Source organism: Thalia democratica, chromosome 6, assembly GCF_965202585.1.
Source record: "Thalia democratica chromosome 6, ktThaDemo2.hap1.1, whole genome shotgun sequence".
Taxonomy (NCBI): Eukaryota; Metazoa; Chordata; class Thaliacea; order Salpida; family Salpidae; genus Thalia; species Thalia democratica.
This window is the reverse complement of record NC_139170.1, coordinates 13,409,921-13,482,009: the sequence shown is the minus strand read 5'-3', so window position 1 is coordinate 13,482,009 and position 72,089 is coordinate 13,409,921. Positions and strand designations below refer to the sequence as shown.

The following is a 72,089-nucleotide window of genomic DNA, read 5'->3' as shown; positions in this document are numbered from 1 at the left end:
TTTCTAAAATACAGTTTTTCATTTAAATTATGTCTTAGGGGACTTTTTGAGTTTTTTTTACAATTATTGTTTATAGTTACCTTAGTTAAAGTAAAGTATAAATTTTAAGTAATAGTTTGTCTATTTAGATCAGGAGTCGGCAGGCAGTTGGTGCTCGCGGGCAAACTTTCAAATTTAAAAAAATCTTCGCGGGTCGCAGTTCAAGTGACATTAGACAATCGTTTGGTTTTATCTTAAGTCACATTGGAAAAGTTTTAATTTTATTCCGATTATTATTTTTAATGACTTTTAGCTACAAATAGAATGCCTTTTTAATAAATACATGTTTATCAGAACAAAAATTACATAGACTATAATATATATTTAAGTCTTAATAAAATGTTAACTATCGCAAATACTAAAAGTTTAACTTTAAAAATTACAAATTTCAGGTTAGCAATCTTCTTTAATTTAAAAAAGCAAGCTTTCATGCCTAAAATTGAAAACTGACTTAATTTATTTTGTGCAGTATTAGTAATAAAAGAACCAAGTTACCTGATTTTAACAAAATTTAAAAAAAGTCTTAGATAACCTTAGTAGTGTTTAGCAACACTAATCACTAGTAACAAAATTTAAATAATAAGTTCATTGATCAGTTAAATTAAACAAAAAGCATTATAACGTTGAAAAAAGAGGTAAACGCAAATAGTTTAATAAACCACAAAAGTTGTAAAAGTTTCAACAATAAAAAAAATATTTTAATAAACTACCACCTTTTTATTGGCATTTTTTGTAAAAAAAAAGTTTTCATGCGCTGTATAAACATGACATATGTCAAAAAAAAATATTTGTTTCTATTTTTATCCCTTAAAAAGAATGTAAACAGCTCCAGGGTTGCCAAAGTTTTTTAAGAAATTTTTTTAAGGCCGGAACTGGACCCGGATATTTTTTTCAAATTAAAATCAGGCCGGATCCGGAACCGGATTCTTAATACTCTAAGTTATTTTTTATGTAAGTAGTATAAAAACTACTATGTACGATAATGCAATTTTATATAACTAACTACTAACTAAGTATAATTGTTGTATCTAACTATATACTTTTAAATTTTGAAAAGTTATAGCTTTAAAAAAATTTAGACTAAAAGATATGAATGTGCTGCTAAAATAATTAAATAATAAGAAAGTTTATGATATGTTATTAAGGTCTAGTTAAGATTAACAGTTGAAATAAGTAGCTGGTATGTTTGCTAATTTTCTGAACAATATTTACATTTAAATTTTATTAAAATTAAAAGAACAAAAAAAAAAACTTGAAATTGAAAGAACATTAAAAAAACTTCGAATTGAAAGAACAATAAAAAACACTAGAATATTTTTTTTGCTAAACTAATAATCTTTCCATGATTTTTAGCAATCAGAATATCACCTAATTTTAGCTAATATCAAGGTTGCAACTCTTTGATTCAAAAAAACTAAACTGAGTGATTATGAACTTTCCTGAGTCAGAAGAGGTTTTGAAAAACCAAAAAAATAATTACTTTAAGCTAATAATCAGTAGAACAGCTAGCCACAAGGTTGAACATTTTTAGTAATATTTACAATTAAGGCTATAGGGGGGGGGGGGGGGGGGTTAAACACTTTTTTACAAACTGATCTTATTTAATTAAACACTATCTTAGCTACCAGATGCTATTTATAGCTTTACAAAATTCAAAGTAGTTTTTGAGATATAAGCGGTCAAAGCCTGAGAGTTCCATAGGGACCTAATGGAAGGCGCAAGCTAAAAATGCGGAAATATCTATTTAACTAAAAGTCTATTTTCTCCTAGGTTTTTTAAGCTAGGTACCTCAAATTTTCAAAAAATTATTCCTTACATAGTTTAAAAGCTTTTGAGTGTTGGAATTTCAAATAATTGAAATTTACAAATTTAAGGTCTAAAATTAAAAAAAAAACTTTTTTCTGAAAAAAGGGGACTTTTTATCAAAATAAAAAAGTTTCCTAAACTTAAATGATTTAAAATCTAATAAAGAGTAAATTTTTCAAAATAGAATCCGGACTTTTTTTAAAAATTAGAATTCGGCCGGATCCGGATCCGGATTTTTTTTTCATATCAAGATCCGGCCGGATCCGGATATCAGACAAATATCCGGCCGGATCAGGACCCGGATAGTGAGTCCGGTAAATCACTAATTTTAAGCTTTTCACGATTTTTTTTTTTGGTAACACGAGTTGTTCACTTTTGTATGTAAACAATTAATATAGATAATATTTTAAAGTATAGCAGCAGCAAGACTTAAAATGTAAAATATGTTATATTTCAAACCAACACTGTGAGTAGATTTCAGGGTTGCCACAAGGTCAGGAAAAGTCAGGAAATCAGGAAAAGTCAGGAAATTTAACAAAGTTTAAAAAAAGTAAGATTTTGTCAGTCTAAATTTACAGCTTAGGTTCCAAAGCCTTCAAATGGTAAAAGTTTAGTTAAAAATCATTTAAAGTCAGATTAAAATTGCAAAAATTTCCTTGAATTTTACAAAATTAATTAATTTTTAATGCCTTTATCTGGTGTAAATATCCTTTATAAAACTGAAAAACTTTTCTATTAACCAGGGTTGCTACTTTACTTGGAAAAACCTGGAATTTGACAACTTAGACTGAAATACCTGGAATTTGAGAAATTTTGAAAAAAACCTGGAAAAACCTGGAATTTTTAACAAAAATCACTAAAAAAACCTGAGATTTAAAAATTTTCACATCTTCAGTAGTAAAATCTTGTTTTGACTTGAAAAATATATATTATAAATAATTTTATTTTTTATCATTAAAAACTTTTGGTTTAAAAAAACTTATCTCAAGTAGCTTTACAGTATCTTTTTAATGTTGTTATACTTTTTAACACAGCTTCTTACCTTAAACTAAAAATAGACCCAAAAATGTGTACTTTTAAAAACCTGGAAGAAATTTGGAAAACCTGGAAAAAAAATTTAGAAAACAAGTGGCAACCCTGATTAACATATTGAACAATTACCTTACTTGAACAAGCAGGTTTTATAAGTTTTTTAGTATTGATGATCTGTTGCAAGGACACTTCTGTAGTGAAACTGATATACACAAAAGTTTATCTAGCATAATTTTGGAATCACAGTGTTTTTTGTTTAAGTAAATAATTGAGTCCTTTTAATTAAGTAGTTAGTTCAGTATTTTATGTAACAAGTTGATGTGTTTACTTTACCTCTATATAGTACTTTCAAAGTTGTTTACATTTTTGAAATAAGTTATAAGAGAGAGGGGACCAGATAAAGGATACCATATCTTCATTAGATGAATAGTTTAATGTGCTAGTAAATAAACGGAAATATTAAATTTTAGTACATATAATAAAGAAGAAAACAGTGTTTGATTGAGTTCTTTATTGTTTTAAGGTTTTAGTTCTAAAAGCTCGTTAATTTTATTAGATTTTAGTTGTGAAAGTTCCTTATTAATTGGAAGTATTTCGTTTATATTTCGTTTTGTTTATTTATTTATATTTATGTGAGGAAATGCTAAAAAATTGGGTTTTTTTTCAGACAAGCTCTGTTTCTAAAGTAATAATACAAGTATTTAACTGAAGAGCTGTTGCAAATACATCAATCATACGCAGATGCTTCAAGTGATGTAATGCAAGTATGATGATTGAACTCAGCAAAATACTGTTGTTTTAAACTGTATCTAATTAGATTAAAAGCTTTATATAGTTTCAAGTATTGGATTATGTGTTTTAAAATAAGTTTAAATTAAGAGTTTGATTTTAAAAAGTCAGGCAAATTTTAGTTAAAAGTCTGGAAAAGTCAGGAAATTTTTCTCAGCTTGATCTGTGGCAACCATGAGATTTGAAAAGTCTTCAAACTACTCTGACTTAGTCTAAATGTGTGGCAATGTTAAGTTAGGTAGTTTCAAAAAAAAAGTATCTGTGTTATTATAAAATCAGCATATGCAACTCTTAATTTGTCAAAATATATTGTTTTAAAAATGAAAATGCATAACATACAAAAACTATTTTAATTTATTTATATTGTTTTAAATGTGTCTGTACTAACTTTGATATTACATGCAGTAACAACAATAATAAAAAGTATGCATAAACTTAACTTAATCTAACTAAGTATTAAATAAAAAGTGGTTCAAAAACTGAGCATCTTACATTAGTGTGCATAGAAATTAATTCAAAAAGCAAAGAAAACTTTTCAAAGTCAAAATGTGTCAAGACTACAACAAAATAAACCTTACTTTTGATTAACATGATATTTTAAATGTTTTTGTGCACACTAAAATATAACTCATAGTGATAAAAAATCTATAAAAGAAACTTACGTATAAATACATGAAAAATAAAATACCTAAATTGTAAAGAAATAACAATTTAGTTAATTACTGTGCATTACTTTTGTACATAATACTGTTGTTTATATATTTAGTCTACAATAATTACTTTAAACAGTTTCAGTTTTTAAATAATTTAATTGTTTTATATGTAAAAGCATTAATTATAAATGTTTCTATTAAACGAACATTTACTTAAAGTTGTTTAATAAACATAACTAATAATTATCTGAGTTCATTATACGAGCGCAACGTATGCTTGGTATACACAACATTATAAAACAAAAACTTACATTATTTTAAAAATTTTTATTAGCTATAGAAAAGAATTCAGCTTAAAAAGAATAGAAATTGAAAAAATATACGAAACATTCAAAATATAGTAATCATTTTTGTAAGTTTTTGTGTCTTATTGAAGTCGGATACACGACAATTCAGACTCTGAGTTCAAATTCGGTATCAAGGTTACTCAGAATCATCAAAGCTTGATATTTCGGAGTCAGAATTATCAAAACTTGAAATGCCGGAACTTAAGTTGGAAGAAATAGAATTGTTATGCGTCCGTTGAAGTTGTTTTCTTTTGTTTCTTAAGTTATAACCTTCTGTATATTGTTTTGTGCAGTCTTCTAAAGGATAAAGACCTCTTTTGATAGCTTTCTTTTTTGGTAACCTCAACTTTCTTAGTTCTTCTTCATAAAAGTAACCCATTCTATAATTTGGTTTGACTTCAGTTTTGTGTATTGTAGGAATTCCGTAATATTTTAATTCATTTTCCTCACGAGTTGACGCTTGTTTATTGTACTCAGAATCAGCTGAAGGTGAAATGTCGGTGTTTGAATCTTCAAAGTTTAAATAATAAAATTTTGAAATTTTAGAATCAGAACCACCAGAACATGAATTTTTGGAATCAGAACCACCTGAACTTGAAGTTTTGGATTCAGAATCACCAGAACTTGAAGTTTTTGAATCAGAATTTTTAGAACTTGAAGTTTTGGATTCAGAATCACCAGAACTTGAAGTTTTGGATTCAGAATTATCAGAGCTTGAAGTTTTGGATTCAGAATTATCAGAGCTTGAAGTTTTGGATTCAGAACCATCAGAACTTGAAGTTTTGGAATCAGAACCATCAGAACTTGAAGTTTCGGAATTTGAATTTTCGTGCATACGTTGAAGTTTTTTTCTTTTAAATCTTAAGTTATAACCTTCTGTATACTGTTTTGTAGAACCTTCTGAAGGAATAAGACCTCTTTTCATAGCTTTCTTTTTTGGCAATCTCAATTTTCTTAATTCTTTCTCGTAAGCATAACCCATTCCATACTTAAATTGAGTTCTGTTTAGTGCGAGGGTTTCGTCAGAACTTTTTTCATTTTCCTTCCGATTTGATGCTGTTCTTTCGTTCTTAATATACTGTTTAGCATGATATAAATTTTCTGGAAGTTCGAATGCTTTTTTCACTATCTTTTTCCACCTGTTATTCAACGATTTCGCCAATGCTTCACAACTTCTACACTTTTTATATGCGTTTGTAACCGATTTTCCTATACGTGTTTCGAGTAGAATTTCATAAGTCATAGGGATATCCGACAGCTTTTTTAACGTATCAGTTATTTTTTCATGATCATCTTCAGTACAGGAATCGAGACAATTTTTATAATTAAATACGTGTGAAACATTTTCGTTAGACTTTGGGAAATGTGACATTTTGTAATTTTATTTAATGTAGCTGTCAAAGTAAAACTAAATTACGGTGTTTGTGATTACAATTTTATATAGTAATAATGTATGTTGCTATCATTTTATTGTAAAACAAATTATTTTCAAATCTTTCTATAACTACTTAAAAATAAAAGCAAAAGTTTTTGAAAAATTAATAAAATATGAAGGTGACAGGAAAATAATGTAATGAGCAGTCTATATCATTAAAACGACTTATTATTTGTAGTATAATAAAATAGTTTTAAAAAAAGTAAAGTAAATTTAACCAAAAGAACTCTGAAATTTATTGAAGCTGATAACATTTATTTTCATTATACTATAATGCAGTGGTGTTCAAGCTAAACAAGTTTTGTATACACCAAACTGCAAAAAAAAAATCGCTGCACCCCAAGATATAACTTTTTAAAAGCGTTGCTAGTGGTGGGACTACGTAAACACGTTTAGTAACATATTTCTCCCTAAAGCGATTTTCTGGAGATATCTTTGGATATTATTATGTTTTCATGGAACCTACTAGCAGCGCTAATATATCATAACTAAGTTTATTTTTACATGCAAATATTTTAATAACTCAAACTGTAACTCATTATTTTATCCTGATCTTAATTAACCTTTCTATTTAGTTTATCTCATTTTCACAAAGACATTTTATGTGGTTTTGTCTTACATACTAATTAATTGAAAGCATCTTCGCAATCACTACGAATCCCCAGTATAACACTCTTAAAATATTTTATCTAATATTAACTAAATACTTAAACTATTTCTGTGTCTTTTACTTTGTGAGTATTATCTGTTTTTACAAATGATATTTAAACAGAAAAACGACAACAAAAAAACGAGTTACAAACAAATAAATTCAAAATAATGTATATCTTGTTGCTCTCCGAACAGTTGATGTAGACATAGTTTCTTTTATAGACTGAACTTTTGCACTTCAAGAAGTTCAGGGTTGTAACTGAATTTCACTTCTTTCTGGTAAAAAATTAAAATTGAAAACTTAACTACGTTTCGTTATGAATTTTATTACATATAACTACTATATTTTAAGATTCTAATTAGGCTTAGTATTTAATTTAGAGTTTGTCACTCTTTTAAGTAAAAAAGCAATCTTGATTGATCAGAAACTGTCTTGAATGACTTTAAACTGACCTGTAGTCATCCAGGGTTAAAAGATTATTTTTTTTATTATATAACTTTTCAAAGGTAAGAAAAACCAAAGGCAAAAATTATCACAAAGTAATAAAAATTTGAAACTAAATTAAATATCAAATGGTAGAAAAAACTGGTCTGAAATCTTAAAACTACACTGAGATAAAAAAAAAACCTATCCTGAGTCAGCCTGAGTTTTAAAAACAAATTCAAAACTTCTTGAGTTATCCTGTGTCATACTGAATTTTTCAAAAGTTTCAAAAAATCCAGGATTATTCTGAATTTAAAGCAACCTTGTTAATTATTTTAAATATCATAGTTATAACTAACAGACAATTTGACACATTGATTATTAGGCAAAAAGGTAATTAAAAATTAAAATAAGTCATTACTTAAGAAAAAAAATCTAAACTTACATGAATGTTTAAAAAATGCTTACTAGTCTAAGTTTTGATAAGGTTATTAAAAAACCTTTTAACTACCTATGTTTTTGCAATTACATAATAAAAACACTGAAAGAGATATCAATTAACAGTATTTTTTTCTTAAAAATTAAAAAAAAATTTAAGTAAAATAAAACAGCTGAAGAACTGTAAAATATTTTGAAACATTTAAAATTTAAACCAATTTTCTAAATAATTCTAATTAAAAAAGAAGAAACTAACTTAGTATTTCACAAATATTAAACTTTTAGTTTTTAACATAAAGTTATCTATTATTATAATTCAAATCAAACTATTAAAAGTTTAGTCTATTTAAAGAATGTTTGTTAAAAATAAAGTAACATTTACATTTTGAAATATTTATATAAGATCGTAAATAAATATTAAAAATAAACAAACTTAAAAACAAATATTCAAGTTATTCTACTAAATTGGAATTTTAACAAAAAAAAAAAAAGAAAATTTAAACTACAACAAAGAAATTTTATACAATGAAAAAAAAAATACCGCAATAACATTCAAAAGAAAATTTCAACTATCCTGAGAATTTTAAAACATTTATAATGTGCTGAGTCATACTAAGTGTGTTGGACTCTGCATGAGTTACAACAAACTAGTTTGGATCAACTTAAGTTTGAAATAGAAAAGGGAAAGCTTAAGCTGAAAAGTATGTAGCAGTAACATTATGATAAAAAAATAAGATCTATATAAAAAAGTAGTACTTATCAAAAAACTTTTAAACATAAATGTATTCAAAGATTTAACAAAAATACGAAAACTAGACTACCTTTTACAAAAAAAAAAGCTTAGTAAGACTGTATTAGAAAAAAAGTTTAACTAGGCTTACTGTGGCAACCCTGAATCATACTAAAACCCTAAAACTGGTTATTGAAAGGGTTGCAACTTTTTAGAGCAAACATCTTTGTTGAGAGTTAAAAAAATCTATCCTGAGTTACATCAAACTAGTTTAGTCATCCTGATTTATAAAAAAAAGTTTTTTAGTTATAAAACAAACAAAAAACTCTAAAAACTTTTTTTTTTGTTAAAACAACAGATCAAAATAGGTAAAATAAAGATTATTTTAAAGAATAGAGTTTTCGAATTTTTAAATTAACAAATTTAAGTTACTAGAAATTTATTAAGCATACCTAATTAGCCTGTAATTTACAAAATATCCCCAGAATATTATGAGCCAGCCTGATATTTCCGAAAAACTTTTATAAAATTCAAACTATCCTCAGTGTGTGGCAACTCTATGCTAATTTAAGCCTATAACATCTGTTTATTTTGTTTGTACTATTCAAATATGGATAAAAATATATCATTTAAAACTTAAAACTGTTACTTAAAATATATTCATTACTCCTACCATACATCTATTTATATGGAATTGTTAATATACTTTAATTAATTTTTTTTTATTTAAAGTATTTTTAATCAAACATAAATTCTTAAATTTTTCTGTATATATAAAGGCTAACTATAAATTTTAATTATTACTGAAGTAATAACATCATTACCATGTGAATATCTTTAAAAGATTAGTTGTTTAATTTAAAAATTATTAATTAAGCAAAGTATTGTAATTTACTTATAATAATAGTAAATAAAAAATATTAAGTTTTTTATTTGGTCGTTTAATCATGATAGTAGCTGGATGACAACTTCCTCCACATCAGTCATTGGACTTTCAGGGTTGCAACAGACCAAGCTGAGAAAAATTTCCTGACTTTTTCCTGATATTTGACTAAAATTTTCCTGACTTTTCTAAATCGAAATTTTAAGTTAAACTTATTCTAAAATACATAATCTAACACTTGAAACTATATAAAGCTTTTAATCTAGTTTTAAAACAGGTTAAAACAATAGTTTTTTTGCTGAATTCAATCATCAAGCTTCCATTACATCACTTGAACCATCTGTGTATAATTGATGTGTTTTCAATTGATTTATTTTACAAGTTTAAACAACTTTAAAAAAATTATAAAGAGGTTAAGTATACACATCAACTTGTTACATAAAATACTAAACTTGCTTAATATTAGAGAACTCAATTATTTACTTATAAAAAAACACTTATATTCTAAAATTTTGCTGGATAAATTTTTGTACATATATCAGTTTTACTATGGAAGTGTCCTTGCTACAGATCATCAATACTAAAAAGCTTACAAAAACTGCTTGTTCATGTAGGGTACTTGTTAAATATATTAATAAAAAATTTTGCAGTTTTATAAAGGATATTTTATTAATCTCTACTAGATGAAGGCATTAGAAATTAAATAATTTCAAATTTCTAGAAAAATTTTGGAATTTTTTTCTGACTTTAAAGTATTTTTTGTTATTTTTTTACCATTTGAAGACTTTAGAAAATAAAGAATTTTTGAAATTTAAACTGACAATATCTGACTTTTATATATTTGTCAAATTTCCTGACTTTTTTTTCAAAAACCCCCATTTTTTCCTGACTTTTGTCATTTTTTTAGTTTTTCCTGACCTTGTGGCAACTCAAAGTCACTTTACAAGAGCTATGAGCATTTCCATCAAGGTTGTTACTTCATGACATTGTTTATATAAAGAATGATATGCGACATTTAATACCAAAATAGATCATGAGAGTAAAATGGCTAATAAACTAAAAGCTAAATTTAACACCAGGGTTAGATTTAATTTTAATATTGAATTTCGTCGCGTAAACTAAATAAATAAAATAACATGACTAAAATTTTTTTGTGTAATCTAAAATTTCGTGCATCCTTAAATGAGTTTCGTGTACCATTAAAGTTTCCTGTACCCCAAGAAAAAATTTTGTGTACACTAGTATGCACCAGTGTACCCCTTGAAGACCACTGCTATAACGTATGAATGCATATTTATGTTATTTTATCTGTCTTAATTTTTTATATTGAAAATAAAACATTATTTGGTCTGAAATCTTAAGTTGCTCAATTTGCATTTAAGTTAAACTTGTATTTCCTAAGTTAAGATTTTTTAGCTTGGAAATTAGATATTTTATTTTCATCTTTAAATCACTAAAAATTTTACTTGTTTTTAACTATACAAAACAAAATTTAAATTTAAACTTTTAATTTTTTTTAAATAAGTTAAAATTTCTATATTACCAGGTTAGATTGTTTTCTTTAACAAAAATTTGAGCCTGACAATTTTTTTTTTGTACTAAAAAGATAAATAAAGGTTTTTTAATGAAGAAAAACTTAAAAGTGTAGAAAATAAATTTTAGAAAATTTAATTTTAAAATATACAGTATAACTTATATAATTTTTTAGAACGTTTATTAAGTTAATATTTTATTTACTTTTATTTTTTAGTTTCTTTTATATAAAAATTGTATCTTGTAAACTGATATGGATTGTAGGCTCCTTAAATTAAGAGACTTGTATAGTTATAGTATACTCTTCACCCAACAAAAACATAATAAAACTTAATCTTACCTAAAACTAAATAATATTCAGAAAACCATTAAATGCTAATCTACATAAATTAGGCATGACAATTAGTGGTTATATTTTATACTAAAGAACAAACACTTAATCTAAAAATAATATAAAAAATATCACACTTTAGGGAAGTAGTTTAGATGGAATTTAAATTTTTGCAGATGAAACTAGTCTAAGATAATATGTTTTCAGAAATGTAATAGCTGAAAAAAGAATAAACTAATTAAACTTTAAACCATACAACACTTTTAAGAAAATTACATTGTTGAACAAGAACATTAAATAAACAATACAAATAATAATTTGGTTTAATTCTGGAACTACATCTTGAAGGTGTATCAAATCTCAACACAAATTTTTTATGGCTGGTTTTAACAGCTCTCTTCTAAATTCTAACCCAAATTTAACTTTACACCAAGAAAAATTGCTTTCTGGTTGACTGATTTTACATTATTCAATATTCAATTAAACAGAACAGCAAATGAAGCTGGGATTCCATTGCAAACTAATAAGTTTTGATTTTTTAAATTTATGAAATTTGGGAGAGTTAAACTTTAGTATTTTCTAACTTTGTGTAGATCTTTGAAATTCATTCTCATTATTTAAACTGTTTTTTTACTACGTTCATAAATAATATATGTTACTCTATTTGATTGTTTACTTGCAAGTAAAGATTAACTCTCATTACTATTTACAACAATATTTAGCTAGCTAGGGACAGCGGATCTTGGAACAGGTTAAATATGCACAAAGATGTTTTTGCGCAAAGGTCAAATTCGCACCAAAGGAAACTTTGGCACGAAGACACTTTTGCACGAAAGATAATTTTTGCAAGAGTGTAAAAAAATTTAATAAAACTAAAATTTAAAAACCATTATAAAAACAAAACAAAAAGATTAAAAAGATAAATAAATAAAAAAACAAAAAAAAAGTTACCGACTGAGGGTATGGGTTAGGCGATAATAATAATAAAATAAGCACACAACTAAAATTGATAGAAAATTAAAATACTTAAATCTTTTTTAGTTTGTGCAAAAGTGTCTTTGTGCAAAAATGTCCCTTCGTGCATTTTTGACACTTACCCAATATGCCTATTTCACTTGTAAGTTTTAAGCAAGCTTAAGAGCGTTAAATAATAAGTGTCATAATGTTATATAAATGTTTGTAATATTATACAAAAAAATTTTCCTATTGTTAATGTCTAAAACCTCAAACTTTTTAGTTAACTTTGTTTTATACTATTTAATATCTGCTGTTTTGTTAATATATTTTTTATATTTCATATACTCTTTACCTACAAAAACATTTGGTTATTTTTTTATCATTAATAAACATACCTTAAGTTAAAGTAAAACTTAAAGCTAAAAAAGCTCTGTTCTTTTTAAAATTTTAACTATACCTAGTTTGTTATATTTTTAATCTTTACTATTTACGTGAGTAACCGCTGTTTTTTTTAGTAATGTACTTACTGTTAGTTGTAAAGCTGTTTTCGTCTAGTAAACAAGAAAAGTTTTAAAAGCTTTTATCTATTTGTGTATGATTATTAGTATTAGAAAACACTTGTAGTAAGGATAATTTTTATTAAATGTGTAATCGGAGTATTAAAAAAAATCAAATGAACTGATAAATTATAAATTAAAAACTTGTTATTTTTTATATTGATCGCTACTAATTATTAAGAAAAAAGTCGTATTAAATTATCAAAATAGTTGTAGCAAATAATAACATATAAAAACTAAAAATGCAAATATTTTTAGATGTAAAACATAAACAACACATAAGCATGAGAAAATAAATCGTAAGCATAATTTTCTATTCGATAACAAATATAAAAAAAACAGTACAAATGCTTTATCAACTTCGAAAAATGCCCTTGTCAAATATTCTTGAATAAAGATTTTTTTTATAACGTTGTTGTTTTTTTTAACTATAATACTAAACATGAAGTATGATGAGTTTTCAATAGCAATTGTACAATAAAGCTTTGATATAAGCAAAAAAAAAATTGTTAATAGTTATTTTCTAAAAAAGATAATTTAAAAGTCATTATTTCATAGTAACTTAAAATAACTGTCAATATACTTTTAGTTAAAAAGTGTTTATCAGCTAAATAATGTTATCTATCTTTTGATTATTTGTAGTTTTGTCTACAATAGTGTAAATATCGGAAAAACTACCAGAATTAATCATATCTGCTGTTTTCTTTTTAATCTGCGTATAAACCGCTTTAGATCTCGAAAACTGAATAGTTTCTTTCTCATTTTCTTTATCTCCATTTCCACCTTCCTTTATTTCCGTGACCTCACCGTTTTTAATTTCATTAATAGACTGGTACCCCGGATCAATTTGATCCGGTAAATTTTGAGCACCATCTGTTTTGATTTTGTCATCATCTTTGTTGGCTCGTGATTTCTTTTTGTAGCATACGTATGCAAGTAAAAGAAGAGCAATAACAAAAAATACCGAAATAGCAGCACTGAGCCCGATTAGTACGAACTCAGTAGCTTGGTTTGTTGTAGTGGTTGTTGTATTAAAAGAAATTACAGGATACTTTTTGCATATGACAGGAAACTGCCCGGCGCAATCCGTTCGATAAAGCTGTTTCATGTCTTTCGAAATGATAACGTCGTTGCAGTCGCTGTTTTTAGCGTTTTCTAGCATTTTTATTTCGCCACCTGCTGATTTGTCATAAATTTCTCCAGTTGACCATTTTCCAGACCAGCTGCCGCCTTTTTTTTCAAACTTTAATCCAACCCTGTAATAGTTCCATTCAATACCAAAGTATTTCAAAACGTGTGGAGTGTTTGCTTTCAGTTCTTTCTCATCAGCCATGTCAGATTTAATGTTGATGAAGGCAAGTTTGTATCCATGGTCTTCACAGTAAGAAAAAGAGTCTGTATAATCCAACTGTTTGTCGATAATTAAAAACTTACCGCACTTTACATAAGTATAATCTCTATACTTACTGGTGCTGCAAGTCATGCTTAAATATACTCTACTGTCTGTTAAGAATGACAATTTACTTTGAAGTGAAAATAAACTGTTTATACATAAAAATAGAATCAATTTAAAAAAACTTTAATTCAGGTAAAAATGTTTCTAATAGTAATGGTAATTTAAAAATATTTTATCGAAAAAAACACCTAAGTAATGAGCAATAATTATTTTTTTACAACTCTTGTTCTACATTTATCTAGTAAAGAGATTTACCTTTGTTTTACAGTTGTTTACGAATTAAACAAACTAACCTATATTACAACAAACAAGTTTTAATAGTTTTATTATTTTATTTAATTGTTTACTTTTTTACTCACTATTATTTCGTATAAAATGTTTGTAGTTTTTTTATGGTTATACAACATTTTACTTTTAAAACTTTGAGTAACACTGTTTTCTTTTTCATATTACAAACTGATAAATATTTTATATGTAAAAATCAAATATAATCTAAAATAAGTTCTAGTCCGCTGAAATAAATTAATGATTATTAGTATAACATAATTCTAAAACATAAAAATACGCTACAAAAGTCATAGACTTGGTGAATTTTAGGATGCTTATGACATTATTAGTTTACTGTATTTATCACTTTAAACCGCTTAAAAAGTATTTTTAAATATTCATGTTGTTAAGTAAAAACTACTGCGAAAAAAAATTGTGTTCAGCAGTATAATAAATTTGAATTACGTGTTTGAAGTTTCCTTTATAACTCGTGATAATGAAGCATTCAAAAATTGCAACACTAAAATGGTAATTTTTATAGTAAAATTCGACTGAACAAAAAAAATCGTGATAAAAGTAAAAAACTTCCTTGAAACTGTAGAAGTTAACGTAAAACAGAGAAAAAAACATTTATATTATTTTTTAACATAGTTATGATATCTTTTAAAGATAGAATTTTATTTAGGTATTTGCACTTTATAAATAACTTACTTAATAAATTAGTTTCAAGTTTTCTAATGTTTCATTAAAAATAATTTCAACAAAACTCCTATACATGTTAATTAAGTAAATTTTTGAAATATTCAAATACGGTAAAAAAAATGAGAAACAAAGTTTTTAAATAAATTACAATGAATATATAAAGTTAGGCAAGTTATTTTTTGTATGGTTTAAGAAAGAGAGGTAATTTTTTAATTTAAAAAAGTTTTAAAAAACGACTATATGTTAGAACTTGAAAAGTTTAAATGATAAATTACAAAAAAATCTCAATAAATTTTTGTTTTAAAAATAGAAATAAACTATTAGTAACTTTTTATTCACTTATGCAAACGCGAAATGTTTTTTTTTTTTTAAATATGATCAAGTGAAGCTCAACTTTGAAGAGACTTAAAACATAATAAACTCATTAACTGACAGTTTAAAAAGTGTTTTATTTGAGACAGTTATAATTTATTTCTTCCGTTTTGTATATTAATTTCAATATTATTTAAACGTAACTAATTTGATAGAAATAGATAATTTAAATAAACACTTTTCATCCTGCGCTGTTTTATTATTTTGAACAAATGTTTGCTGTCAATTCCGTGGCCGAATAGCTTCTTTAAGTAAACATATAAAAAAACAAAAGCACAATTTTGATAAGTTTTAAAGTAACATAACGAATTTAATTTACAAAACTACCGGATGCTACTTATGAGTTTGTTTAAATTGTTAGTTATTGTTCTCGAAATTTTAATGTGAAGTTTTACCGTGAAATATCTTTTATATATATATTTTTTCCGAGTAAGAATTTTTTTATATTTTGTTGTACCGTTGTTGTTTCTCTATGTTACATTTTTAAAGTAAATTAATATATCATAATAAATCCTTAATGTGACTTAATTGATCATAAAACTTCTAACTAGGCATCTTCCGGCTATTACAAGATAAAAAAACACTAAAACACCACTTGAAAGCAGGTAGCAAAAATTTTAAGAAATTTACCACTATAAGCCAGAGTACTTATTTGCTTAGGTAGGATTTTCTCTACTTTTTTGGAAGATAAAACTTTGTTAAATACTAAGTTATCTGACATTTTAGTTTTTGAAAATATCTGGATAAATTTTATTTTTTACTAAAATTACAAAATTTTTACAAAGTTTAGATCTATTGTGCATATAAAGTAATTCAAAGAAATTAATCTTTTTACAGTTAATCAGTTTACTTTTTTAGTTTTTGAAATTCTACTTAAACTTCAACAACAAACTTCATTATATTGTAATAGCAACTTGATATCCTTTTGTTTTACATAATATAGAGCTATTTAAACTTTAAATTATTAACAACCTAGCAAAAAGCTTTAATAAGTAATTGAAACTTTAAAATGGTTTTTTAATTGGGAAACATCATCAATTTAAGAGACTTAACGTTAGTAAAATTAAACAAATTCATATAATTAAAAACTTTACACAAAGAAAAACTTCTTAGTGATTTTTATTAATAAAATTGACCGGAAAACCGCTTGAAAATGTTGTTCTTTTTTAAAAGTATGAACAGTTTACCCAGAATTTTATAGTTAAAAATTTTGGTTTTAAAATTGTTAGCTTTTTGATTAGTCTTTTTTTGAACTGTATTTTTTGGTGCGGACCACTTTTAACTATCTAAGCTAGTTGAATAAACTTTTAAACCATTAATTTATCAACTTAAAACATTTCAACTATTAAATTATGGACATAAATAGATTTTGTTATGCTTTTTTTTTGTGAAAAAATGTACAGCAATTTGCTAAATTTTTAACCTTTACTTCACATGTGTTGTTTTTATATTTTACAATTTAGTTACGGTTTGGGTATACCTTTTTTTTGTTGAGATTTTTAAAATGTATACAAAAAAACCAGAAATATCTTTAAATGTTTATTATAATTTAAAATGAAAAGTTAATTTTTAAAAATTTGCTAGGTAAATACAGAATTATTTACTTTTAATCTCAAACAATTAAAAAAAGTAGTATGTGTTTACTAACTATATTTGTTTTTACTAAATAAAGTTAGTAAACAAGTTTTATTTTCAAATCGTAAACCTTAGTATAAAGTGCGTCAATAATATTTAAACACAAAGTTTTTCTCTAGCATACATGTTTGCTAATATAGTAAAAAAATATTAAAAATGTCTTTACGAGGAAAAGCTTTAAATGTTTTCTTATAAAAAAGTCCTTTATGAACTACACAAGCTATTAATTTAATATATTTCAGTAAATTGTAATGCATAGATATATTAACTAAAATTGTAAATATAATTAATACACTTTAAGATAAGCTTCAAAAGAATTTATTGCAATAAAACTAAAGTAATTGAACAGCTTTGACTTTTAGCTAACATAAAACAAATGATAAAATAATCAAAGCATATTGTCGTAAAGGTTAACTTAAGTTTTTCAGAATATTTTCAAATTCTTCTTTTTTTATTTATCTGTTAAATCAAATGAACGAAAACCAAACATTTATCTTTTTAATAAAAATTAGAAATCTTAACTTTTCAATTGATGATGGTTAAAAGTTTTTAGCTGTTCTTAAAATAGAATTTATTAATTAATTCGTCAGTTTTAAGTTCATAGTGAATGTGGATAAATAAAACTAAATTATTAATATAGGTTTATGTACTATTGTGAAGTTACAAAAAAGACTAACTCTTAAAACTTTTACACATTCTTGCAAATATCTATTTGTTAAAAAATCTTTAAATCACTTTGCGAAATCGTTATATGTCTACGTTAAAATATCATATAACTTTTTGCTTTTGTTTTAGTTTTCTGTTTCTTGTTTTAAAGTTTTAGATCATCATAAATGCAAAGTACTAAAACAGGATTCGGTAAACTGTGGCCTGCTGGAAAAATATTGCTGCCAAAAAATTATTTTGAAAGAAACAATAACTTTTAGTTAAAAAGGCTAATGTAGTAGAAAAATTTTTAAAATTCATACAGGAAAAACTTCAAAGTGTGCTTTTATTTTGTTACTTATTAAAAACTGTGCTGTGTTTGTTATGTTTAGTTCTTTACATTTTCCTGTTTTAAATGATATATTGTTTAGATGTAAATCTTTTTAAAACGTTGCCTGCCAGTAAATTATCTTTTCCTCATAAAGTAGCAGACAAAAAACGTTTAGTAAATCTGGCTCGCTTGCTCATACAACGGTGCCAGCCTAGTGAAAGATGCTTTAAGCAATAACAATGCTGTTACATTTAATAAAAAAATATGTTATTAAAACTCATTCACTGCGTTTTCTAATGTAAGTAAAAAGTAAAATGTTTATGTGTGTTATGACTTTAATAACGTTTCTAAAACTTCAACTACTAAATACTTATGTTACCTAATTTATTTTACCTGTAAGTACTTATTTTAAGTTTGTTAAAACTTTTGTTTAATTGTTTTTTTGTTTTGTTTATAAAAGAGTTAGAATTTTTGACTGGTGTTTATAAAATAAAACTTCAACTTATTTTTAATGTATTAAGATTTCGATACTTATGTAACATAAATAAACTCTGTTCGTACTAAGATGCTTTGAAACTTTCAACAAATATTTGCCCACAATTGAATATCATGAACAAACAACACACAAAACAGTTTTTATGACTTTTAAGTAACTTTGCAATGGTTATCCATTTACTGCATCACCAGATATTGTTGTTAAAGGTATGTTTAAACAAACATAGCAACTTTGCCTGTTCTACAAATGCAATTATTGAAACTAGTTCAGTAAAGCGTTTCAAAGTTAGTATTTGCAATTAATATTTTTGGTCCATCATAGAAAATGTACAATTGTACTTATTACTTTGTACTTATTCATGTTTGTCCACAATAATAAAAGTTCATGTACATTTTTTGTTACTTAATTGTAATTGCGAATTTAGTTATTTTATCTTAAAAACTTCAAACATTTTCATTACAATATTTTTATAACTATATTCTTTCTAAGCAATGAAGTTTTAAAAATAATTTTTGTTACGTACATTTTTAAATTTATTTCATAATTTCTTCTGGTTTTTTACTTTATTAAGCATAGACTTTAAAACTTATTATTTTTTAAATTTCAACTATTGAATTAATAGTTAGGCTATTAATATTTTGTTTCAGAGTTTTTATAACTTAATTAGATATTTCTAAAGATGTCTAACTAAATAAGTTGTATGTTACATTCAAAACATAACAAAAAAGTTATACAAAATAGTAACTGCAATGCCTGTGAAAAAAAAACGCTTAACAATATAATGCAGTTGTTGAAGCTAGATTACAACAAGTATTTAAATAAGTTTTTGATAAACTTTTCTTCACTTGATATCAGTGTATGTAAAATTTAAACTCATTTCTTAGTGTATACAACGCTTAAATAAGCTACTTAAAAATACGTCCATTTTAAAACAAAACACAACATAAAGTGATAAAAACATTTTATTACACATAAAAAAGTAGCGAAGATAAACGAAAAAATGTTCTACTTAAAAAAATTAAAAGGTGTTAATGCTACGGCGTGGGCATTTGTATTTCTTTTGACAAAAACTGCATCTTTTTTGATAAGGCTTGCACGTTTTAATATACTTGCTTGTTTTACTTGATTTTAAGCAAAATGGTCTACAAAAACGTTGGATCGATCTCATATTTCTTCTGACTTTCTGAAGTCTTTTAAAATCTAAAAAAATTATAAGATAGAATAAGAAAAAATTGAACTAGTAAAAAAAAAATGTTTTTTTTATTTTTTTTGTAATAGCCAAAAAATAGTTGTAGAGTAAAGAACTAACAAGTTGTTCTTCAAAATTTTTAAATATCATTCATTTTACTAAATCAACTTTTGAACTTTTTAAAACTGTATGCATTTAGAGTGTTATTAAAAAAAATAAAACATTTTAACTGAATAGTTTACCTCGAAGAAAAGTATAAAAGAAATGTATGCTAAAAAATCAAAGAAAACTCATTTGTTCTACTATGTATAATTAAAACTATACTATGATTAAAAAACATACTTTTAGTTTCTCCTTCTGCAGACATAAGCAATACACCAATCACAAAAATGAGGAAAATAACAAAAATACTTGAAACTTTCATTTTTTTAAATTTTCATGTGTTACTTAAAGTCTCTACAACTGCAACTTTTGTGAAGTTTTATGAACTAGCATACAAAACTATATACAAATTTTTTTATTTGCTTTTTTATTTTCTCCTTGCGTTCTTCTTTCACATTTTTATTCAGTATTTAGAGACTATTTTCCGATTACACTAACATGAAACAAAACCTGTGTTTTGAGATATATGTTAATAAAAGCATTCTAAATAAGAAAGTTAGGCATCCTACATTAAAACAAAAATTGTTATGTTAAATTAATAAAGTTACAATTTAAATGCGCTAATTGTTAGACAACATCGAAAAAACCTTTATTATTTATTGGTTATCTCGTTTTGACTCTTTTATTTAATACTCTTTGGTCTACTTTATACAATTTTTCTAGTAAATTATTTTTTGTCGATTGCTTGTTAAAAGGAAACGTTTTTTAAGTAAGTTTGTTTGTTTTAACTTCCTAAAGAAAATCGTGAAGCTTACTTTTATAGCCACTTAAAATTACAGTAAGTAGTTTTTGATATTCGTTTTGAATGAGAAGTTTTCAAAAACTTTTTAAATCATCGGTTTTACAAACTTATTTTCGTAGTTGCGCACTTGGTAGAAATTTTAAAAATGTTTGTTTCTGAATTAGATATCGCTTCTTTACTACCAATTTACTTTTTTAACCTCTTACTAGTTATTGTCTTCAAAACCACAAAAAAAAAGTTTTTTTCCCCACTTTGGGAAGTTTTGGTCCAAAATATATAATTTCAATGATACAGCGAGATGATAAAAACCCAGAAAATAATATTTATAGGTCACAAGCTGTAAATGATCTATTAATACCATTATAGAAGTTTTAAATTCAATTAAATCCTTGATAATAATTTTCATGTATCATGCGCGCTTTATTAAGAGTTTTGTCTATGCCTTTTTTCGATATTTTTGTAGTTTTTTCTATAATTCAGTAGTCTACCGGACAATTTTTCACCGACACAACTAGAACTAATTAAAAAATTTCTCCTGACTAGCATGTTTGTTAAAATAATAACCTTTTATTTCAAGTTGCGATTGTTTATTAACTGTTTTAAATCAAATTTAAAAGCTACTTGAAAGTAACATTGGTAAATTTCCGATAATTGATGAGACTACACTAGTTTTTACTTGTGAAACATGTTCATTATTTATTACTTACCAAGATAACTTTTTTACTATCATTTAATGATCATAAATTTTAGTTTGTTATAAAAAAATGTAGGCTGGAAATATATATTTTTTTATATAAACTACAAAGTTTAAAATTTTGATGTATCTTAATTAAACAACTTTTGTAAATACTATTGTAAAACCTATACAAAATCAAACTAAAGAAGTTGACTTATTGTTTGTACAATAGGAGGAAAACGATATTTAATATTGTTTGTATGTTTGAAAATTTCTTATTTAAACTATGTATGTAAAACTTTAAAAAACAAATTGCTTTAAAACAAAACTGTATTGGAATATATATGTTGCTTTCTTAGCTATTTCAAATAGTTTTTTTGAGTTCTATGTATTTAATATTTCTATAACAGATTATTGAATTATATTGATACTTTTTCAAACCAAGTTCATGGTAGCTCTATGTTAACTTTATTGTTTGAATCTTAAACAAATAATCGTTTTAGAATTTCTTAATTTGATTACTGTTTGAAGTAAACTTATAATAAATTAATCTAAATTTCTGAGAAAATCTAAAAAATTTTTTTTTGCAAATACTATTTGCTTCTTTATAGTTAAGTTTTTATTCTTAGAAAAGTGTTCAAAAAATTCAAGTAGAAGAAAATTTTTTGTTGTTATTGTTATTCAGTGTTATTGTTTTTTTATCATTAAGTGCTTAGTTAGTAAATGTTAAAGTATTTATTTTACATTACTATTTATAAAATTGAAGTCAAGTTTATGCTTGAATTCACTTCTTTAAAAATTGATAAAGATAAAAGTTTATTTTTATTTAAACTTATAATTCTTTAAATGTTTCAATCAAGTTACTAAAAAACAAAGAAAATTAAACTTTTTGCATAAAATACTGACAAAATTCAACGTAAAATATTTCAGTTTATTTTAATTTTATCTTTTTCAAAAAATTGTGACCTGTATATCAATTATTGTTATAATGCTATTAATATTGTTTATCTCATTTTACAAATTAAGTTAAAATTATTTTTTAGATTTTAAATTTTTCTCCACTTCTATTTTTATTCTTAATGTTTTAGGCTTACCTGTATCTTAATTTTTTGTTACTTGACAAGTTTTTGAGTACGTTATGAAAAAAATCTTTTTAAGTAAACAGATAACTTATCTAATTTCTGTTTAATTTTCTTTTATTTTCTTTATTTTTTTTGATTATTTTGTTTCTTATGGTTTAAAAATTAAGAATTTAATTAATTAATTTAATTTAATTAATTATGAATTTTTTTTAGCTTGTTAAACATTGTAACAGACTATAAAAGCATGTGGTGTACGACTCGATAACCGAAAGGTTTTTCCGTTCACCAGGTCCTTACAACAAACTTTTTTAGCGCTTTTTTATCGTCCATTAAGCAATATAAAAACAGGTCATAAATTACTTACTTTTTATATATTCAAAAAAAGTGTTAAATTTTTTTTACATTAAACACTTTAGAAACAAACTTCAGCAATGAACTGAGCTATTACAAATTTTATATCATAATTAGTTTAGTAACTTCCGAATTATGAAAAACAAAAATTTAAAAATTTCATTGTTTAAAATTAAAAGCTGTTTAAACGAACATATAAAATATAATTGTTTAATAATTCTTAAATATTAAGAACAATTCTAGTTGTTTTTATAAACTTATAGTTACAACTAAAGAACTTATCCTCAACATTTGTTAAACTTAAGTATATTCAATTTAAAGTCAAATATAACTCCTCATTATTATTTAATTTTTTAATAATAGATGAAATTTTTTGTGTAAACTTAAAAAATATTGTTTTTAAAATTTAAATATAAGCTTCATATCTTCTAAACCAACTCTTTTATTTTAAAAAGTTTTTACTCATAATATAAGTTTAAATCGAACTTTTAGAAGATTTAAAGTAACTGAAATCTATAAACGTCAGTTTTGTAAAGTAAAAAATCTAATCGAAACTAAGTAAAACATGTAAAACAATTGAAGTCTTGTTACTCTCACTAAAAATTTTATTAATATTTTATTAACGTAATACAAGCTGTCCACAACAAATAATAAACTTCTTGTAAGATAGGTGTTGTTATAAAACAACACAGTAAGATATTTTTAAAAGTTTAGCACGAATCACAAGTTGATTTTTAGATACTATACTAACAAAAATTCATGAAATTTTGATTTCTTCTAAATGAACTATCCAACTTTTTGTCATTTCATATAATTTTTTGGTGCAACCAGTTTATTACTTAAGCTGTATTAAATTTAAGCTAACAAAAAGAAAAGTACTATCATATCATAAAACTACTGGCGAACTATATTTTAACTTTTATCGGCCTCGAAGTATTCTAGTATTTTTATTCAGCCCTAGAAACATAATAAAAGGCAAAAAATTAAATATTTAATTTGGATTCTTTTTTGCTGATGCTAATTTATGATAAAACAACTTCTTTCTGCAATTTATTTAAATTTTAGGGAGTAGTCTTTAGAAAGAGGCTTTTAGGTTTTATTTCTTGTAAAAAAAATTGACTGCAACCAGACCATACAACAAGTTGTTATACTACTACCAATAAGCCTGACATGATGATCAAGTTAAATAATGCTATTTTAAATTAAAATGCATAAAATTTTCGTTAAGCTACATCATAAAATTTATTTTATTAATCTTTATTATTTAAGAAAAGAGTAAACAAAACTATTAAAAAGCTTATAATGAATAAACATGTGGTGTACAGCTCGATAACAGAAAAGTTCCTTTGTACACCAGGTCCTTAGACCGAACTTTTTGAGCGCTTTTTTATCGTTCAATAAACAATACACAAACAAACGTTTTTAAACCTTTGATTTGCTTTTTGTAAAAATGATCAATAATGTTTGTTTTAGACTTTACCAATTATTGCAACTTTGTCAATAATTGAAAGACAAACAAATCAACATGTTTTTATCAAAAAAAATTTATTAGGTTTTTACTATACTGAAGTTTTTATTTTAAGTTTTATAAACTTTTTTGTTTTGATTTTTATTAATTTTATCACATTTTGTAGTGTTTTTGTTATTTTTAAACCTTAATGTTACAAAAATATCTAAAAAAGAATATAACATAAATAAACAGAAATAAAATAAATAAACAGAAATAAGATTATAATATTTTAAAGTTACATCTTAAAAAAGAATATATGTATATTTTAGTATAGTGTTTTTTTAAAGTTTCCATATCTATACGTGATTTTTTATCAATTTTTTTTTAATGTTTGTTTGTTAGTTTTACCTGTTAAATTTTTGAAGTTTTAAATGTACTCATCATTAGTTATTTATTCTTTATTGCTGGTATAAGTAAAATTGAAACTAAAAAGTTATCTAAAAACACTTTAAAACTAACTTAGCTATTTATATCTTAAAAATTTATTTTCTTACTACGTTACTTTGTTAACCTAATCTTCTATGATCTGTTTGGACAATATTTTAAACGTGTTTGTTTTCAAAAAGTATTTTAGTTGTAAAAAAAAAGTTTTTGGACTAAAAAGCAAGTCATTTATTTTTAAGCACGTAGAAGATACTTCTTTAATATTAAAAATTTCAAAACTTTGCATAAAAATAAGCTACGGTAAAAAATTGGACTATACAAGTCCTGGACAAGACATGAAAAGGTATCCGTGGTGTGTGACTCGATAACCGAAAGGTTTTTTCGTGCACCACGTCCTTGGAACAATATTTTGAGCGTCTTTTCTTGTCGTTCAATAAACTATATACTTATTTGCTGCGTTTTCTATCAAAAAGTGTTGTATATTTAAAGAAAAAACTCTTTTTTAAGTAGATTATACCATTTGAATTTCAAGGAATTATAGTATAAATATTGGTAAAGGTTGTTTACAGACAGACTTACGATTTTTACAAGTTTAATAAATATTTTATACTTAAAGATTTTTTTTAATGAGTGAAACTGTTAGTCTTTTAATGAAAACTATTTTAAGCATGTTTTAACTTAAAACCCCTTTTTTAAAAAAAATTCTAACTGAAAATATTATTATTAGTTTGCATTTGTTTACTTTCAAGTAAAATATTTGGTCAATATTTAAATTTGCAGTTTAAATTTAAAAATGTTTGTTTTTAGAAAGTTCTAAAGTATAAATACAAACAAAACTACGATGAAAATAATAAATCAACAAGTTCTTGTAGTCGTTCTATGCTTGCTGTTTAATGAAGCGGTGTCTGTTTGTAACACTTGTATTGATTCGGGACATCATAAATCCGAGCCTGGACCTGAAAATTCCCTTTTCGATGTGGTTAGTAGACATTTGTATGTTGTAAACTAGTTTACTAGAAATATTTCTTCTTAAAAAAAAGTTATTTAAAAATAAAAAAACAAAATCTTGTATTTAAAAACAAGTGCAATCAAAAAATAATACGAAAAATAAAATAAACAATTACCTAAAAATACAAAATAGAAAAAAAATACAACAAGAAATTTGAGCTTTTTTTGTAGATTCAAACTACTTATCCTATTGTTTACAACTCTTTTATACAGTAAAAAATAAAAACAGTTCCAACTAAGAGCTAAAATAAGTTGTAAACTACAATTAAAAAAATATCTTCAACTATTTGATAAACAATATTACAAATAACCAAATTATCTGTTTGGAGCAAGTGCAAAGCAACTTATAAAATATAATATATTCAAAGTGTTCGCCGTGGAGCAGCCGGTCCTGCTGCACGACCAACACCTCGTACGAGGCCCACCAGCAGGGCGGGGACAACACGTACGGGTTCAACTACGACCACTGCGCGGACGCGTACGCCCCGATGAGCGAGAGGTGCAGGCGGCACTTCGTCGAGGACAACTGCTTCTACGAGTGCTCTCCCAACACCGGACCCTGGATCGTCAATGTGAGTTCAGTTGTTCCTTTTTTTTTTTCGTTTAAACTTAAATTTTTGTTTTAAATTAATCTCTACATCTCGAATTTATAATCGTGAGAAATGAAATCGTGTTAACGTGCTACCTGGGACAAAAAAATAACTTAACAGCTTTTTTAAATATTTTTCTATAACTGTTTTTTTCAGTTTTTTTTTTTTTTATTACAGAACCTATAAGTTTTCTCTTACGTTCATCTAAGCTACGACAAAAAATATAGATTTTTGGTTGTTTTGTTTAAAAATTGTCCACTATTTTTGTTTTTCTAAAATTAAGTTCCAATAAAAATAAGCATACCTTTTGTTCCTTGAAAAATACTTCAAGCATATATAAGAACAACAATTAAAGCAAAAATTTAAAAGAAAGAGTTACTTTGGACCGTTTACTTTGCAATCTTATATAAACATATTATTTCTTAGTTTTTCCTTCCAACTTTTTAAATGTTAGTATGCACTTTATTTAGTTAATGAACCCTCAATTGTGGAACTCCATTAAGTTGAAAAATAAAACTTAAAAGTGTAACAGTTTTTGTCACTAGGAAGGAAATTCGTACAGAAACCAAAGGTATAAAAACGTGCCTCTGTGCTTGAGTGAGTGCAACGCGTGGTGGGAGGACTGTAAAGACGATTACACGTGCAAAGAAAACTGGTCCACTGGATGGGACTGGTCAAAAGGTAGTTTAGCAAATAAAATACAAATTAAGTAAACACATTTGTTTTTTGCATTACAGTTTAGTATTTTTCTCCTTGCTAATAGTTCCGTATAAGTGTAGCGTAAGATAGTACTGTTAATTTTTTTAAATACGTTTGTTACGTTTTTAAGCAAGAAGTATTAATAAAACTAAAACGACTCGATCCAGCGAAACGTCGATACACAAATAAAGTAAAGCAAAAAAGCTTATGCAAACTTAAATAAATTCTGTAATAAAGATTTTTAACAAATATTTAAAACGTTAACAAAATAAAAACTAGCTTTTATAATATCAAACAAAATTCGAAATATAAATAACATACCCTATATCTTTTAAACACTCATAATTTAGACTTTAACCGGTGCCCTGAGAGCCAAGAAAAAACCTGCAGGAGATTCAGAGACATATTTCCGACTCACACGGACTTATGCGAGAAGCTGTACCCCAACGACTTCAAAGTTGTGCTCAATGATGAACCTTGCATGGTTATGTGGTTCAGCCCAGGAACAGATAATCCGAACGAAAAGGTCAGATTAGTTTATTAAGTTATGAAATTTTTGCTTAACATTAATTATAGAGAAATTTAAAGCTGTAGGGGCATTTTATCGATCAAAACAAGTAGATTTAAGCTCTTAATTGTGATAGAACACAAAATGACTGTTGAAATTATTCGCTTAAAAGATTATGACTTACTGTATACATTTATAACACTTTTTATTACTAAAAAATCACTAGACATATTTTATAAAGTTTTGTTAATTTCTAAAACACAAAAAGTTTTAGTATAAAGAGTTGAAATTTTGTTTAACTTTACTTGCAGGTAGTTGATTACTATCTTGAAAAGGGAAGTACATGCAGTTCAGCTGGAAAAAATGACATTAAAGTGTTCAACATTTTTATTTATATTGTTTGCTTACTGTGTTTGTTTTAAGTTTTAGAACAATTAAAACATGTTTAAAAACAACTATTTTAACAACTAACAATTAACTTTAAAATTTTTACAAAAAAACATTTTTTAAACCTGCTTGAATTTATGTTATATTTATAAAATCAATAAAGTGCAAAATTAAATTATGTATCATTTTTTTTAATATAAATAACTATATATTTAACTTTTTAGTAATATACTTTGGTTTAAGTTGTTTTTGTGTACAAGTTATTAATCTTATAAGATGAAAATAATCTAATAGGTATACGATCTATACTTGAACAACTGTTTTGTACGACATCAATTTCATGTAGGAGATATGACAATATTCTTCTTCTATCATGTTGTTTTATAAACTTTTATAAACAATAATAGTTTTTATGTTATAAACCTAACAAATGTATGTTACTTGTTTATAAAAAACGTTTGAAATTTTTTTTCACAAAATTAAAATGAAGTCTACAAGCTTTACTACCAAACACTTGAATTTTCATATATTTTTCAAGAAAAACTTTTTAATGAACTATAAAGAATTTAAGCTTGATTTCATTAAACACCTTTTTTTTTGCAAATTTTATCTTATTAATTTAAAAATGTATATACAGCATATAGTTGTTTTAAATATCACTCTAATTTTTACGGTTTCAAAACTATTTTTAGTAGCGACACACTTAAAAAGGGTCTAATACTTATAATATAAAATATATGTAATTGTATGTTTTGTCGAAAATTCTATACTGATTTTAAATTATCTAACAAAAGACATTTATAAAACTTTATTTGATTTTATTAGATTACAGCATAAAGTAATTACTTCATGAAGTTTAAAAGCAATGTTTACACTGCAAAGAAAAACTACTAGTGTTTATCAAACAAACTAAATAAAAAGTTCAAGTATTTCTTTTTTGCTTTTATTCTTTAATAAATATTTTTTACCTAGAAACTTCAAGGGTAGGCAGATATTCATCATTACTTGGCTTACTTAAAAACAAAAATAAGAGGATCAACGTTTTTATGAGCTATTTAAACATTTACATGAACGCATTTGCCAACAAAATATTTTTAAATTAATTTATTAAACTTTCAGCAAGGCCTTATTATTATTTATACATTATTATATTTATCAGTTTCATTGACTAGTACAATATTAAATTTGGTTATTTTTTGCAGGCATTTAAATATTTTTGGTGAGAAAAATACAAAATATGTTTTCTGAAGTTTAAACCTGAAACAATATATTGTTTTCATATAAAAACGATTTTTTTTTCTGTTCGAGTAGGTACATACGAGACTTTCAAAGTTTAGTATAGAAGATGTATCCTTATTTCGTTCCTAACAAGTAAAATAGAAACTATTTCAAAAATTATTAAGTGCTAATACGTTTTATGAGTTATTGTAAAAATCTGAGAAGTCAAAAGCTAAAACAAATCAACCTTTTAGACAAGTTCTTGTCCGTTTTCATTAAAAAAAAATTATCAACTGTTAAAAACAGGAATTATTCTTTTTTATATATCAGTTCCATATAATAATCTATTTTCCATATAATAAACTATTTGCAAAAAAAAACCAGGGTAATAGTAATTACTTTTTGTTTATAAAGTAAAAAACCTAGTCTTACAAAGTTGTTTATTACCGTTTAAATAAATATTAGCTATTTTTTAAGACTTTTAAACTGTTAATAATATATTTTTATACTTAGTTTTATTAAAAGTATACGTAGATTAGCAAACTTTTAAATGTTAATATCTATTATATCACTTTTTGTTCACCTTAAGTTTGTAATTATGATAGAGAGTGTTTTAATATCGTTTTCTAACATTTTAAATACTTCACAATTCTAATACAATATTATGATAATACGTGTCATTAGCAAGAACTCTGAACATAAGTCTGTATTTAAACACCACTACTGTTAATACTTGGTACTAAACACCTGAAAAGAAGATTCAAGAAAAATATTTGTACATAAAAATGTAGCATTTATTACTACTAAACTCTCGTTGATTAAGACACAAGGTATTTTTTTAAATTTTACAAAATAAAGACTTGATAAGAAAAAATCAGAAACAAAACGCTCACTCAAAAAAAAAATGGTTCATTAAGTGATATTTGTATTGCTTTGATAATAAACAAACTTAAAATATAACACTGCTCCTATATCTAAAATAAATATATCTATGTGAACGCTATATATTTTAACAATAATTAAGTGCAACTTGCTCAAGTGCTTTTGAATTTTAAACCAATTTTAGTGTTAAAAACGTTAAAACCAGTGCTGTAAAGTGTTAAAAACGTTTTTTATTTGTTCTCAATTAAAAGTTTAATTAATTTTTAGTACAAACCAAAAAATACTACAAATGACTTAAGTTTTTACTAACATTAAATTTAACTTATTAAGAAACATGAAACACAGTTTATTTTATAACAAATTAGCAGGATAAGTTAAATTTTTATTACTATTTATTTATAACACATATAATAGTTAGGTAATATAGCTATAAAAGATACTTAGCAAAACTTAAAGTTTTACTCAAAACGTCGGTAACTAATTTAACAATGTTTAAACGTATTTATAACCTATTAATTTGAAAAACATAACTTATTTAAACATGTTAACTCAATTACCTGTCAATACTGTTTAGATATTTAAGTTAAATAGTCTTACTTCTAATAATACTTGATTTTATTTTAATTATTGACATTTATTTCAATACTTTTGAAAATATGGAGTGATGATATATAAAAGGACTTATTTAAGACAATTTACTTTAAAATATGTTGGAAGTTTTGATGTCCCTTACTGATGTGAAAATATATTAAATTACTAAAAAAAATTTGTTAAATTTAGGTTAGTTAATAAAAATTATTTAGTAACTACAGCAATAACAAAACTATTTAATTTTAAACTACGACTTCGTATTTTATGCCACTTTTAAAATTCAAAAGATGCAAAGACATAACATTTATATAATTTATACTAAAAATAATCAGTAGACATTAAGCCTAATTTTTCTGTAAGAACGTATGTAATTTTTCATAATGGTCAAGTATGGTTTTATGAAAACATGAAAATAACACAGCATAGCCTTATACTAATTAAGACCTTGAAGTTAATGGGCTAGTATACTTAATAGTCAGTCTGATTTGCATATTTGCTGATTTAGCAAAATACTTGTTATTTTTTATTTTAATTGTTAAAACTTAATTTTTTGATTTACCTTTAATATATTTGATAAGTTGAATTATGGTCAGCCTTAAGGGTATATATAAAACCAAAAATTCTTTTAAATACTGACTCAGCAAATACGCAAATCAGACTGACCTTTAAGTATTCCTTCCAAATTTATGAATTCTGTAGAAATAACATGCAAAAAATAATGCTAGGCCTTGTCTAGTATTTTTAATTTTTGCAAAACATAAGTACATGATACAAAACACTTAATCAAGATCCTACTAAAGTACGATTTTTTTAACATCACACTAGGTAAGCCTCATTGTTTTTCAAAATTAATTTAATTAGTAAATAAACAAAATACAAGTGGATAATCAAAGCATATTTCATCTTGGATTTTGTTATAGTCTACACTTGCCTATGGCAAATTGAAAGTTAATAGTTGTAATGTTTTTTATAACTAAAAAAAGTTTAAAATCAGTCAAAATAAGATTATGCTAAAATTTCATTAGTTGTTGACATACTTAAATTTAAAAAATAGTGAAATTCTGTAAACGGCGATAGTGTAACAATTTATTTTCAAAATTTTGATATTTCTAAAATTATAAAAAACAACTAATTTAAAACGTGTAAAGAAGCTAATAATTTTATAAATTAATAGTTAAATAATTTTCAAAAGTTTTTACAGTATTTTTCCAAAACTTAAGAAAACTCGAGGAATTTTTTAACGAAAACTTTCTATTTAAGAAATTTAAGGAATCATGACAACTTAATAAAAAAAAAAGCAAATGTTACGAAAATACCAAGGTAAAATATATATTTGTTAGTTTTGACAAACCAAGCTGATAATGCGCCAATAGTATTTGCTTACGAGCTCAAAAAATATCAAAGTTCTCTAAGTTAACAAATTGTATTAAAATAACGTAGTTAAATTAAAAAAATTTTAACTCTTTATATTAAAAAAATCATCATAATCAAAAAACTTTAGTATAGAAACACAACAAAAATACTAAAAACGTGAGAGCATTGAAAACAAACACCGAAAATCAACAACCAAACTCGACATTCTCCAATCGAGCTTCAATCGCATCCGGGCCTCTTGAACCAGAACCTGGCGCGGTGGTCCTCGCTGCACGTGATGAAGGCGGCGCTGGTGGGCGAGTGGGCGATCCTCCTGGCGGGCGCCTGGTGGCCCAGCGACAGCAGCTGCTGCCTCTCCCCGCTCCTGGCGCACCAGCAGCACAGCGTCATCGTCTCCTCGTTGGGGAACATGACCAGGTCCTCGTTGTGGTTGAACACGGCCTGCGTGCGGTGGATCTGTTCGGTTTGTTTTGTCAGCTGGTAACAACTTGGGGGAAAAAAAAGAATAAGTTGTTTGGGCGTGGTCGTAAAATAAAGTTAAATAGTTCAACGATTTTCTAATAATTTATTATGTTTAGTTACTCTTTCTAATGTAGAACTGCAACTAAGTGATTAATCAACTTTTCTGTCTACAAAATGTAAAAAACCTTAATACATAGCTTTTGAAATTTAACAATATGAAAACACATTTCTTACTTTGAAAAAGTACAACACCGAGGAGCCTTACGTTTTTGTATGACGAATTTCAAACCCATCAGTTTCACACTGGCGCGTTTTTGACTTTAGATTAAACTTGAACTTGTATTCACTCCCAACTTGGCTATAAGCCCTCGAATGTACCGCATAATCATTAACATGTAAACCCCAAATGGTTTGTATCGTTTATCAACCCCACAAGGTAGCAATTTGACGAACACACTATATTTATGCATCCAAACAAATTTAAGTACTTTGCCACCAAAGCATCAACTTGACAAAAATAAACTTTTCTTAGTCATTTTGTCAGTTTCAATTTGAGTAATAAACAGTTGTTTATAAAAATCTAAATAAAAAGAATCCCTCAATCTATAACACTTTGAAATATAAATATATACATATCAACAGCGTAGCATTAGGTTTTCTGTACTTTTTTTTCAGGTTTTCTGAATTTCTTCCAGGCTTTGAAATTACAAGTTTTTTGTCAATTCTTGTAAAAAATTTAACTTAAGGTAATAACTAGTCTTAGACAGAATTGAAATATTTAAAACATAATTTAATGCTACTTACTTATAATAACTACAATTTATGTGCTCTTGTTGCAGAAGATGATAAGTGCTCTCAGTCTCTGTGTTCACTACCAACAAACGCTGATGCAGCATTAATTGTGGGGGCTTCTTCCCCCAATATACAGAACGAAAAAATAAAGATATTTTGAGAGGGCATTATTATGCCACATTAATTAGTGGAAGATCATCAGACACGTGGTATATTGCTACTTGTGAATGTTAAAATAATGATGGGACTTACATGCTGACCCACCTCATGAGAGTTCGAGATGGAAATAATTTAAAGTGAAAACACCCACCTAAACGTGATTTGCTGAACTTGCATATAGATCCTAACTTGATTGTAAAATTGAAGGGGAATGTAATGTTTCTAATGAAACATCTATTACTTTTCACTGAGAAACCATATCCAAATATATTTTTTAGTAGAACAGATGTCTTTTACAGAAAGTTAAATGATAGTTTCTTTAAACCTTTAAGAGTATTATGTTTACCTAATTATTTCAAACATATAGTCCATTAGATTTTATTAACCATGTGACAGCTTTTTTATACTTATATTTTTTTAAGTATCAGTCATCTTGCAATAATGTTAGGTGTTAATACGAAATGATACAGTACAATGTTCGTTTTATTTTGCAATGTTCTTTATTTCTTTGTAAAAGTCTCTAATTTGCAATCATTAACTTAATGTTCAATGCTATATAACATTATCTTGCCTATAATAAATAATAACTTTTTAATATATCTTTAATTTGTTTTTGATAAGTTAATTGAATAACTATTTAAGGGTTTTTTAAACACTTAAAACTAAATGAACTATGATTTTAAATATTCTGCTATTATACATACCACATCAACAAATTTTTAAAAGTAAGAAGTATACCTAAAAAATTTTGTTTTAAAATAATTATTTTTTAATTAAATAACTAACAAGCTATGCTTTTTTTTTTTTAAAGGACCATTTTACAGACAAAATTTGCATATTTAGGGTGATTATGACGTCATTATGCATCAAAAGCAGTAAATATGTCTTTAAATCTATGTCAATAAGTATAAGCTTTTATTTAAAATATAAATTATAAGTCTAGGACATGTATAAGTAATTTAATTACTATGTAAGTCAAAAAATCAAAAAATATGTGATTTTTGGGGTTGAAATTAGTTTTTTTAGGCGGCATACTTTTTTTTAGATTCTTCCTTAATGAAGCAAAACATCCAAATCATATGGACTAATATGAATTTTACAATATGACTAAAAATATGTGCTGTACTCCCTACCCTTACAATTAGCTGCAATTTACTTTTCAAACTCGTTTTGTATAAACAAAACTAATTTTGAAAATTAAATTTATAAACAGTAAAACTTTTAAAACAATACTTTGATTTATAAAATTTTAAAAACAGAATTATTAGCAAAATAATCATAGTAAAAACATTATCTTTTCAACATTTTCTTTTTTTAAATTATATTTCTATACGCATAAAAAAAAAAAACAGAAATAACTAGCTTTTGTGATTCGATGAAAACCATCTTACAAGTATATATGTACTTGTTAAACATTTAATACTTATTAAGTCATAATTTAAAATATGTTTAATACAAGTCATATTTATTAATGCATTAACCGATTTTAAATTATAATCAACTTGTGAACCACAGAATTGCATGCAGATAAACTTAAATCACAAAAAAATTGTGAATATTTAAACAAACCTGTCTGTTGCCGGAAAGGTCGGCGCCCGTGTACACTTGAACGGGGTTGCTGGGCATGGACAAGTCCCACAGCTTGCATATGCTGTCCTTGCCACTACTGAGCACGTACTTTCCGTTCCTGCTGAACAGCACGCTCGACACGTGCTGGCTGTTGTGCGCCGACTTGTAAGTGTGCACGTTGCGACCGCTCCTGCCGTCCCATAACTGCGGCAGGTTAGATTAAAATTCAAATTTGTAAAACTTTAAATCAAATAGTTGAATTGTCCAGTTTACAGAGTTTATGTTAATCTTAGTTTTTAATTAAGTTTTAATTCATTTTTTAGTTTATTTATAAGCGAACCGAAACACTCATAATAATAATGTATATTTTATCCAATAAGTATTATTATTATAACAAACACTGTCAATGCTATTATCATACATAAAAAAAAACATTAAAATTCATTGACTAATAGTAATTAAGTTTTTTATTAACATTAACATAATTAATGCACTATAAATTTTTGACTAAAATCAATACTTTAAGTAGTTGTTGACAATTTTTTCTTTCACAGTTAATTTTACACATAATTAAAGAATTAAAGTGATGGCAAAAACTTTTGACAAAAACGATGTATTTTTACATAAAGTATTATGTAGGTTATAAAATTCTATATAAAAGCTCATCATTCTTTCAAGCCCGTGCATTCGTATTTCATGATTCAAATAAATTTTCATAAGTTTAAAAGTTAGTGTTAATTTAAGTTTTATTTTATTTTTTTCAAAAATTATCAATAAATTATAAAAAGTATATCGTTATATTTCATGACAAACCACCTAATCATCCATCTAACAATAAGCTCTAGTAGACTGGGACCCATAACTACTTTTATTCAAACTCATTTGAACACAACTTTGTATAAAATTAAAAAAAAACATTATTATTACAAACATAGGAAAAACCTTTATATCTCCATCTTGACTGCCGGAGCAGAACAAGTTTCCGCGTGGTGAGTAGGAAATCGTGTTGATGGGTCCCTTGTGGTGGTCGGTGGCACAGGGGCTGACGAAACAAGCTTGTGTTGCCATGTCGTACACGCGCAACACTGGTGCGTACGTTCCAACCAGCAAGAAGTCACCTGTGATGCATTTTAATTGGATAATAAATAGGCATATCTAAGTAAAATTCTTTTTTAGTTGGTTTTAAAAGAAATTTAAGATAAACAGTATTGTCATATCTGCTAAATAGATATTTTATTTGTATCTAATATAAATTAAGATCAAAAAACTTTAGATATGTACTGAGTTTCAAAAATCTAATTGTTTAGAAAAAGGTTAAAACTTAATTAACTGAGATTAGATAAGTAATGTAAAAAAAATTTTTGAAATTGTAATTTATAGCAAATTTTAAATTTTTCAAATGTTTTTATATTAGAATTGTTTTTAATATTATTTGACGACTACTAGCATAATTACAAACAGAATTTAAAAATCCATCTAAAACAAATTGTTGATGGTTGTACACGGTGATGGGAAATATTAAAAAATATATATATCGTACCTCCTCCCTTCTTATGACCTTAAATGTCATTACAAATAAAAAAAATCTAGTGGTTTATAATAAATGATTTAAAAACAATTATTGCTGCTTGCAACTTGAAATTAAAGCTGAAAAACATAAAGAAAACATCAAAGTTGATTGCTGTTTTTTCATCAGCAAATTCATTAATTACTGTCCATGCAACTAACATGTACATTGTACAAGTTTTTTTGCATCTTCATAGAAAAAAGAATAGTATTTATAAAAGTACTTTAATAAATTTTTTGAAATATCATTGAAAATACTTTATACAAACCCGTAGGATGAACGGCGACAGATCTAACTTTAGCAACTTCATTTATGGTAGCAATTGACCTTTTCACTGTGCTTTTTGAATAATCAAAAACTTTCACAGTGTAATCACGTGACCCAGAAATTACTATCTGTTAGTGAGATGATATAATAAAATTAGTTTATATTTTGAAAAAAAATACTTTTTAACTTAATTTATGAAAAGTGGAACTGTATAAAATACTTATATATTATAAGCTTAAGTTGTAATATTGTATGGTTTTGTATACAAGACTTTGTACAAATACATTAGTATAACAAACACAATTTTATAAACAGTTGATGACAGTACTTGCGATAAATTGTAATAAAATTCACTTAGAGTGAAATGATAATAACATATTTTGGTTGAATTAAGTTTATAGCCTGTAAGCTACTTTAGTGAACGAAAAGTAAAACCTAATACAAAAGTATTCAACTTACTTAAAAACATTAATTAAATAATTACAATTCACATATTAATAACTAATTCAATAAAAGTGAATATTAAAAAAGCATCAATCACTTAAAAACAAATAAAATAAAAACCTGCTGAAAAGGGTGAAAGTCGAGGCAGGTGACTTCGTCCGAGTGGTCGTACAATGTTCTGATGACCGGATGGTCGCCCAGCTGCTCAGTGGTCTGCATTGTTGCCTGCATTGCAGCGAGTTCGGTGGGAGACGTGTTCTTTGCGAGCATCCTTTCGACGTCCTAATAAATAATACTTGTCCTTTCATCATTTAGTAAACACTTTAAAATTTAGTATTATTCAAAAGTAGTAGCAAATTTCTAATTTAGAACAAAAATAAACTTAACAATAACTTTTAGAATACTTTTGTTCAAGACATTTTGATTTGAAGGGTAACTTTAAAAAAAAAGTTGTTTGTCACAATAAAAGGTAATTAAAATTTTTTGTTTAACCAAATCAGTACTAATTTGAAAACCTTCAAAAGCAAATGGAACATAGCTTCTTTTTAATACTTAGTTTTGCTTGTGAATCTTTAACAATGGAAAATATGTGTAAAAATAATAGGACTTGAACAATGAGATAAAACTAGTTGTATTATTATTTCTATATAGATCATACATGCGCATGATGATTATTATAAACTTATTCTAAAGTTTCATACGGTGTTTAAACTAACCAGTATCTTTATGGAGTAATCAACAGAACCAGTGGCAATGTAAAGACCGTTTTTTGAGAAGACTGCAGCTCTGCAAGGTCCCTTGTGCGATGTCACGTAGCAAGTTTCATATGTTGAGGCTTGTGGCGATTTTATCTGTATAAAGTTTTTTGACTTATAATATTTGAAAAACTTAGTTAAAGTTTACATAAGGTTGAAAATAAAAACGTTGGTAGATCTTTCTAAAATTACAAAAAAAACAACACATTAAAATTAATAAAACATGTTTGGTGCTACTTAATTGTGAAAAAGATTGAAATTTAAAAGTAACTTTACGAATTAGTTACGTATACACACGATCTTATAAAGATAAAAGCAATATTTAAAAAAAAACAGATTTATTATTTTAACTGGTTTTAAATAAAATAAAAAAATAAATTCAAAAGTAATCAAAGTATTAATATCTTTACAAACAAAAAAATTTAAACATTTAGAAATAAAACTTGATACCATATCATTGTTTAATACAAAAAGCGTCAATAGTATGGATAAAAATTGTTATAAAATTATTATTTTAAACCTCTTTTTCATTAGGATCAAATTCTAGATCAAGTCCCGAGCAAGTTTCTTGGTTTATCAGAGCTTTGGCTCTGTGATCTTGATCAACCTATTAATGCTTGTGTTAAATGTTTTAAAAATTGTATATTTAATTCCCGCTAACTTCATTTTTTAATAAAAAAATATTTTCAATAAAATAAAGACTTTTTTTATTTTAGATCACTGAGTATAATAATAAATACAAAATCTTAACTTCAATTAAAGATGCCTTATATAAACACAAAAACAAAATCTAAAGCATTTCTTAATAAAAGAGACTCAATATTTATTGACCACCTAAATCAGAGGGCCATTGAAGCAGTTGCTCCACCTAAAAAAGTTTAAAGAAAAACAACCTGCTTTAAATGTTTCAACTTTGTTTTTTAAGATGCCTTCATATAAGACTTTATAATTCATAATATGACTATTTTGCTGAAACATCGAGCGCATTTTCTATAAAAACTTACACATTTCAGTGTTATCGAAATATTTTATGCTTGAAAAGGTCGCAATCTCTTGCCACCAAAACCGGTCGCGAATAAAATATAAAATTTGCATAAATCTATTTATATAAGCTCTTTACATCCCAGTAAATTGAGCATTCTTTTTTAGTGAAGGCAAATAACTATGCAAAATATTATTCAAAATTTTTAATAAATTTTTTTTAGTACTAGTGAAAACTTAAATTAAATCAATTATAAAATCCTTTAAGCTGTTTTAATTTAGATACTTTAAAATGAGTTAATTTTTATAAATTTAAAAATGAAAAAATTCAATTAATATAACTCGTCAAATAACCAATGTGCAATACTTCATGAGTTTTTGCAAAGTGCTGCTGTTGGTCTCCAATAAAAAGTTAGTTAAAAATATTAAAACTGAACATTTGCTTAAAAGAGTGGCACTCTGTTAAATACTTTTTGTATGTAATTGTAAATTTTTACTAGATAAGATCAGGAAAACTGATAGTTTGAAAACTCAAAAAAAAAAAATCTCAAACTTGTGGCATATTAATAACACATTTTTCAATATGTTTTCATACTGAGTTTGCATTGAAAACTTGAAACATCCTAATTTAATCAAAAGAACAAATCTTATTAGTTTGTAAAACAATAAAATACTTCACAAAAAATGTTTACAATTTTTACTTTGTTTAAGTTTTTTTATTTAGGTAGCTGTCACATCAAAGTTATGTTTTTAAGTTTATCAAAAACTATAAAACTTAATTATAAATAAACTATGTTGATAAAATTATAAGGCAGAAGCTCATGTTAAAATAACATAGTTTTTAAATGTTGTAACATATTCTTTTAAAGTTTTTTGAAATGAGGAACCACCATTTAGTTTTAAATGTGCACTAAATTACAAAAATAAAAAGTTCTAATTCAAGTTTGAATATAAAAAACTGGAGTTTTAATTTAGTAAATATTGAGCTAAAATTCAATTTTTTGGTAGGTTTAATTGCATAGTCAATTTTTTACTAATTAGATAAGTTTTAATATTAAGGTTGTAAGTTTATATGTGCAAATAGAAAAACTCTCATGGATTTTTAAATTAAAAAAGTAGCTATAGTTATTCAAAAAGGGTTATGTTTTGGAATGAATAATTTTATTTTATATAGTAGCTTTAATTTTTATTATATAAATGAAGTACTTTTAATACGATCTTTAAATAGCTCCAGATAACAGTTTTAGATTAAGGAGTTTTTTAACTGAGCAATTTTCCCTAACCCATTACAACTATTAGGTATACATAAATACTTCCAGTTGAAATCTATTCTATTTCTTGCATTAGGAAAACCCTTGTCACTAATATTTAATTCCCAACATTTTCCATTATAAGTCACATATCGAGTAGTATCTATAAATAAGCCTTTTAAATCATTTTCTCTTTAAATACGTAATTTTTAACAGCATGTTTAATTTACTAATGTTTTTAAAACTATTTTTTATTTTTTTTTTCAAAGTATTTTTTGGTATGCAGACCCAATAAATTAAATTTAAAAGAGTTTCTTTAATTTTTTATTTAATCTATAAAAAATCAATTTAACAAAGTTTGAAGTACTTGCTAGATAGTTTTTGTAATTGTTATACAGTTAATTTCTCAGATAGTATTTATACAAAAGTATGAATGCAATTTTATATTCACAATGAAATTTAAAATCAGTACAAATGATATCTTTGTTTAGATAATTTTCCAGCTAGAGACCTTAATTTCTAAACAAAATTTTTAAACAGAACTTGAGTGAAAAACTAATTTTATGATTAAAAACAATGTATTTTGTGTTCTTTAGATTAGTTATAAAAAAAAAATTATGAGAAAAAATATAATTATAGTTATCTATATTCTTATAAATCTATTAAAAGATTAGAAAAAACAAAAAGCTTTGAAATAGCAAAAGAACAATAGTTTTTATGATGTTTTTAGTTTTAGATTGCTGTTTTAATGTGATACATAATGAAATTTCTAACTAATTTAAAGAGTTTTAAATCGACAACCAGTTGCTTTTTATAAAAATAAAATAAAAATTTTAATTATAAAATGTTTCAAAAAGGTTTCTTACAACTTCACATGGACTCGATTAAGGGCATAGGGAGGTAAATATTTTTTGAGTAAATTTAGCATAGGTTCTTATATTAAAGCAAAAGTATAAAGTATAAGTCACATTACATAGAATACAAAGTTTAAATTAGTTTATGAGATACATACGTTTTTAAAAAAAAATTTCCATACAAACTTATGGACTACAATTTGTTCATTGTCAATTTTATCAGCAATTAAAAAATTCACTAAAAAGATATGTTTTCCTTCATTTTTTGAGACCTCAAGTTTTCAGTAAAGGTTCCTTTTATAATTTAAAAGACTTTGACTGTAGCAATTTTGAAAATATTAAAAAATAAAATTTTTGTTAAAAAAAAAAAAACAGGTTTTTTATATTAAAAAAATTCATGCACACATTGATTTTAAAATTAGTAACAGACTATTGTGAAAATTTGTAGAAGGTTGGTTAGAAAATGAAGGAAATGATATATTTTTAGTGAAATAGTCTTTTTTTTGTGTTTTTGGTTTGCGCCTTTCATAAGGATGCTATTGAGCACACCAACTTTGATTGCTTATATCTAAAAAGTTACTTTGAATTTCTCCAAGTGGTTGAAAATGTTTTGAGCTTAAATAAAACTCACAAAATAAGATCAACTTGTAAAAAGCAAGGTGGACTCCCTAACCTCTTAATTACTTTAGGAACAAAATTGGATTTTTTAGTTGATCTTTTTGTTTAATTTATACTACAAGCCAGGTGCACGACAATTTAAATTTAGACAATTCAAGTTCTTAAAAAAATTAATGGGCCTCAAATCAGAAAGTAAGATACTTATGAACCAAATAAAAAATATGTATATAGGTCTAATTTATACCTACAGACCATTTTTTTTCTTTTTGAAAAACTATTTTAAATGTTTTTGGAGATATATCTAAGCTTATTTAAAAGTATAGTATTTTTTTGTAATTTTAAGAAATCTCTTTAGTTTATATTTTGGTAACACAGTTTTATTAAATAGATCTACAACCACTTTTTTTTATATACATATTTTTTATATACATAACTGTTTGAGATATAGTTGTGTAATACTTTTAAGAATTTGAATTGTTGGAATTTGAATTGTCCAAATTTGAATTGTCATGTAACCCTACAAGCCATACAAAACTAATTATTGCTTAATCTTAAGTTTTAGATTTTAATTAAACTTGTCATTTTGATAACGAAACATGATTATGAGGATGAAAATTTACAAACTTAAAACAGTCAAGAATTTTGTAACATATCATTTTATAAGTTCAAAAAGTATTTTCAAGAATATAAAAAAAAACAAGTTATTATTAGTTTTTTAAATACTTTTTGGTTAAACAAAAACAGTTTATAGAACTAAAGTTTTAAGTTTACCTTTCCAATTTCATTTTTGTAAACCTCAAAAAGTTTGCTTGATGGCTGATATAGTCTGTCTGGTTTCACTTGATTTATCAAGTTTTGAGCAATTTGACCGTAACCATCATTTTGTAACTGACTTATGATTTGACTATACATATAGTTTCTCGTCTTCATATTTTGATCAGCCATTTTGACTTTTTGTTATGTTTAGACAAGTACTTACGCTAAATATTTATTTAATTATAGTTGATATAATACAAGGTATTTTTATACAAAAGGCTTCTAAAAAATAATCATTACCTAAATCAGTAGCAATTTAAACGAAAGAAAAAAAAAATCAATCAGTAGCACATAACAGTTTAAATACAAACAAAGTTTTAAAATATTGTGAATTCAAACTACTGTATTTTGTTTTTTATTTAATGTAAATTGAAAAGATAAAGTAAATAATTAATAATATTAAAATTTACAGGTAGTCTAGCTTTTAAAATACACAGTAATAATAGCATTGTACAAGTTATTATTTTTGGTTGATTTTGAGTAGAATTTTTTTTAATTCGTTTAAGCTTTAAATGTGCTTAAATCTTGGTGTTATATGTACTGATTTTTAAACAAAAACTCAAAAAAAACTATATATGTTGAGTTTTACAGACATGAATAACATACATTTTACTTTAAAAATGCTAAATCAGCCAATCTTAAATTTTTTAAAAAGCCTTATTTACAACAAAAACACTGATACCATCACTTTTTAAATTAAGAAAAATTGAGGCTACATAAATAAATTCTTATTTAGAAAGAAATTTAAAATTTAATAATCTACTATTGGTTGGTTTAAACTAGATTTCATGTTATCAAAACTGGTCTTTTCCTTTATTGATTCAAGTACTTCTAAAGTTATGTAAGTTAAAAAACAACCTGTGTTTTTTGGGTTTTTCAGTTAAAAAACTACTCAAAATTCATCATATTTTTTGTCAAACTACTGTAAAGTGTTTGTTGAAACTATTATAGTTGTTTGAAAACCTGAAATTTTAAACCTTTTTTTTATAATTCTTTTTCAAAATAAGTGCTTGGAAAAAACCTTTAAAAAAATGTTTTTGTGAAAATAGTTCTATCAAATTTAATTTTAGGTTGTTTTTTTATTGCTATACCCTGGAAATAAAAGGACTAATGAGATTTTATGAATTTTAGGACCCTCAATATACTTTTAAATAGCCCTAAATGCACTTTGAAAAGAGCACTAAATGATTTATTTAATTGGAAAGGTTACTAATCTTTGAGGTAAAAAGTTTTAACTGAGTGACCAAAAACTAGCCTAGGTTAACCTGAGTTTACATGAGCAAATTGAAAAAACCAAGTAATAAAGAAAAAATAATAATAAAGTTTATTAGTCTATCTAAAATAATTTAATATAACAGAAAACAACAAAATTAATTAATTTAAAAAGTTATAAAAAATATTAAGTAAAAGAACTAGCCTAAAGTATAATAAAAATATTCTAGCTGGCTTTAGTCATCCAAAACAAAAAATGAAATATACAGGGTGGCCACTTGTTTTTGATAAATTTCTTCCAGGATTTTAAAAGTACACGCTTTTAGGTCTATTTCCAGTTGAAATCTAAGTTGAAGGTAAACAATATGTTAAAAAGTAGTATAACATTGAAAATATTCTGTAAGCCTACGTAAACATTTTTTTTTAATTTTCAAAAAATCAATGGATTATAAAATTATTCATTTTATGATAGAATTTTTATGAATCAAAATTTTACTACTTAATTATTATGTAAAACTTCTTTAAAATTCCAGTTTTATTTAGGTCTTTTTTTAATTTCTCAAATTCCATGTTTTTTTAGTCTAAAATGCAAAATTCCAGGTTTTTCCAGGATTCGAGGTTTAGTGGCCACCCTGAATAAACTTTTGCCAACCAATTTTTTTATTAGAAATTAAAATACAAACAGTCAACAACATGATCAATGGATTGGTGTGGAAAAATACTTTTTGGTCATTGAGTTACAAACTATTTGCTTGTAAACACTGTTTTAAGCTATTTCAACTTGGAAAATACAAAGAAAAATTTCAAGATTTCTTTACATAAATTAACAAAGTTAAAAAAAAAATTATAAAAGAGTAAGTATTTTTTAACTCATTACTGCCAATATTGACCTTGTATACTGTAGTACACCATGAGCAACAGACTATTTTCTTTTTTAGATTTTTATTTTTAATATCATTTTAGTTCAGATTTTTCTTGTTACCCTTTCTAAATTTTGTCTGAAACTTTGTCTAGAATTGTTATAATATTTAACAGCAAAAAATATAAGCATGCTCAAAACATTTAGTCCAAGGACCTGGTGTACAAAAAAAAACTTTTGGTTATTGAGTCATATACTATGGATACAGTTTAACACAGGGTTTCCCATAGTTTTTTGCAAATGGCCCCCCTTTAAAGAGTTTGAAAAAGCAATGGCCCCCTTCAACATATAGGTTACTCATAAACTATACACATAACACCTTTTTTTTTGCTCTTCATCTGCAACTCAAGAATATCTAGTGTAAGTTTCAAGTTATGGCCTCATGGCCTCCCCTCTTCCCCTTTGCTGCTCATGGCCCCATGAGTATTTGTCATGGCCCCCTAGGGGGCCACTTGGCCCACTTAGAGAAACCCTGGTTTAACATCTTGTCCAGGACAAATCATGAGGTTTAAAGATCTTAAGTGAGCAAACACAAAAAAAAAATACATCAAAGAACTCAGTAATAGACAGAAAAGAAAAAAAAGTTTAACGTTACTACAAACAATAAATGAGTTAATTTAGCAAATTGCTTTAATTTTTGTTTTATTAATTTTGATCAAATGTACAAACCATCTTAAAACTACAAATTCTGATTCAAGCTTTACTGAGACATGAGGCGAATATCTTTATAAACTTTAGGCTTTTTTTCTTATTTTGTGTTCTAGACTAATGATTTTTATAAATATTTTTATAGCATTATCACAATTTAGATACTTGTAATTATAATCTTTGTTGAGCTCAATTTTAAACTTCACATATAGTAAATTTAAAATTTTGTGAGTCTATGGATTTAAAACTCAAATTAGGTAAAATTAGTATAAAACAATTTGGATTTTTTTACGTTGATACTTTGTATAAAAAATATTATTTTAACTTTAAGTCCTAAAAGTACTAGATATATATTTTAAAAAACCTTATATATAAAAGAATAAACTTAAATATAAACTATGACATTAAACGTAAAGTTTTAATTTTTTTTCTTAATTTATTAAACGACAAAAAAGCGCTAAAAAAGCTGGGTCCAACTGTAATGTAACGGTGATTCTCCTAACATTTGCTGAGTAAGCAAAATAGATTAAAAACTATTTCTTTATTTAATTTATCCCCTTATCCACCTTACTCAAACATATCAAAATTTTATCAAAAAGTAATTTCTTAATAACTAAAAATAAAAAATTGTGAAACTTTTTTTTTGCTGTTTCAGAAAGTTTTAGGGGAAGTACCGTTACATTACAACAAGACTCCAAAAAGTTTGATCTAAGAATTAAAGCGTAAAAAAACCATTCAGTTGTTGATTCATATTCCACGGTAAAGTTTGATGTATTTTCCAAGTAAATACTTTAAATTATATTACTTATTAAAGTGGTGGCTTCTAAACGCTTCGTAATCTTTGGAAGTTATGTTATAAATTGAAATTTACTTTTTCACTTATTTCAATGAAATCCAATGCTAAAGTAATTTAGTGGTCTCTTGGTGATAGAACTCTGACCTTACTACTATGTTATTTTAGAATTACACTGACGAGCAAAAAGCAGTGTTACTTTTGATAAATCTCAAAATTTAAATAAAAAGTCTAAAAGCTTAATTAATAACAATTTAAAGTGGAACTTTTGTTTTTTTTTTCCGGAAGAATAAAATCTGTGAGATTTTTTTGCACAAGTATACTCTAAATAAACTACTTTACAACAATCATAAACGTCAAAATTTTGTTTTATATACAGGAAAAAATCTTAACTGAACTTTTTAAAACTTAGTCTTAATTATACTATCGTTGAATTAAATTAACTTAACAAGGGTAGAAAAGAAGCCTGTATGTTTAAGTGTAAGAAGTCGTAGCATTTAATATTTTCAAAAAATCAAAAAATGTCAACTATTTTTAAAAAAGCAGTAAATTCAACTTTTAGTATAAAATAAAAATTGTATAAAAGTATATAAACGACTATCAATTTTTGGTTTTAACAGAGACAATTTATCTAGTAAAGCTTTAAGGGGGAAACAAATTAATTAAGTTCATAAGTTTAAAAACTTATGTATGTAACTTATAGCTCATTTAATTTATATAATTAATTCATTTTAATTTATAACAATTATTTTTTAATATGAGCTGTAAAGTAAACTTCGTCGCCCTGAGTTAGTGTCAGCTCCCTCGTCGAAAGGCGAGGCGCTAAATCATTTGCAAACGACCTTTGGAGGTTCGGGCCAATTAAAGACTGTAAGAGCAGCTATTCACTGCAATTCATCTCACTGCCTTTGATCCGTTGAAGTCGGGAGCCCGAGTGGGGACAAGCCCCCGCCCCGACAGGCTTCGCCGCAGCGCACAGGCCGATGGATCCGGCCGGTTAGCCCGTCGGTGGTGCCAGGGAGCCGAAATACAAGCCCGACTCCGGCTGCTGCGTAGTGCACTCACTCTCCATGTTGATTCAATATTGGGAGCGTGTCATCCACTCTCGAGTGTAACCCAATCTTGTTGTCAGTTGCTATGTCTAGAGTGAGTTAAAAATGAATGACTAAATTAAAACGTCAGAATTTTAAGAGACAGTTTACAAGTTAAGTATTAAAAACAAAAGAAAACTTTTACTGCTAAACTTAAAACCATCTAAAGTCTCAACTACATGACAACATTTTAAACTATAACTTTGTTCAACTGTTTACTTTGTTTTCAATTTGCTTAACATACCAAAAAATAGTGGTAGATATCTATCTTTACTAAGTTGAAATAGAGTCATATATCAGTCGAAATAGAGTCATATCAGAATTCGATAACGGAAAGGTTTTTTCGTACACAAGGTCCTTAGACCAGACTTTTTGAGCACTTTTTTGTCATTTAATAAAGAATACATACATAAATAAAGAATTAAATTTAAAAAACTAATTTAGAACCTAAAACAAGCATGTTATGTTTTCTTAATTTTTATATAACACTTAAAAACTATTAATTAAACTTAACTTCCTAAAAAAAATAAATCTTAAACAGTTAAAATAGTTGGTTAGAATAACTATTAGTACAAATTACTTTATATACATGAAACCAGAATATTGAATCGATATATACATTTCCTCATGAATTTCAAGCTTGTTGATTTTTGTTATAAATAATTATTATCGATTGTTAAAACAGCAAATACTATTAAAGTAAATAAGTGTTAAAAGAATTAAAATTTTTAATGACAAAGAGAACAAGAGTTTCAAATTAATGAAGTAAATAAATTTTTGTTAACTTTAGTCGTATTAAAGAATGTTTTACTATCACAAATTTAAATTTATTATCATATATTTTTCTTTTTTTGAAGTTAAAAATTCTGAAAAAGTAATACGTAAAAACGACAAATAAGCTTTACAACCTTTGTATGACTGATAAAAAAAACATAATGATTTCTTTAAGTATCTTGTTACGTTTTTTTTTTTACACCAATTAAAAAAGTTAACATTTTTTTATCTATAAAGAATTTATAGATAAGCGAACGGATCTGTATTCACAAGCTTCACTTTTTGATGAAGCGTAATTTTTGCACGAATGGTCACTTTAGCACAGCGTCACTTTTGCACGAAGTATCAGTTTTGCACACAATAACTTTTGCACGGTATCACTTTACACGTTTTCATTTTAAACCTAATCATAACTTTAAACCTAATCCTAACCCTAATTTAGACCTTTACTCTAATCCTTACCCTTAATCAAACCTAACTATAACCCTGACTTCAAACCAATCTCTGACCCTTAGTCTGGCCCTAACCTCGTGCAAAAGTGACGCCGTGAAAAAATGAAGCTTCGAGCAAAATTTATGCATTAAAAAATCAACACTTGTGCAAAAGTGACTTTTTTTCTAAAAATTGACCAATATTAGCCAAAATTACGATTATAGTTAGATTTTTTTTAATGTTAAAAAAAACATATTAATAAATAAAAGTCTTTTTGTATAAAAAATTAAAAATACAATCTTAAAAAGATTTATTTAGATTATTAATAACATCTAAGTTTATTTTAAATAGTTATCACAATAGAAAGTTACTAAATAAGTTTTGGGTTTAGTTACAAAATGATACTAAGTCGTACTATTTAAAATACATTTTTTTACCAGAAGGGTTTCACAGTCATATACAAAATTTATATCTAACTTTAGATAAAAAGTTTATTATATTTTGAAATCTAGTACTTAAAACTATATAAATTTACTATTGATTAAACTAGTTATTTTATGCGTAAAAAAACAACATGTCTCTTATAAAAAAAAAAAACGGTTTACTAGTTTAAAATTATCAAAAACAGTATTTTATAAATACTAAGTCTTTTATAGTCGAAAAACTATTATAATAGCTTCTAATATAATTTAAATAAACTTAGGATTTAACCACCTTTATCTAATTATTTACATTTTTTTCTACAAGCATGAACTTTAAATAAATACTTTTCTTATTAATATTAGAATTCTTTCAAATAATTTTTTATATTATGTCAAAATTTGTATAGATTATGTAAAATATCATACTTAAAGATATTGAATTGAACTTAGTATAAAAAAAAGTTATGCAAAGCTTCTCAGTTTAAGAGTAGTTTTCATTAAAGATTATATATTTAGTCTTTATTTTAGTAGAATTTTAATACATTAACACATTTAGCTGTCTCTAAAGTAAGTCGTTATCAATTACTGTACAGAAATTAAATACAAAAAATCTTTATATAAATTGATTTTTTTTTTACAGTTTAAAGTTATGAATTTAGCTTAAGTTTTAAAAAAGATTAGAATAGTGTGATACTTACTAAAAAATAACTAACTTAAATAATTTATGTTATGTATAAAATTAGTTTAAAACAAAGTAGTCAAAAAAAAACTACTAACTGTAAATAATAAACGTACTAGCTAAACTATTACATTTACTTTTTTATTTTTCATATCGTAACTAAAGTCGACTGTTACTTAAAAAATTTATTTTATTCTTAGAAATTTGTTTTCTAATCATAAATTTAAAACTATATATTTGAATAACTCTTAAATTTAAAATACTTGTTAAAGTTTTCTATTGAATTTTTAATCATTAATAAAGTATAAAAAAGAAACAAAGTTGTTTTCAAGTGTATGTTTTGTTTAATTAGTACCTATTGTAGTTTTCTAATGTTTGTTTCAAAACTAATAATGCAAGCTTGAAAACGTTAACAGCTCTTAAAGTTTAAGTTTAGCTTGCGTTTATTTTTAAAACAAACGTTGAAATAAAAACAACAATAGAAAGTCAATTAAGTATCTTGAATGCATCTTTTTTTCAACCTCAACAACGACTCGTTGCAACAAAAGAAAGCAGTTCAACGGTTACGGCTTAAAAAACGAACAAAAGAAACTTGCTGAATTTCAAGACCCCTATAAATACACGGCAACTTATGCAGCTGATTCAAAATCGAAATGAAATTGGTGATAATTTTATTCTGCATTTTCTTGATGCGCCTGACAAGCGGGCATGATTTGAACGACTGCAGGGTGGTCTGCTCCCCGCATTCCGCCTCCCCTACGCACGCTTTGCGCGGCAAACAGGGTCCGAAAGGGGAGAAGGGCGAGTTGGGGTGGCCAGGGAAGGACTGTCCTGACAACGCGGATCTGTTTTCAAGCATGCAGAAGAGAATGGATGTTGTGGAGCGATTTGTTTATAGAAAACTAAGCAGTACGGATATCGCAAAAGGTAATTTTTAAAAAAATATATGTTTAATAATATACTATGAAAAGTTATAAAACTGTTTTAGTTTAGAATAAGTTGTTTAAAAAGCTAAGTTCTAGTAAATATTTTAAAATTCTTGTAGTCGGTAAAAGAGCAGCAACTTTTTTATTTTATTAGAAGAAAATTATAATTTTAAGAAGTTGTTTGTATTGACCAAACTCGAAAAATCAAACGTTTTGAGTCGTATTAGACTCATTTATCTACTTTTTCCTTTTAACTCTACAGCAAAGTTTTTATTTTAATTAAAAGAATGCGGTTTGGGAATTCAGAACAGAGCAGTCGTTTCCGACAGCCAACTGAGTGACGGGTCTCATTATCACAACTTAGAAAACCACTCGGGCGTTCACGGAAGGTTGTTTGGGAGGAGCGGTTATGGAGGTGCCTGGTGTGGCGGCTATGACTCTTTTCGACGGACATCTGGTACAAAAAATAACCTTTTTATTTACAACTTGGGACTTTTGACTTTTAGAATTGATGGTTTTTTAAACACTTATGTTTACGAAAAGCTTACTGTTTTAGCAAACTCATATATGTAAACAACTTAATTACAAAAGAAAGCGCAGTCAAATTATTTTAAAATTAAATTTTAGGAGTGGTTTACAACGACTTATGGATTCAAGTAGATTTACTGAAAAATGTGCCCGTGACAGGGGTGGTGACCCAGGGTAAGCCCAACTCGGACGATTACCAGTGGGTTACTTCTTATCAGATAAAATACTTAAAAGACGGACAGAACAACTTTGTGACTGTTGAAGATGAAAACAACCGACCCATAGTTAATTTTTTTTTTTAAATGCTATAGTTTTTTTTTTAATTTAACCACTAAATTGGTTTAGTTAAGTAATACAGTCTTAAACTCTGGTTAAAATAATTTCAAAGATTTGACACAGTTCGAAATATTTCTTTTTTTTTTATTGTGATGCATTTGCTGCGAATAACATTTGCAACAGTATTTCTGGTCTTTTAAACAGAGAGAAATAATTAAACAAACTATTTAATTCTTTTCATAGACATTTCAAGGCAACAGTGATAGATCGACACCAGTGATTAACAAGTTTGACAAGACAATCGAAGCAAGAACATTCAGAATCCAAGTGGTGTCATGGAATGGATATCCTTCACTGCGATTTGATTTTATCAATTGTTAAGGAAAACAGCTTGAAACTTTAAATATTTTTTTGTTATTAAGCGAAAAACTGTAAATAAACATTCAGAATTGCAAATGAGTTTTTTGAAACAAAATTTACTATATCAAATCTTTCATATCTTTATAGATTTTGTTTATCAAGCCTAAAATAGTAAACTAGAGTGAAATAAATATACTATAGTCTTCAAGCTGAGTGCTTTGAATATAAAGTTTTGTTACATTGTATAATTTACAAGCCCACAGTTATCAACTTTTAGCATTAACTAAGCAATTAAAAAAAAATTAAAAGATAATAAAACCCTAAAAACTGTAGAAATTTGATAACATAAACTTGCAAACAACAACTATTTTGTTCAAATGAAACTTGAAGATTTTTAAGTAAGATACTATAAAGTTTATATAGTTTAGTAAAAAATTAATTAAAAGGTAATAACAGTAATAGTATTTCGCATACTTAAAAATAAAGCACTATAAATACAATTAACTAATAAAATAACACTTAAAACAGAGAACTGTGTAATTACAATAGCACCTACTTGAGTATGAATTGTTCTTTGAGTAAACAGTTTAAGCGAAAAAGTATTGTGTTCTAAAACCATGTTTTACTTTAAATTAATAAATGTTTACCTACAAGCGTACTTGCAAGATTTCAATAAAAAAAATCTCCACATAATAAGTAGGAATTGTGCTTTAAATTGAATAAAACAAAACATTAATTATTAATCTAAACTCTTTACTTATAGAATTCTGGCAATTCAGTCTGTAAAAATAAGCAAAATATTTTTGTTGGAATAAACGTAAGAAAAAAACTTGCAAATTACTAATAAACACTTGATACAATCTTCAATTTACGTACCTTTTTATTAAAAACATTTAAATGGGAACGCACTAAATTTTTTCAGACGAAAGTAATGATCACTGCAACTGACATTTACTTTAAACTAAATACTACTGATTGCATGTCTGTTAGAGTAGCCTGCTGTTCGGGTTTTAATGACAGTATTTGCTGTTAAAAAACTTTTTAAAATTTTTTGAAAGTTCTTAAAAACAGGCTGTAACTTCCAAAGTTGTTAGAAAAAGCAGTTTACATTTCTACTAAGGCAACTTTCCTTCTAAAATGACAGGCAGTGCGTAAATGTTTTAATAATATTGTCAGTATGTAACATTTATCAAGAGTTGCCAAAATTGTATTAAAAGAGTTGTGAATACTTGATAAACAGATGTTTGTTTGATATAAATTTTTATTCTTTAGTAACTGTGTAGCTACTTGCTGATATAAGTCTGGCAATTTTGCTGCCTTTGTTATCTATTTCTGTTAACACCCATTTTGATCATCGTATTATATTGTTTTTTAGTTACAACTTTTTTTTGATAATACTAAATACTTTCATAAATATGATCTGTAAATCAGATATAATAGTTTTTATAATACGAGCGATCACTTGCGTTACTTTTGCACGAGGTTAAGGTAAGACTTAGGTTTAAGGGTAGGATTATAATTAGAGTAAGGGTCAGACTTAGGTTTAAGGGTAGGGTTATAGATAAGGTTAGAATCACGATAAGGTTCAGGATGAATACGTGCTAAGTAGCTCTGGTACAAAAGTGACACATAAACATTAGTTACACCTCTAAAGTTTGAAACACTTTAGAAAAAGACTTAGAAATTTCTTACACTTAAAAATAGATTAAATTACTAACAAGTTTTAACTATTCGGTTTAGTTTTGTGAGCTGTATGTCTTAAAAAATAATTTTGTTTATTACCAAATCTTTGAAAACTACCTAAAAAAGATAACTTTATAAACATCGTTTTTTATAAAGATAGTTTTCCACCTCATAAACAAGACTAAGTAAGAAAATATTGTCGATTATATGCTCTACTTAAACGTAGTTGATATATGTTAAATATTTGCTGCAGTTAGTTGTAGAAACTAAAATTATCGCTGCTTGCATATAACTAATTTTAAGCTTCGGTATCCAAAGGCTATCAAAAAAAAAGTTTTCAATGATATGTAATAGGCATACTGTTTTTTTTTTCAAATGGTGATTATAATAGTATAAATATACTTCACATACATCTAGGTTTAAATTTAATTAAACTTATGCAAAACACCTTTAGTATTACAATTACATGATTCTAAAAAAATACATTTAATTTTATATATCATTATAGTAGGTTTTAAATTGTAAAATTTAATAAAAGATTTTAAACTCTTTACTTATAGAATTCTGGCAATTCAGTCTGTATAAATAAGCAAAATATTTTTGTTGGAGTAAACGTAAGAAAAAAACTTGCAAATTACTAATAAACACTTGATACAATCTTCAATTTACGTACCTTTTTATTAAAAACATTAAAATGGGAACGCATTAAATTTTTTCAGACGAAAGTAATGATCACTGCAACTGACATTTACTTTAAACTAAATACTACTGATTGCATGTCTGTTAAAGTAGCCTGCTGTTCGGGTTTTAATGACACTATTTGGTGTTAAAAAACTTTTCAAAAATTTTTGAAAGTTCTGAAAAGCAGGCTGTAAGTTCCAAAGTTGTTACAAACAACAGTTTACATTTCTACTGAGGCAACTTTCCTTCTAAAATGACAGGCAGTGCGTAAATGTTTTAATAATATTGTCAGTATGTAACATTTGACCATAATTGCTAAAACTGCAATAATAAAAAGTTGTGAATACTTGATAAACAGATGTTTGTTTGATATATAATTTATTCTCAAGTAATTGTGTGGCTCTTTGCTGATATAAGTTTGGCAATTTTGCTGCCTTTGTTAACTACTGCTGTTAACACCCTACTGCTCATTGTATCATATTGTGTTTTAGTTAAAACTTTTCCTGATAGTATTAAATATTTTCGTAAGTTTGAGCTGTTAATCAGGTATATTAGTTTGCAGTCACTTTTGCATGAGCGTTATTTTTGCACGAGGTTAGGGTCAGAGTTAGGTTTAAGGTCAGGGTTAGAATCAGAGTAAGGGTCAGAGTTAGGTTTAAGGGTAAGGTTATATTTAGAATTACGGTAAGATTCAGGATGAATACGTGCTAAGTGGCTCCGGTACAAAAGTGACATATAAACATTAATTACACCTCTAAAGTTTGAAACACTTTAGAAAAAGACTTAGAAATTTTTTACACTTAAAGAGATTAAATTACTAATAAGTTTTAACTATTTGGTCTAGTTTCGTGAGCTGTATCCCTTAAAAAAATTGTGTCTATTACTACCTTAAAAAAAAAATCTTTGAAGACTACCTAAAAAAATTAACTTTATAAGTTTCCACCTCATAAACAAGACTAAGAAAATATTGTCGATTATATGCTTTATTTAAACGTAGTTGATATATGTTAAATATTTGCTGCAGTTAGTTGTAAAAACTGAAATTATCGCTGATTGCATATAACTAATTTTAAGCTTTGGTATCCAAAGACTATCAAAAAAAAGTTTTTAATGATATGTAATAAGCATTTTTTTTTCAAAATGGTGAATATAATAGTATTTATATACTTTACATACATTTAGGTTTAAATTTAATTAAACTTATGCAAAACACTTTCAGTATTACAATTACATGATTCTAAAAAAATACTTTTCATTGTTTATATCATTCAACTAGGTTTAAATTTGTAAAATAACTAAAACACAAATCACATTAAGCTTATAAATGTCTTTGGTATTAGAAAATAAACTACTGGCATTATAGTCATTTACTAGTAGTGCGATTTAAAGCTTCAAACAATTTTATCTTTGATAAGCATGCAAATAGTTTTGAAACTTAAAACAAAAATACATATATAGATATATTAAAATTCTCTTATATTTACAGTCACCTCTCGCGAATCTACGACTTAGTTTAAGCACTTTCAATTAGTTATACGTTTTAGAATTCTAAAAAAATAATAATAGTAATTTGAAAAGTATTCAATATTTTAAATTTATTGTATGCACTATATATTCAATTTTTATATATAATTTTAAATGCTTAATTCACCTCTATATTTATTTAGGCCAGGGTTTCCTAAACTTTTTTCATAAGGTCCCCTTTAACAACATTACTCAAAAAATTAGCATTGAAAACGCCAAATATATTTTTTTGCCCTTCATCACCAACTCCAGATTATCTAGTGTAAGTTTCAAATTATGGCCTTATGGCCCCTTATATTTCCTATTTTTTTCCATAATATCTAGTACAAATTTCAAAACTACCATTAGAAACACCTAAAACCTTTTTTTTTGCTCTTCATCATCAACTCTAGAATATCTAGTGTAAGTTTCAAATTATGACCTCATGACCCCCCTGTGGCCCCTTTACTGCTCATGGCCGCCAAGGGGGCCCCTTGGCCGACTTTTGAAAACGCTGTTTAGACTTTGTAAATTTATGTTCCTTGACGGTTGGATAAACATTTAATTGTGTCTCAGTGATACACAAATTTTAATAAACAACAAAAGTTTTAATTAGAATTCTTAAAGAAACATGATTGACTATCAATTTGACTAACAGTTATGAATAATCGCACACAAAAAATAATTATCGACAAAACAGCTCACAAGAAATTTTCCAGGAAAATGTGGCAATGATATCAAATATAAACATGCGTACACATCACACAAATATTATTTGTTTCTCTTAGTAAACAAAAATTGTCATTTGACGTTTTTTCTGCCTGAATTTTTCTTCTGTAGCACATGCTTTGCACAGCAAAAGTTGATAAATTTCGCACGTTTTATTCATTTATTTTGTAGTGCTCTTCAGCACCAGCTAAAGCTTTGGGAGAGAACTATTGTGTGTTAAAACTGATACAGTATGTATATTTGCTACCTCTCGTTCACATACGTTTATTTGACACTTGTGGATACAATGTGCTGTGCGTAGATTCGCGAAAGGTGACTGTATTTTGTTTTTAATAATAGCTATCTTCTTTGAACACAAGCAAAACCGAGAAGGCCGCCGTTTAATTATAAAAATATTTATTGTTTCAACCAGTATTTTTAAAAGTGTAGACGTAAGAAAATAAAAGTTATTTTTATGTCCACAAAAACTTAAAGAAGTAGTACAAACTGTAATAAATAAGTGCGTTTTATTACGCAATTTGACTTCAAAATAATTTTTTATAGCTTTTATTTCATTTTAGTATACTATTTACGAAAAAGTAATACAATTAACCGTAATGAGACTAGTTTTAGTAGTGAAATAGTGTCTAATTTACTGTGTGCGTGTTTTTAATTAGAAGTTTACTGAGCACACAGTTTTTGAACATTTTCTGACCACTATTCTTAAAAATAAAAGTTGATATACTTTTTTTCAATTACGATCTTGAGTTTAGTTTCAAAAATTCAAACCAGATAGGTATTAGGTCAATTTTATTTTCTATAAGATAGCTAAGTTTAAATTGTTTTAATTAGACTTAGGAACACATTTTTAAATTGATAAATCATAAAACTTTAAGTTTCTTTTTTAAAGTTACAATAGGGTTTGCAACAAAAACGAAAAATAAGTAAAAAAAAAATTGCATAAAGATCATAAAAATAAATAACGCATAAAAAATAAACATTTTCCTACATTTAAATTTGCCTGAAATCTTTTTCAACTCACTGCCCTCGAAAATTCTCCATCATCCGAACATGCGGCTTTCGCTCGATTATCCGGACATGAGATCGGTGCCCAGCCACGGATTGTGGTTTTCGTTGTGGTGGTTCCTGTACAGCTCATCTCTCGTCAGCACGATGTAATCAACTTCTAGCTGGAAAGGTCCTTCGATGTTGTCTCTCAGGTGAAACTGAATGCTCTGTATCTGTTGAAGTTTTATTTACTTGTTTTAATATCGGCTCAGAAATTAACAAAAAACAAGTTGGTTCATTTTTTGAAACTCGCAGAATCATATCTTGAACGGTAACTTTTTTAGCTTGATTATATAGATGCACAAACAAACTTAAACTTTAAACTATTAAATTGTGTAATTCAACATTTTAGTTAAGCTTCAAAGTTTGAATATAAAGACAAAAATTTAATTTTTAACTGTTTTCAGATGAATTTTAAGTCAATTTATAAAAGTTCAATGTTTTATTCGTTTCGAACATTAGTATCAAAAGTTTTATTTTTTGTCAAACTGTTAAAGTATAACTCTAACGAAATCAATAACACTTATAGAATTCAAAGAACATTTTAGGATGCTTTATCTAAAGTAGTCAACATATAAATAATGAGGATTTTATCATAATAAAAACATTTTAACTGTTTGTAAAAGTTTTGTAACATATTCCATTTATTTGAAGTTAATAAAACTAACTAGAAACATGTAGAAGGTAGTTTAAATAACAGTTCGAAAAGCAAAAGAAAAGTTTGAATAAAAAATTTCTAAACGGCTAAATGACTTGCAAAACAACAGTAGTTCCACAATTTTAGGTTTGAACGAATTATTTGGCTTTATAAATATAAAAAATTATAACTTTTTTAAATCTAGAACATAATAAAATATTCATAATAACTAAAAATATCAATAACTATTTTACATGTTCTACAAACAATGATAATTTCTGGTATTAAATCTAGTATAAATAAAAAAGAAAAAAACTTCGTATCAACCCGCAGGCAAAATGTTTTCAAAAGTTATAAAAAAAAAGTAGATCTCAATTCTTTGACTTAACTATCAAAGAAAACTCAGTATCAAAATATTGCAACAAGGTTTTAAAATTCAGTATGAGGTTGCACTTGAAATTAGATTGAAATTACTGTTTTATAAGTAGTAACAAAAAGAGAAAGCTAAAAGTATGTGAATTCAACAAAAGTTAAATTTATAAAAACCATATTTTAATTTAAAATATAAAAATAAGATTATTATTTCAAATTTATCAAAAATATACATTTAAATTTTTTTTAGATAGTTCTTAGAATAGTCTTTGAAAATTATTTAAAATATAAGTACTAAGAATTGGACATAACAAAATAAATGTTTAAACATTGGTTAGTTTACAAAAAAGAATTGCTTTTATTTTGATAGCTAGATCTTTAATACCAAAATACGTAAAAGTGTATTTGAAGTTTTCGTTTTTAGTTAAAAATTTTCAAAGTTACTCACTAAATACAAAAAACCACCGGTATTTAACCTAATTAATTTTCAAAACGATTTACTTTTTCAGCAATTTTATACCAACTTATTTAAGTAATTTTTTCATGAATTATAAGTATTAAAATTTTATAAAAACACCTGAAAACATTTTATTTGCAAAAAAGTGTCAAATTATGATTAGTAATAAATTTTATTTAACTCCTTTAACATCTTTTTAATCTAAAAAAACAAAGTTTTTAAACTTTCAAAAATATAAATTTACGTAGTAAAAGTTTAAAATAAGTTATGACAAAGAAAAACGCTAGATATTGGGTAAAGTATTTTCTAATCAACAAAAAATTACTGCAATACGAAATATCTAAAAATAACAACGACTTCTACTTACTAAAAATGTAATGATAATTATTGAATTAAAAATAAATTTATAAAGTAACGGAACTAACTCGTTGTTTTTCCATTAGTGGTTGCCTTTTTGTTTTTTGTCCTTTCTTAGTCTGATAAAACTTTGAAAATGGTATCTGGAATAAACAATTCATCGTAAGTGTTTAGCAAAAAACTAACTTTAAAACCTAAATGTTAAAAATATATAGAAATTGAAACGTTGTCCAAGTGTATTTACTATAATCTGAGAAAACAGTCTGCATTTAAAAGTTTACATTTAAGAAATATATTTTAAATTCTCTTAATAATAATAAACTATGGTCACTAGTATTAGTTATTTTAAAATATACAAGTATTCAAATAAAATATTATAATCAGTTAGTATTTTGTATAACACATGCCAATTTGAATAAACACAATTAGTTAACTTTAAAAATTTTTGAAACATATTCTTTAGGTATACCAATATCATGAGAATTAAAAATGCTTACAGTATTAAACATTTAGATTTTATTTGTAAAATTTCATGAAACTAAAAGCAAAATTGAACTTTAATTTAATCTAAAAAGCTTATTATAAATTATCTTAATATAACTTAACACCAGTTATGTATAACAATTAAGGCATAGAAGTAAAACAAAAAGCTTAAATAGTGTAAAACAACCAAAAACGTTAACAAAAATATGGACCTAACAAGTACAATTACCACGCTGCAAAAGGAAATTTACACAAAACCAGCTTACTGTGACTTCCTGCCATTCGGGACCACCGTTGGTGTATATGGGACACCAGAACATGCTCTGGTCCAGCATGCCGAAACAATTGAGCAGCCCCATCTTGTACATGCGCCCGTCGCCTCTTATGCGCAGTTTGAACGCGTTGAAATGCTCCAAGTTGATGAACGACTCCTTGTCGAAGACTGTCTGTTGTAATATTTGGTTTCAAATTTAAAAAGAAATACTCGTTTATATAATAAAAAGCTTCTTTTAATAAAGTTCAAAAGTAAGTTTCTAAACAAAATTTATACTAACATATAGATACTTACAAGGAAATAACTTAAATTATCTTCCTTAACAGACGTACTTTGTTTTGTCAAACATTATATTTTTAAATATATATTCTTAAACTTTTGTTTTTAAATAAATTATTACTGTCAACAAAACAGTATTTTTACATAGAAAGTTACATAGATTGAGAAACATATCTTTAATACTTAAACTGTTAACTTTAAAACTAAAAATTGGTCAATTTAAAGACTTTCTAAGTTCAATGAAATCTTTTTTTGAAGTACTTCATGTAACAGGTATAAATAAATTCAATAGTGCGTATATGCTAAAAAGAGTATTTATTTTTTTTAAACGTAATCTTTATTTGATTATAAAAACACATGCTATACTCATTTTATCCAAAAATATAACGTACATTTCTTTATTTCTAATTATTATCACTAAGAATGTAAGACTGTTTTACCAAATGTATAATACTGTCAGAAAAAAGTTTTAGGAAAAAAAACTTTATAATACTTTAGAAAATACAAGACACACTTTTCTTTTGGCTTACTGTACAATATAACTAAGCAAATTATATTCTAACAAACAACTGTTGAAACAACTCAGATTTTGTGCATTAAATTTTGTTAGTATTTAACATATTTAATTGTTTGGCTCTTGCGATAAAGTTTAATTACTATGGTCTTAATTTTATTTATGAACATTGAATACAAAACCACACTGGAAAAAAATACGCCTCGACTCAACAACTTTTAAAATCAAATTAGAAAATCTGATTATTTACATAAGTAGAATACTTGATCAAATGTTTTTAATCCATAAAACTATAATTGCTACAGAGGCAGAAGAATGAAAAAGCTGTCAATTAGTTCAATAAAGATGATAAAAAGAATTCATTTACTTAAAAGGGGGCAGCGTCAAACACAGAAAAAAACAAAGAAAAGAAATATAATCTTAACTCAGTTAAACTGCGTAAAGTCAGGTAAATATTGATACATTACAAGTAAGAAAATGCTTTTAGAAAAATAAAATTTACCAACCATGTAATAAAATCATACAAATTTAATATACTCTTTTGATTTCTTAAACCAATTTTTGTGAGAAAGAATATTTATTTTACAATATGATTTCATAATCCACGTGTAGATTTAGATTAGTAACTATAACATAACTAATATACAAAACATTGATGATATATTTTTACCACATATAAAACTTAAAACTAATCGAACTCATGGTTAGAGTTTTAAAATTATCTATGATTTTTTAAACCAATATAGTTCTAAAAATGAGATGGAAACAATTTTTTCATAAAATCCCTCTAAAAATGTCTAACTTACTACAATTTAAAGGAAATTATCAAGTTATTAAAGCAAATAAATTTACTTAAACCCGTCTTTGTTATCTAAGTTTATCTGTGGAACAAAATGCTTATGTGCTTATTTTGTATCTAACTCTTTCATCGTTCACTTTATACGCATCAACAACGAACCCTGAAAGGTTTGGTCTCCATGTACGCGTACCCGCTCCACAGCGTCTCCTTGGCGAGCGGATCGGAGCTGGGGAGCATGTAGCGGGGAATCTTGTTGCTGATGTACCCGCGGAACAGCGCCGTCTGATCGTTCTTGCTCGGCCTCAGCTCCGCCCAGCTGAATCCCTGTAGGGTTTTAGTGAACGATAAATTGATGTTTGATAAAAGGTATTAACACCAGTGTATAAAATTATTACTTACTTATTTAAAAGTACAACAAAAATTATTTCGTATAAAACTAGGTTATTTTAATAATTAAGGATTAAATGACAATCATCTTATTTAAATCATGTTGAAAAAATTAAAAAATATATTAAGATAAGAAACTGTGAATAAAACTTATCAGTGTTTGACCTATTAAAATGCCATACAGACTAAATTTTTAAAAACAATAATTGTTAAACTTAAATGAAAGTTTTTAATAAAAAATACAACATTGAAATTGAATATGTTGAAAAATTAATTTATTCAAGAAGTAACAAACCTGCTCATCTTCATCTGTGTTAACATACCAATAAGCTAAATCGTCAACGTTTCTAAAGTAGAACAAAACTTCATCTTTTTTCAGTAGCCTGTAAAAAGTATAAGAAGATTTAGATTTTTTTAAACCAAAAGACAAAAATAAAGCATTTATGAAGCATAATTCACCTATAGCTCATTTTATTATATATCAGTGTTCATATTGCATATGTGTGTTTATATTTTTACTTATAATTGTTTCAGATTTTTCATTGTTAATAAAGTATTTAAACACAAGGAGTATTTCTTCAATTTATAACTTAGGCTTAAGTTTAAGATTTTTAATTAGTTGATATAATACATCAAACAAACTAATTTATTTATGTAGTTTATTTAGTACTAGCAGTTTTGCAAAGTGTAAGCTCAATGTTCAACGGACCTGGTGTGGATAAAGATCTCTTGGTTTTTGATCAACACTCAACTCGTTTATATTACTGTTTTGAGTCATTATAAAAAACTAGCAATAAAACTTTAACATTTATAACTAACCCATTTAATTAAAATAAACAAACAACATTTTTTTATAAATTGTAAGCGCAACTTTTAACAAAGTCAAAAAAAAAAGTTTATCACATAAGTCCAACATTAAAGACTTTAGATTAAAATCACTAAAAATTGTAATTATCACGCATACATAAAGTTTTTTCATAGTTTTTAATCAACTCTAACAAAAGTTACTACTCTTTAAGTCAAAAGAAAACTATACGGAGTGACATTTATTTATTGTATACTATTCTGAGATTTTCTAACTTATTAAAAAAAAAATTGCCTTAGGTGCAAACTACTAATACACTATGAGGACTTTCTAAACAATACAAATATGATTCTGCATTTAATGTGTAATTAAATATAATTATACAAAATAACAAAATATTGAAACTGGATCATTTAAACCCAATTTTAAATCTAGAAAAATCTGTCATGAGTTTTTTATTAAAAAACAAAAATATCCTGAGTCAGCCTGTCTTAAATAAAAATCATAATATCTTATTATCCTATAACCTTAGTTATCTTGAGTCATCCTGAGATTTTGAAAATATTCAAAACATCTCAATTTATCCTAACTCTACTCAGTATCCAGAGAGTGTGGCAATCCTGTTAATAAATAAAAAAATCTATCTTAGAATTACATTTTATAACTATTTTAATTTCACTGTTTTTTGTATTTATTAATAAGAAAAAAGTAATTTATATTGCATAAATTTCTAAAAATATTTTAGGAGTTCGCGGTTAAACTTTCTTAGAGCTTAATTTTAAGAACTCTAGGGGCTAAATAAATACATAGGTTCCGTTTGAAACCAAAAAGGTCTGAACATAAAAAAGTTTAAAAATGAGCCCTTATTTTTTCAATCAGTTTTAATATGCTATAACTTCTTTGGTAGTAAGTGACATATTAATCTGTACAAAACTACAAAAAAAAGTTTAAAGTAACAATAGAATAACATCATTAAAGTAACTCTTAAACAACAATTGATAAAAATAATATAAATAAGCTTAATACGAAAAAAAAGTATAACATGTTTTGTTATTAATATTAAAAATAATGGATAAAACAAAGTATAAAACAAAAATGCCATTATTTTTTAAGACTGTTTCTTACAGTATACTAATAAGAAACAGGAAGTAATAATAAAATTTGTAATACAAGTAAAAATAAGAAAAAAAATATTTTCTGAAAAAGTCAAAACAACTTTAAGATTTTAAACTAAACTTTAAATTACATAAACTATCGAAATTCTACTTATTATGTAAAATATTAATATCATTAGAAAAAATATACCACAAATAAAAACAAACATATTAGTCAAAAAAGTAGACAAATGAGATAAAAAACTAATCGCAATTTCATAAAGAAACATACATTTAGTACTTTATTAACCGTTTTTAAATAAAAAAATAAAATTGGATGATTAGATGGCAACCATGCAAACAAGGTACAATAATAAAACCTTTTAAATCAATAAGTTGCTAAAAACTTTTACAAAAAATAAAACTAAATACAAGATTTTATGTATAAACTTGGTAAAAAACCTGTTCCAATTTCTATTCTTCTTCAGATCGAAAAAACTAGATTCTCCTCCCATAATGTATGACTTATAACTTTCCTTTATTCTTTGCCAGTTGATTTCATTATTTGGTTTGTTAAATTCTTTATCATCTATTTGCTTTTTTGTTAGCTTAACAGCATGCTGTTGTTGTCTTTCTGCTGGTAACTTTTGTGATGACTTGAACCTATAAATAGGAGAAAATGAATGCAAAAACTTCCTTAATAGTTCTTTTTGCAGCAATGACATCATTAAATAAACAAATAAGTTTCTGAAAATAAATAGAAGTTTATATTTCACAGCTTTGAGTAAAACTAGTATGTACAAGAATTTCTTTCAGCTTAAAAGAAACCCAAATCAATTTTATTAACATCAAATTTAACAATACTTTGAAAATTTTTTAAATCTTATATTAGAATAACTCTTACATATCTAACAGTTTAAATATACTATAAAATAAACTTTTAAACTTAAAAGTTCAAGTATATAAAACAAGATACAATTTTTATGGAAACTATGTACTGTTTGGAAGCTGCAGGCATCAAACTAGTTTTATATCTGAAAGTTATGATTAAACTTAATAGTTCATTGTTAATAAAAGGTTTTGTAAATATTAATTGTTTATACTTTATAAGATTAATAACTAATTTTGGTCTGATCAATAGAGTTTCAAATTATGTCAAACTGCAAAAAGTTAGGGAACCTTTCAAAAACCGCTTATTCCATAACAAAACCAGAGTGGCAATCATCTGAAAAAATGAGGTATAAAATAAATAGTTACTAAGGTGCTTTCACATGATCAATTTATAGTCAGAATCTATTCTTCACAGAAAAACAGGAAGCTTTTAAAGTTAAACAACCCCATATAAGCCAATATATTAAGGGCATGCGGGTGGGTAAATCACTTTTTTTACAATTTGATCTTATTTTATAGAGACTAATCTAAAAGATGATTTTTACTGATTTAAAAAATTTAAAACAGTTTTTAAGATCAAAGTCAGAGGCAACAATAGGTTAGTTATGGGAGGCGCAAACTAAAACAGCAAAAAATACTATTTCACTAAAAATATATTTTCTTCCATGTTTCTAGAGATAATTACTTCCAACTTTCAGGAAATGTTATTTGCAATATTTAAAAAAATCTGTCCGAAGTAATTTTTTAAAAACTTGAAAAAATAATAAAAAAATTTAAAATCTTTATTTTATTTTATTCTGTTCTGACAGGATTTTTTAAATATTGCAAGGAACATATCCTGAGAGTTTGAAGTAGTTATCTCGAAAAAGGTAGGAAAAGATAGATTTTTAGTGATTTCTAGATATTCACTGTTTTAGTTTGCACCTCCCATAAGAAACCTATTGTAGTCTTTGACTTTGACCAGCTATATCTCAAAAATTATTTTGAGTTTTAAAAATTTGTAAAAAGCAACTTGTAGCTTAGTTAAAACTTAATAAAATAAGACTAAATTGTGAAAAAGGTGATTTACCCCCTCTCTGCCCTATGCCCTTAAGTATTTAAATAAAAGATGATGACTTAATTTTATGACTGCAATTTATAGTTATACTGGTGATGTATTATCTTGTCTTTTAAATTTGACAAAACTTATTCTTATAAGCATTTACTACTGAGATCTTTACATAATCAGTTTGTGCAAAACAGCTGTCAAAGAAGTTGTAAAAAAGCAATGGTAGACTTTCTTGAGTGCATGAAGACAAGATTGAGGTTCTTGGTGGAGACTTCCTACTTATTCAGCCTACTCCTACTCCAATTGTTCAAGAGGTACTTGAACATGTGATTAATAGTTTGATTAAACAACTACTTTGTTTCTGATTTTGTTATTTTACCTTCCCTGTGCAAACCTTGCTCTTATACCTATAAATCCTTTAATATGAGCTTGCTACCTTAACTAGGTTCTAATTAGTGATGTACCGGATCCGGACTTTTTTTTTCAAATTAGAATCCGGCCGGAACCGGACTTTTTTTTCAAATTAGAGTCCGGCCGGAACCGGGTCCGGACTTTTTTTCAAATTAGAATCCGGCCAGATCCGGATATCAGACAAAAATGGCAATATCCGGCCGGACCCGGATAATGAGTCCGGTACATCACTAGTATAAACTAGCCTGAGTCAAAATGAGGTTTTTAAAAACTGAAAAAAAAAGAACTTTAATCTAATAATAAGTAAAACAGCTAGCCACAAGGTTTACAAATTTAGGTGTTATTTACAATTAAAAATCTGAAATCAAGTTCTTGAAGAAAATACACTAGAAAATAACAAAATATTGAAAACTCGATCAGCTCAAACTCATTCAAAATTTAAAAGAAAACTATCCTGAGTTTTTATAAAAAACTAAACTAGCCTGAGGCAGTCCAAATTTTTCTAAAATTCCCAAAAGTTTTCAAACTAGCAGGGTTGCCACTGTTTAAGTCAATAAAACTAGCTAGAGTGAGTATAAACAAGCCTGAGTCAGAATGAGATTTTTAGAAACTGAAATAATTACTTTAATCTAATAATCAGTAGAACAGCTAGCAAAGGTTGACAATTTGGTAGTAAAGTTGTGGACTGATTGTGGTACACTTAACTTATTAGTACTACCCATCATAATTAAATCCTACCTTATTAATATCTAACAAATACTAAATTCTAACTGAGACTACTTTCTATAATCAGATACGACAGTTTTGAGTGATGAATCTTTTATATAAAACACAACAAGAAATACTAGCATATACAAAATTATAAATTACTTTGGTAACACTTTAAAAACTGGAAGCTTCTTAAATCTATATCAAAAGACTTAAAACAGTTAACTAAAAATTAAATAAAACTTTTAGTAAACAAGAAACTGTAAAGTTTTTAATAAACTATTAAACTATAAACCTGGCTTAGATATTTAAACAATTAAAAACCAGTTGAAATATTCACTTTTAAAACAAAACACTACTTACAATAGGCATTCACAAAAAAGTTCAAGATATTTTGTTGCTTCAAGCTGCACACCAAACTAACTAACTGCTTACATATAAACTGCCTGTCATGTTCTGATGTTTTTTGCATCAGTATTTAGTTTGAAACATTTATATGATTCTCATCGGCTTGTACATTCAACAGTATTAACTCTAAATATTCTCTGAGCTCAACTTTAAACAAGAAATAATGCAAGTATTCATTCAAAAGTTTTCAATTTTACAACATATGTAAAGTGTTGCATTTCTTAGTTGTTTATTTCATAGTTTAAATGTAAACAAATGTAAATTAGTCACGTGTACAAAATGAGCCAATCACGGTAGGTGTTTAATTTCAAGTGAAGAAAATGACTCTCATTAATTTACACAGGGTTTATTTTGAAAAAATACTTTTCAGTATTCTCTTTTTTACTAACTAGATCCGACCCGGATCCGGACTTTTTTTTTCAAATTAGAGTCCGGCCGGAACCTGATCCGGACTTTTTTTACAAACTAGAATCCGGCCGGAACCGGATCCGGACTTTTTTTTCAAATTAGAATCCGGCCGGATCCGGATATCAGACAAAAATGGCAATATCCGGCCGGACCCGGATAGTGAGTCCGGTACATCACTAGTTCTAATGAAGAGCACAGTTTGGTGATGAAGTTGAAAATTGAGTCTAGAAGGGTTTTTGTTTTTATCAGTTTGTGGACTTATTTAGGGTACGGGTTAAATATGCATGAAAACATTTTGGCACAAAGGAACAACTTCGAACAAAGACATTTTTGCGCCAAGGGTCACTTTTTCACAAGGGGTCACTTTTTCACAAGGGGTCACTTTTGCACAAAGGGTTATTTTTGCACAAGAGTAAAAAATAAAAAAAAATAAAAATAAAACAAAAAAGTAGTAATCAAATAAATTGTCAAAATAATATAAAATTAATTACCAAAAAAGGGTAAGTGTTACAGGCAACAGTGATAGTAAAAATTAAAAACTAAATAACAAATAAAAATTGCTAAAAAGAAAAAAAACTAAAAAAATATCTATAACAAAAAAGTTAGTGACCATAAGGATTAGGTATAATAAGGTTGAATAAGGATTAGGGGTAACAGTGATAATAAAATTAAAATAAAAATAATAAAAAAACTAACAAAATTTGTTAAGAAAAAATAAACCATAAAATAAATAATCAACTAAAAAAACAACTAATAAAATAAAAACCAAAGAAAAAAATTACTGACCAAGGGTATGAGTTAGGGGTAACAATAAATAGTATATAAGTGATAGTAATAATAAAATAAATAATAAAACTATTTAAATAATATAATTAATAAAATATAAACAATTTGAAAAATTTTCAATCTGTGCAAAAGTGACCCATTGTGCAAAATTGACATTGTTCATAAATAACCCTCTGTGCAAATGTATCTTTAAGCAAAAGTGTCTCTTTGTGCATATTTGACTCCTACCCTTTATTAAAGCATGCAAAACATCTAAATTCAAATTGTGTAGCTTTATAGTAATGGTCCTATTGATGGCTTTGAAAATCTCTGAGCAAGAAACTTTGTTGCAAATTCAAGATCCAATCAGGGTTGCCACAGATGAAGCTGAAAAATTACTCACTTTTTTAATTAAAATCTCATTTAAAACCAATTCACAAATACATTAACAAAAATTTTAAACATTTTAATTTATTCTAAAAATTCAATTACACCCTGAAAAAAGAGAAATTGCAAAAGCAAATTGTTTTAGAAAATAACATAAGCAAAATGTAGTTTTTAGTGATGACAAACTTTCTTATTAAGATCAAGTTCATATCAAATTTCCTGACTTTTTTGAAAATCACTTTATTTTTGTTTTTCCTGACTTTAAAGCAACTCTGCCAGTGGTAGACAAACAGAGAAAAAAAAAACAGTAGAAAAAGCAAGTAAAAGCAAAATCAGTTTTTAAGAGTCATTCATTTTAGCATTTACTTTTAGTATTCTTTTCTGACATTCATAAGCAGAATTGAACTGCTTTACAATACATGGCTTAATCTTTTTTAAATATTTTATTTTTTTCAAAAATTACTCTATCTATTATTTAAACTGTTGTGGGATTTGAGTATAAAGACTTTTCATTTTTTTCTTATGTTCTGTTTTGACCTTAAGAGGATCGAATAAAGTTTTACCATGGCGTTTTAAACAAATTTACTTTTATTTGTTTGGATACATTTTTTTATGGTCTACAGCTGAATTTAATTGTGAGATTCAGATTCTTTTTTTTTTTTTTTGAATGTATATCAATCAGGTATATACAATTTTATTGATTGAGCAGCAATAAAGTCCTTATTATGGCATGAAAAAGAGTAACACCAACCATAAATTACTTTAAACAAATTTTATTATTGGATAATATTTGTTATATATTTGATATGATTAAAAAGTATTTTTGTTTAAGGGTGTTTTAATAAAACTACCTACTATAAGTCACTATCTGGTTGTAGTCACTAGTCAGTTAATCACTTTAACAGACAGCAGTAGTCTTAGATCTTACATTTACAATTCTTTCTAAGTTTGTTTACTTAAAAAAATGAAGCGATACTCAAAAAAATGTTGGTCCACAAAATCCCTTTCGGTCATCGAGTCACACACTCAACTTAAATTAAAATTTTAATAAGCAAAAATAAAAAAACTTAACAGTTTTACCTAAGTAAGACCTTAATATCCATAAATTTCAAATCAAAATTGTGATTGTAGCAATTAATAAATATAAACCTTTTTTTTCAATAATTCTTAGTTTAAAAACTATGTCTTTTTTTTTATTATTTATTATAACTTAATGCTGTTTTCTATGCTAAGTATTATGCTGCTAACTATTTTTGCAGAAAAAATTAGACTTTGTAAACTCTGTTGACTTTTTATATTTAAATAATTAAATAACTTTAAGATGTAAAGCGTCAAATATATACTTTGAAAGTAATTTTTGAACTGATGATCCAAAAATATTTTACAAATTGATTTTAGAACATCAAAAATTTACCATTACACGTTAACTAATTGAGTTACCTGTTGAATGTTGAGTGTTGAGCGACTAAAAATGTTGTTAATGCAGTTTAATCTCATAACTAACTCGTAGCGTCATATAACTTAATTTTATAAAAAAAAATTAACAACTTTTAATGAAACGCGATATGCAATTTGTGGTTTTAGTTTGTCTAAAATTCTTTGCAAAGTCAAAAGTTTCTTTTTTATAAACCTATTTTTAAAAATAACTTCGAAAGTTCTTAATTGTACGTGGCATTAAAACTCTAATCCCATGCTTGCTTAATAGGCACAAAGGGCACGCACCTGGAAATAGAAAGTATGTATGAAATTTTCTTGAATGACAGCTAAGATTCTAGCGCAGGGATCGGCAGTCTTTTGTAACTCGTGAACCATTTTTCTCAGAGAAACTGCTCGCGGGCCGCACTTTAAAGAAAAAAGTCGTCGAGAGCCGCAATTATTAAAAAATATATATTAATTAGTAAAAAAATACTATATTAAACAAATAATACAACAAAATCAGTAGTAAAACAGTACCTTTCTAGATTATCTACAAAATTAAGAGGAAGAGCCTAATTGTATACTTTTATTAAAAAACCGTTTATTTTTATGTTTTATAAAAAAAAATATTTGTCTAAAAAGTAGCTCGCGGGCCGCAGATTTAGCTTTGAGGGCCGCAGTTTTCCGACCCCTGTTCTAGCGCATATAGAGCCTAAAAATAAACCTAAAAAACTTCCGTCAGCAACAAAAGTTTTTCCAATTGGCTCAAAGTGATTTGAAAGGTTTTTGCTTATATAAACTTTTGATGTCTTCAAAATTGGAAGTTAACGGTCAAATAGAAACTATTTAAAAATTTAACAAACAAAATTATTTTATGTAAATTTTATAGATTAGAACAAGTATTTTAAAGCTTTGTTTAATAATCTTGATTAATAATCTCGGAGAAGATATTAAAAGGTATCTGTGGTGTGCGATTCGATAACCGAAAGTCGTTTTTAAGCACCAAGTCAAAGGACAAACTATTTCGAGTGTCTTTTTTTTGTTTAATAAACTATAATAATGTTTTATTTCAGTTTATTTTTTTTAATAAAATAAGAAACATTATTGTTTATTAAACGACAAAAAAAGACACTCAAAATATTTGGCACTAGGACCTGGTGCACGAAGAACCTTTCGAGTCATACACCACGGATACATTTTAACGTCGTGTCCATGATAATAAAGTAATTTTTTTTTTTTGAATTTTTTTGTAGTTACTCTACCAAACATTTTTAAGACTAAATATTTCAATCACAAGCAAAAAATATATATGAATTTTGTATATAGTTATAAAACTATTATATTTAGTAGATTTTAAGTTGATTTTGGTAGATTTCTTAAAATGCTTTAATATACTAAATTAAAAATTTTTAAATAGTATTCTTTATTAACACCAAATAAAATTTATCTTGAATTTTTTTTAGAATAATTTTGTTACAAAAATGTTCTTTTTTTACTATTAAAGCTTCATACTTTTCATTTACTTAACATTTACAAGTGTTACAAAATTAAAATAACTATATAAATAAATATATATATTTATTTATATAGTTAAGCTTTTCATTGAATAAAACTTGGCTGAAGACGCGTATTAAACGCAGAAACAGCTGTCCCAAGCAAAAGTTTATTTTGTGTATTTTAGTTCTATATATAAATATGTATAAAGTATAACTTTCTTCATGTTTAATACTAAAGTAAACTTTTTTTTATTATAAAATAAGCACAGAATTAAATAATTTTGGAGAACTACTACTTAAAAGCTAATATAATAACTTTTGTAATGGTAGGAACCTTTTTATTCAGTTTGAAAAATATTAATATTTATATAACCTTTGACTACATTTATATATAAAAATTTCTATCATATCCTAAATTTAGTTCTTATTCATAATATTATGCAAATTAATGTGAATTGATAATACAGCAGAATGTTAGGAACATTTATACCCTTATCACTAATAATAAACCTTACCCAAAATTTTTAATGTACACCCTTATTCCTAACCCACAGTACCGAAATATACAAAATATAACCCAAAAAAAAGTTTTAT

At 26.0% G+C, this 72,089-nt stretch overlaps 3 protein-coding genes across 3 annotated transcripts; 1 reads left to right on the top strand and 2 right to left on the bottom strand.

Annotated features, from left to right (window-relative positions):
• Positions 1 to 25,446: 25,446 nt before the first annotated feature.
• On the top strand, positions 25,447 to 27,446 carry LOC145838746 (folate receptor beta-like). The gene is made up of 4 exons (XM_082946368.1): positions 25,447 to 25,584; positions 25,982 to 26,185; positions 26,749 to 26,884; positions 27,253 to 27,446. Exons 1-4 carry the CDS (start codon positions 25,447 to 25,449, stop codon positions 27,444 to 27,446), a joined length of 672 nt encoding a protein of 223 aa, XP_082802494.1.
• Positions 27,447 to 31,564: 4,118 nt separating this feature from the next.
• Positions 31,565 to 42,554, bottom strand: LOC145837883 (cleavage stimulation factor subunit 1-like). The gene is made up of 8 exons (XM_082945366.1): positions 42,352 to 42,554; positions 38,398 to 38,484; positions 37,839 to 37,973; positions 37,243 to 37,404; positions 36,680 to 36,806; positions 35,787 to 35,962; positions 34,845 to 35,048; positions 31,565 to 32,318 (listed from the first exon to the last, which is right to left on the bottom strand). The coding sequence occupies exons 1-8, from the start codon at positions 42,523 to 42,525 to the stop codon at positions 32,082 to 32,084; spliced, it is 1,302 nt and encodes a 433-aa protein (XP_082801492.1). The 5' UTR covers positions 42,526 to 42,554; the 3' UTR covers positions 31,565 to 32,081.
• Positions 42,555 to 56,702: 14,148 nt separating this feature from the next.
• LOC145838325 (complex I intermediate-associated protein 30, mitochondrial-like) lies at positions 56,703 to 64,295 on the bottom strand. Its single transcript, XM_082945895.1, has 6 exons — positions 64,020 to 64,295; positions 61,954 to 62,041; positions 61,431 to 61,595; positions 59,672 to 59,851; positions 58,991 to 59,065; positions 56,703 to 57,272 (listed from the first exon to the last, which is right to left on the bottom strand). Exons 1-6 carry the CDS (start codon positions 64,283 to 64,285, stop codon positions 57,120 to 57,122), a joined length of 927 nt encoding a protein of 308 aa, XP_082802021.1. The 5' UTR covers positions 64,286 to 64,295; the 3' UTR covers positions 56,703 to 57,119.
• Positions 64,296 to 72,089: the final 7,794 nt, after the last annotated feature.

What these genes read in the sequence shown, in the direction of transcription:
- LOC145838746 (XM_082946368.1), top strand. Translation starts at nt 25,447, where the DNA reads ATGAAAATAATAAATCAACAAGTTCTTGTAGTCGTTCTATGCTTGCTG. An exon ending in CCGGACCCTGGATCGTCAAT is followed by an intron (nt 26,186 to 26,748) that starts GTGAGTTCAGTT and finishes TTTTGTCACTAG; the next exon opens with GAAGGAAATTCGTACAGAAA. An exon ending in TGGATGGGACTGGTCAAAAG is followed by an intron (nt 26,885 to 27,252) that starts GTAGTTTAGCAA and finishes CTCATAATTTAG; the next exon opens with ACTTTAACCGGTGCCCTGAG.
- LOC145837883 (XM_082945366.1), bottom strand. Translation starts at nt 42,525, where the DNA reads ATGGCTGATCAAAATATGAAGACGAGAAACTATATGTATAGTCAAATC. An exon ending in ATTACTCCATAAAGATACTG is followed by an intron (nt 37,405 to 37,838) that starts GTTAGTTTAAAC and finishes ATTATTTATTAG; the next exon opens with GACGTCGAAAGGATGCTCGC. An exon ending in GTCAAGATGGAGATATAAAG is followed by an intron (nt 35,049 to 35,786) that starts GTTTTTCCTATG and finishes AACCTGCCGCAG; the next exon opens with TTATGGGACGGCAGGAGCGG.
- LOC145838325 (XM_082945895.1), bottom strand. Translation starts at nt 64,285, where the DNA reads ATGATGTCATTGCTGCAAAAAGAACTATTAAGGAAGTTTTTGCATTCA. An exon ending in ACACAGATGAAGATGAGCAG is followed by an intron (nt 61,596 to 61,953) that starts GTTTGTTACTTC and finishes AAAACCCTACAG; the next exon opens with GGATTCAGCTGGGCGGAGCT. An exon ending in CCGAATGGCAGGAAGTCACA is followed by an intron (nt 59,066 to 59,671) that starts GTAAGCTGGTTT and finishes TGTTTATTCCAG; the next exon opens with ATACCATTTTCAAAGTTTTA.